The 72,089-nt window shown below is 41.0% G+C and overlaps 4 protein-coding genes across 4 annotated transcripts in view; 1 reads left to right on the top strand and 3 right to left on the bottom strand.

The window, feature by feature from the left end:
- The window catches only part of cdkal1 (CDK5 regulatory subunit associated protein 1-like 1), a 205,723-nt gene extending 195,489 nt beyond the window's left edge, over window positions 1-10,234 (bottom strand). The window contains exons 1-3 of the mRNA XM_079164177.1: window positions 10,097-10,234; window positions 8,312-8,475; window positions 7,218-7,330 (exon numbers count right to left, since the gene is read on the bottom strand). Coding sequence (XP_079020303.1) covers window positions 7,218-7,330; window positions 8,312-8,469 — 271 coding nt within the window. The 5' untranslated portion in view covers window positions 8,470-8,475; window positions 10,097-10,234. The remainder of the gene's footprint in view (window positions 1-7,217; window positions 7,331-8,311; window positions 8,476-10,096) is intronic.
- A 362-nt stretch (window positions 10,235-10,596) lies between these two features.
- On the bottom strand, window positions 10,597-23,208 carry LOC306699537 (transcription factor E2F3-like; the record flags this gene model as incomplete). Its single annotated transcript, XM_079164171.1, has 8 exons — window positions 10,597-15,303; window positions 16,181-16,322; window positions 16,720-16,834; window positions 17,345-17,503; window positions 18,866-18,954; window positions 19,064-19,194; window positions 20,488-20,608; window positions 22,927-23,208. 8 exons carry the CDS (start codon window positions 23,206-23,208, stop codon window positions 15,008-15,010), a joined length of 1,335 nt encoding a protein of 444 aa, XP_079020297.1. The 3' UTR covers window positions 10,597-15,007.
- Window positions 23,209-26,587: 3,379 nt separating this feature from the next.
- Window positions 26,588-35,755, top strand: mboat1 (membrane bound O-acyltransferase domain containing 1; the record flags this gene model as incomplete). The annotated part of the gene is made up of 13 exons (XM_079164132.1): window positions 26,588-26,722; window positions 26,831-26,976; window positions 27,271-27,348; window positions 29,153-29,248; window positions 32,041-32,096; window positions 32,350-32,404; window positions 33,516-33,708; window positions 33,986-34,178; window positions 34,301-34,404; window positions 34,539-34,603; window positions 34,717-34,849; window positions 35,174-35,325; window positions 35,578-35,755. Exons 1-13 carry the CDS (start codon window positions 26,630-26,632, stop codon window positions 35,753-35,755), a joined length of 1,542 nt encoding a protein of 513 aa, XP_079020258.1. The 5' UTR covers window positions 26,588-26,629.
- Window positions 35,756-41,165: 5,410 nt separating this feature from the next.
- Window positions 41,166-71,839, bottom strand: LOC306700192 (transmembrane protein 65-like). The gene is made up of 8 exons (XM_079165133.1): window positions 71,671-71,839; window positions 71,018-71,349; window positions 59,557-59,601; window positions 55,615-55,682; window positions 54,193-54,247; window positions 49,870-49,912; window positions 44,241-44,346; window positions 41,166-43,395 (listed from the first exon to the last, which is right to left on the bottom strand). The coding sequence occupies exons 2-8, from the start codon at window positions 71,301-71,303 to the stop codon at window positions 43,237-43,239; spliced, it is 762 nt and encodes a 253-aa protein (XP_079021259.1). The 5' UTR covers window positions 71,304-71,349; window positions 71,671-71,839; the 3' UTR covers window positions 41,166-43,236.
- Between the last annotated feature and the right edge of the window lie 250 nt (window positions 71,840-72,089).

The following is a 72,089-nucleotide window of genomic DNA, read 5'->3' as shown; positions in this document are numbered from 1 at the left end:
AAATGGCACCGGATGAAACACGTTGAAGAGGGTGGGAAAGCATTACTCTGTTACCTCCTATGCAGTGTGGACATGCTTTGGTCTGAGATTTGAAATGTCAAACTGTAGGTTTTTAATATTTTGCTATTAGGCCTTTCCTTCGATTTAAGGCTCAACACTTTGGATGTGAGCACAACCTCCTATCCTCATTGTTTCTTAGTCCCGCCCTTCCTCAATCCCCTCCACCCCCAAGCCTTTCCCTCGGCTCTGGCCTTATCCCATTACTCACATCCCCTCCATGATATTCCCATTATATCCCTTCAGTGTATTCCCAATCCCTGTGGAGTGCGGCGGTATTCCTGGGATAACAGGAGGTTGGCTGGCTTCTGCTGGGAATAGGGAATAGGCTTCCTTCCTCTTGAGGGACTATCCAGCTTCTCCCTTCATTTATCTCTCGCTTTCTTCATCAGAGAAAGTGAGAAAGGAACAAATGAATGAACACAGTGATTTGTGCGCTCATTCTTCTTCCTCTCCTACCTGTAGTGCATCTTTCTAGTTTGAGAAACAAGTCTAAAGATTTCACCACCCTTTGGGGAATCAATTTGTTCTGTGTTTTTGTGCTTTTTCTCAGAGGAGTAAGGAGTGGTCTCTCTTTCGGTCGACTGGCTTTCCTTGCTTACATATGGGAGAGTGCTACTAGCAATGAGGGAGATCTTCCTGTCCTTGGAGAAATGAGTGCCAGAGAGGAATAATCCTCGTTTGCCTCCTGCAGTCCCTTACGAACACCAGTGGACATCTGGCGTTAGGCATCATATCAACAATTTATGTTTTTTACCAATGACTCAATTTGTTATGTGGCTGTGAAAAGATTCAAGAAAAGGACTGACACCAGTAAATCCCTCGACTCATCGGGTCGGTTTGTGATGCTGATGCTGAATTTCTTTCCTAAGAGTAATCAATGGATGAGATTGACCACTGATCCCTCCTCTCCTCAAGTTATCCGATTTTCCTTCTTCTCTATCCGTAGTTCCCTCGAGGGAATCTGAAGCCACGAATGGCCGGGGTACCTAATCCCATGGCCTCAAAATTGTTACTAGGTGCTGCATACACGTGGGTCACCTTGTAGGATCACCAAAACACACACACACACACACACACACGTACACACGGCTAGGGATCATTCTAATCTCCTGGCCTCTAAATGGTTACACTTGACTGCGTAGACTCATGGGCCTATTTGTTGGACCAAATTCAAAGCCTTGCAACTGTGTGACAGAAAGAGATGAGAGAGGGCTGTCCCTCTATCACAGTATTGCTCTGTTAAAACCACACATACATAATACAACAATGCATAGTCCTGTACACCGGTGTGTGTACTTGGGACTGCCATTGCAATCATTTGCAGCATCAATTCTGACAAAATAGTAAGTGAGATAGTAAAACACAAGATGTTGTGTTTTGTGATTGCAAAAAAAACCCAAACAAAAGGACACCTGTTTTGCCAAATGACAACTTTAATATTCAAAACAGTTTTACCCTCATGTCAGCACACTACTATTTACATATCCATATTTACATATTAACAGCCTGTCTACCTGTCAAATGTCTGCGCTCAACTAGAGGGTATTATATCTAATTTATTCAACTCAAGTTTATAGAAAATGAAAATATATTTCTTTCCTTTCCTATGCATCTCTTGATGTCTTAGTCCTCAAACTACTCCCCTCCTATCCTTTTACCTTCCTCCATTACATTAATCCTCCATCTAGTCACTTCTGCAGATTTAGCAGAGTCTAGTCTGCTCTCCCTGTTCGCCTCCCTTCTTCCGACCGTCGCTTTGGTGGATTTTGGCTTCAAGTGCATCTGCAACTCTCATCATTACCCTTCATCCCAGCATCCACCTCCCCGCTGACTCTTCCTCTAGTCTTTCATTGCAGCCCTTTGCCCTTTTATCTTTTTCACCCCTTCCCTTCTCTCACTCAGCAAAGTGGGGCTATCTGACACGCATCACATAGTTGTAAGATAGTGGAAAGACGGAGCCAGCGTACGGTTTCTCTCAAATGCGTAAGTGCATCAGGCGATGTGTATACTCTTGCAGAATGACGGCTGTCAAAAACTGAACCGTCTCTCATCCGCTTTCTTCATACGATATCAATTCCCACCACGTCTGCTACTGTGTGTGAGAAGAGCAATTGTGTGTGTGTGTGTGTGTGTGTGTGTGTGTGCTGGATGTGCTGGATGTCTGTGCTAACGTGTGTGTGTGTGTGTGTATGTGAGAGGTGGAGTCAGAGAGAACATTGTAAGTTTTCATTGGCTGAAACATTGCGGCGTGTAATGTTGCGTAGCACGCAGTCAGCCAATCAGAAGGTCCCCACACACTCCGTTTTATGAATGAGACGGCATGTATGCGAAGTACACACACACACACACACACACAGAGTGAGAATACTCTACAGTGATGTAATACAATCACACAGAGCAGTAGACGCGCTAGTAACTAATGCAGTACGAGCAATGTTTCTGCTACATTTTTTAATACTGTCAATTATTATCCAGAAAAATGTATATAAAATTGGAAAAACAAAAGAAAATTGATTGTCTGCAAATGTCACACACCCGTCATACCAGTGAAATGCCGGTATATCTAAATAGTATGCCGAATGTTTTTCTTCCTTCCTTGAAAATGTAATTCGTGATAAAGCATATATAACACCTGCTAATCCAAAGCCAATGATGCATTTTATATCAATCATAATGTCAAAGCAGTTCACTGTCTAAATGGCACCGTAAAGTAACATCGTATGCAACGTGTCCGGCATTTTCTATCCACAGCGACACCTCAAATACTTGCTCATCAATAACGCTCATCAAAACAGCTCACATCCTCTCTGTGAGAGCCAGATCCTCCAACCGTCTGTGTCCAAAGCAGGAACTGAGAACGCCTCATTTGGCTGACATTGTGTGCTGGGGAGTAATTTTGCCTAACCGGTATGTAAAATCATAACTGAAGTGCTGTGTGTGCGGCTGGCTGGCAGAGAGGACATTGGGAGGGGAGGAGAGCAGCCAAAAACAATCAAAATATCCTGGTGTGACTTTCCATGAAGGGTGTGCGAGCGTTTGTGTGTGTGCACGTGCATGTGTGTGCGCTCATATGAGAGTATACACGCCTTTCTATGAAGTCACTATTTGGCACATTGCTCTGCTGCTCAAATGTGGTCCATTTGCATCAGTGTGCTGTCGTGAGTAAACAGTGCCCTCTTTAGCTGCACAGAGGAACAGCAGCCACGAGCCACGCTCAACAAACAGGCAGCCTTACACGTGTGGAGACAATGGACGCAGAGAGGGGAAGGTGACACAGGTTGTTGTAAAAGCAAAAATGCAAGACAAAATATTAAGGAGAGTATATTATCTCCAGATTGTTCCGGATTACGAAACATTACGAAATATTTCAGATAATTTATGGCTGAATAAATTAACTGGCTGGTAGTAATCACCTCAACTGGTAAGCAGCAAGACATTTGAGGAGAATAAATACTCATGTCCTACATATCATATTAAAAATATATATTGTATGTAGGAGAGGTCCCCCTCATCCTAACAGAGACCAATCTTCTTAACCTCCTGCCACTTTATATCCAACCTTAATCAATAAGGCTTGTTATGTAAAAGTCTACATGATGTCTAACAGCATTAGATTTGATTGATTTCAGGTCAATAACAGTGGTACCAAAGAGTCATGAACACATAAGACGTGCAGCCTTCAAGGACTGAAAGTTACAACTTTTAAAACTATGAATGAGAACACAGAGTATGTTTTTCAGAAGGATGACCTCATCCTGATATTGCGGCGGTGCATTCGTTCAACAAAAGGCTCTTCCAATGAGCCATGGCTGCCACCTAAAGGCCACCAGAAGAACTGCTACTATGTCTTCTACCAGGTGATGTCATAGTTTAAGAGAGAGAGAGAGAAAGTGTTAGAGAGGGAAATTAAAGAGAGACGGGGGAGGGCAGGGGGTGTGAAAGTGAGAAAACAGGCAAGAAAGATGAGAGGGAGGGTGAGAAGGTGATGTCATGCTTTCAGAGCTTTGGAAGCCGTCTTTGTCCAAACTCTTTGATTAAACTCTGCAGATCGGCACTGCGGATATGAACAACAGACTCTACGGAGGTATCCGTCCGATTTTCATCGGATATCTTCACATGAAGGACATACAATTCAGACGGACAAAGGATAATGCTCAACCAACTCGACGTCCTAATATTCAGTCTGGCCACATCCTAGAGACACTACATCCTTCAGAAGCCCAATTCGGTCCTCGTCATTCCACACTATTCCACTCTCTACAATTCCCTCCCAACAATTTCATGCCATTCCAGACTATACCATTCAAAACAATCACCACCTCTCCTGAGTGTAATCTCCCCTGATTCTGGCCATGACAGGCAATTTCTCCTTCCAACAACCTTTCAGTGAAAAACAATGAGTGAAGATACACACACCCAAAGAAAGATAAGGGGGAGATGTAAAGGGGTAAAAAAGTGATGCCGGAGGAAAGAGACAGAAGAGACAAGAAAGCATGCGAAGGGAGAAGACAGATAAAAAGAGGGAGACAGAAAGCAAACTAATCCTTTAGCTTAAGCAGTGAGACACTGACCTTTAAAGTACTTTGTTGAGAGGGAGTGAGAGAGAGAGAGAGAGAGAGAGAGACAACAGGACTGAAGGAGGGAGAGAGGATTCTCAAGCTTCATCTGTAACGGATTTTGGCATCTCTGAGCTACATAGTGGGATAGATTCATATTAACTGAAGTGGTAAATAACAGAGGACTGCTCTTTTTGCTAAGCCATAACTTTGCTCCATTCACGACCTGAAGAACCCGGTGTAAAGAAAGATAGACGGAGCGTAGCACCCGGCTCGCGTTCTTCTATTTTTGGGTTTCTTTCTCATGGGCGCACACATCAGGTGATGCGTCTTCTCTTGAAGAATGACGGCTGTCAAACATGCCCGAACAGAATAAACTAGAGAGGAAAGAATATTTTTTATGAGCAACAATATTAATGCTGCTATTTGAGAGTATTTCCACTGATATTTAATTAAACACTTTCTGGAATCAGGATCTCTGTGTGGTCACTGCATGGTCCTACTTTAAGGAGCAGAGAAGGACACAGAACAAAATCTGATCTAGAGATTAGAAAAATGCAATATCCATAAAAGCAAGCTTTAACCTTATTACCGTAGAGCGTATTACATTACACCGTCTTCGTCTTGAAATGCGTCTTTATCTTCTGAGGACCTTCAGACCACCAGAGAAGCTACGTACTGTAATCAGATTCTGAGACAGATATTTCTCATACAGAAATCAAAATGGGAATACAAAACAACCAACTATAAACAAGTCTTCATCGAACTCACTTCCTGAAAGACAACCGCCACCGTTCCACTATACAGTATATTTATGTTTTTCTGCACAGAGAATTACGAGGCATTGACCCCAGCTCTCTTCAAAGCTCTGACAGGTGTCTTCATTGAAAACACTATTTCATAACAAGCGTTGCACTTGGTAGATTTATGTCATCTGTAGCGACAGCGGCATTACGCCGCCATTATCAGCATAGTGAACCGCACGGTGCACGGGGAAAAACGTTGCCAAAATTGCCAAAGAGGAAGAAAAGAGCAGCAAAGTGGGGGGGCCAGCTATATAAACGCAAAAGTTTGTCATTGATTGACGGACTGAGCGAGTGATAAAATAACACCAGTTATTACACTTTCAAGATGATTATGTGGCGCAGTGTTTCTGCTGGTAACGTTTTTTGCCACCACGGTAAAAGAAAAAAATATCACTCAATAAAACAAAACATCTCGCGATCAATCATATGGAAAAGGGAAAGCTGATGAGGTCATCATTAGTCTCCTATCCCCATGTTTTAATATAGTTGTATATTGCCAGCTGGCTTTGATGGACATGCGTGCCTGAACGCTGTGTTGGAAAAGGATGAAATGTAAGGAAATGAAGTCGTTTCTTCAATGCATTTGTATAAAGTATTTCAATGAACTTTTTCCCACTAATGACATCTGTAGAACATGCTATTAGTTACATTACAAGACGTCTGAGAAGACGACTGATAGAAACTCTGTTTTGCCTTTATTTGATAGACAGAAACTGGCAATGGGGGGGAGGGGGAGAGGTTTGACATGCAACGATGGTCCCACAGCTGGAATCAAACCCGGGACATTGCGGTAATGAGCTATGCACTGTAACCACCCGGCTCCCAATGCTCTCCAGAGAAAACAAGAAAGGTGGAAAAGATTGAGATCAAGGGTCTAAACTACCAGATGAGCGGCTGGGGGGGGGGGGGGGGGGTTCATGAGTAAATTGTGTCGTGTGTGTGTGTGTGTGTGTGTGTGTGTGTGTGTGTGTGTGTGTGTGTGTGTGTGTGTGTGTGTGTGTGTGTGTGTGTGTTGTGTGTGTGTGTGTTAGTGACTGATCTGCATTTTTGAAGTGTGTGATTAATGTCCCTCTATAGCTGGGGAGACCCCATGGTGAGAGAAATGCCTGAGGGGTTAATATTAACTCTCTTTTTTTTAGCGCACACACACACACATACACACTGTGGATACTGTACAATTAAGAACACAACCTGGCACAATAAATTCCTTTTTTCTATGAATTAATTGAAATTAATTAATTGAATCGTCTCGGTCTGTGGTCACAACTCTGGTCTCACCTGATGCCTAAGAAACTCAATGCAGAGCAAAACAAAGCATCCCACTCGAATAACACAAACTACAGCTTACTTACAAAGCAAGACTGCCCCCTTGTGTTTACAAATATTAATGACATCAGTTCCACAGAAGGGTATTAAAAAATGTATTTTTTACCATTTCAGCTGTTCATTTACTTATATTCCACTGGTCTAAAATAAATCACATCCATCTATCTTAATATTATTCTATTAATATATATCAGTAGGAACATTCTATTATGGTTGATATTTGTATTGTTATTCACTGACAATCAGTCAATTACATTACATTACATTACAGTCATTTAGCATCTATACTCCGTAGACACAGGAGCAATTTGGGGTTAAGTGTCTTGCTCAAGGACACAATGACATGCGACTAGTGGCGCTGGAGCCGGGGATCGAACCGCCGATCCTCTGATTGAAGGACGGCCCTGCTCTCCACTTAGCCACAGTCAATAGACTTAATACAAACCACCACATATGAATAATCTCTCACCGGTCATCTTGTATCCGCTGGCAGCCAGCTGTCCGGCCATGTACTCTCCATCTGAGTTGTTATGACTGCAGCCCCACGTTTTCATCCAGATTTTTTGGGTGCCAGGGATCAAACTAAAAATGAACAATGAAATGTGTTATTGTTACATGATGTGTGGAATTTTATTTTCTCTTTTTTTAAAGGAATAGCTAGAACTAATGTTATTTCGTAAAACTGATGAAGACTAAAGACCTAAGTTGTGTGTAGTGGGACAGACTTTCACACCTAACCTGTTTGATTCAGGCAGGTGGGAAAGCGTTAAACACAGCTCTGGTGCAGACCAAACAGCCAGAGCGAGACTAATTACAAGCAGGCTCTGGTGTGGTCCTTTGTAGTATGAATGCAAAGTGGACAAATCACACGATTTAGCGACAATGGATATGATATCAAATTATATCATATCCATTATTTGACAAAAATGAAAAAGAACTTGTGTCTTACACAGCATAATTTAGCATTTCACCGATAAAAGTGAGTGAAACGAACAACCTTTGTAATATTACCATAAGACGGCTCTCCTATTTTTACTTGTCCATCATGATTCATGATGTATGAGGACCAGTGGCAACCTAAACTAACAACGCTCACAATTCAATCAAGTATTTCTTTATGAGGTCTGTGAGTCACCAGAAAAGTTAAATATAAACAAGGAGCAATAAAATACTGGAAGACTTTCTGGCTGTCACCAGAATTTTGTTTTCCCCACGACAGACCCATGTAGCCCCGAAGACGCAGAATGATAATCTGCATCATCACAGGGACCAGAACTTAGCAAAGTTGCTGTACTTCTCCAAATCAAAAGATATTACAAAAATCTGCAAACAGCACAATTATTTAAAAAATTCCAATTCTGCATTTTACTTTTATACTTCTTTGACTTCACGGACTGAAATCAAACTGTTACAAATCATTAATGGTTGGGTTTAATACTTGCCGTTATTTGAACTCCGGGGGGGTTGATCTATTGATCAGCCTAAAACATACTGAATACTGGCGATATCACAATAAACTCTCATCCTGAATTACTGCTCTACTAAAGCAAACATTTGACATACCTGTCAGTGTGGAGCTCCTCGTGGATCAGAGGCTCTTTCTTCTTCCTGGACCTTGGCATGATGCTCTTTCTAGCAGACTGTCTCTCGTGAGGAGTCGGGTCGCTAGAGGACACCATGTCCTCAATGTCGTCAATCAGAGAGTCACAGGCGGACGGCATGGTGGTCTGAAAATGAGACAGAGTCATCGTCAGCACAGCATTATTCTATACACTGTCTATACAGTGTCTAATCAAATAAAATGCAATAAAACTAAAACAATTTATTACATTGATTATCACTTCCTTTTTGTCTAAACTCTGGGCTGTTAATAAGATGATGTAAGATGGGATAGGACCATTGAATTGGCGAGCATAAATGTAGAAAAGCTTCAGAACGACGGTGCATTATTAAATTAAAAGATATTACATCATCGCAGTGAGTTGTGGTAGCAGAGTACCGCTGTAAAAAATAATAGTATTTTGTTTTTGATGAATCTGTTGATAATTTTCTCAGTTAATCAAAATAATCAAAACAGTAAACTGACGGGCTATTTCTGAAGACCAAGGGAATGTCATCAAATGCTTTGTTTTGTCTGACCAACAGTCCAAAATGTAAAGGTATTTAGCTACCTATAAGACAAAAAATAGCAACACATTTTCAAATTTGATAAAATGAAATTACTTAAAATTTACTTTAAAATGATAAATTAATTATCAAAACAACTCATTTCTATTAATTGTTGCAGCTTTATCATACATTATAGAACAATTGAAATGCAAAGATATTAATAAACTGTTGTTGAATCCAAAAGTAGGTTATGTAGAATATTCAATGTCCTTAATTCTAAAAAAAAAAACTAATCACTCCAGATACACACCTGGAGTACATCACACTGAGATGCAACATGAAGGTTTTCACTATAGGTAGTGTGCTGCTTTTTCACTGTACATCTTTAGTACATGTTGTCTACGGTGGAGATGTCATAATGATGGTAAGTATGATTAGAGCAGAGTACCTGTTTCTTCTGACACACCTGGGTTGATTAGGCTATTCCATATACAAAAATGCATGTTCGACAGATGTTGATATTGTTACGGTTTATCATCCTCCCAGCTTTCTCAACAGTCCAAAATATGTTTCATGTTTCAATTTAATTCCTCTTTCATTGACCATATGCCAGAAGCTACACGAGTGACAAGCAGGTCAAGCCTGCAAATTGCTGAGACGTTAAACCCGTAACGTTTAAGTGCTTTCTTGTACTTTGCGTTGAGATATTAAACATAAAATAACCGAAAACCACATACTGTAGCTTCTCCCTTACCAGGTTTGTCGTATAACTGAATGTTGCTTTCTAAATAACTAGCATAAGTTAACTAGATAACTGTTTATATTTATAGCTAGCTTAGCTAACTTAATGTCCCCCCTTGTCTTCACCGCTGCTGTTGACATTACATAACAAGCTAAATAATGATAGGCAACACCGTTAAATCATACAAATATAAACTGGATAACTAGCAGTTACGTTAGTAACTTTAAAGTAACCTACCCAACATATGGAACGTTAGTATTTTATTAAATTACGCTCGACTTTCGCCTCTAACCTAACAGCACGCATGAATGTTGAAGAATACAAATTAGAAACTGTGAAAATGTCTAATTTGACAGATACCTGGCAAGCTAGTTTAATTCTGTTGGGTTACATGAGCAGGCTAGCTATTAGCTTTGCTAGCCTTATTAGCTAGCCACTACCCACGTGCCCTTATTTTGGACATCCAGACCCCTTAAGACACTGTATAAATACCTTACCTGAGACGCGATGTGGTTATTGGTTCAGAGAAGAACGAATTCCGATGAAAGGGTGTTTTAGAAATTGAAAAAATGTATTATTTACACCATCAAAACAGTTGTCAGAACTCTCAGACCGCCATACTTGTACGTAGTTACGGTGTGTAAAGAGGGACAAACTAGTCACGTGCGTATTTTGCGCGACTGGAGTTAATGCATCGCTTGTGCCCATGCAATTCGAGGCATGAAATTGAACTGAGCATTACATGCTCATGCATTACACACACACACACACACACACACACACACACACACACACACACACACACACACACACACACACACACACACACACACACATATATATATATATATAAAAACCATGTATATATAGACAGTCATCCCTGAACACAAAACCAACACATTTCTATATTCATATTGCCTTTATTCAAATGTTCAAATACAAACACCCAGAGTACAAAAACAAATCCATCCCCCCTCCCCCCCAAACAAATGCAACTCGACTTCTTCATTTGACAGATGTTAAAGAAACTTGTATAACTGAATAACATACATCAGATAAGTTTACCTTCAACATTCAACTCACACCGATACTTTCACCCATGCATTCAAATTTCGTTGTGATATGACAGGTTTTTCTTCTGTAATTAGTGGAAACAGGCAGCAATATCATCATTTTACAGTCAATTCTTTCCTATGACATAGTTAACGTTTCACATAACCATTACAGAATATTTACCGATCAGTATATTGTATTTGGTAACAGCTTAAGAATAACCGTAGGAAAATAGCAGGTACAACAGTGCTGTTTCAATCTTCACTACAGTTACCACATTTAGCCTAATGATGCGATTCTGTGAGGTCTAACCACATGAATCACGCATTAGAAATGAAGGAGCTGTAATCATGTCACCCATAATATATATTTCAGACTCACCGGCAATGACACAAGCTTAAGCGGTGCATTAAAATCTTTAACATTCCATTAGATACCCATGGAAAGGTACATTCTTCCCAAAATGTTTCATGTTTCCATCACGTAAAGGTGGATAAAATATTAGGACCAGATTCTGGCCGCTTGAAATCGATGGAGGAAAATATAATTACCTTTGTAAATGGTGTTAGAAAATAGCACAACTGAGGTTAGTGGACCAAATGGGGAAAATATTTAGCTTGATTTTCTCCAAAAATACATATAAAATACATTGGTATAAATATGCCTATAGGGAGATTGTGACGTCAATCAGAGCATTTCTGTGCATTTAAGTCAAATTTTACATTCACTTACAACAGCACTAATTAAGCTACATGCTGACTTAGAAACTGTATTTTCTCCTCAACTGAATGGGTGAAGTTCATGTTAATGATTGGGTTTTGATTTTAGGTAGTTATTTCAACAGGCAATACTCTCCATGAAAAAAATATTGGCAGAAAAGCAAAAAAAAAAGTGTCACAGACTCCCTCACATCATTCCAAAAATAAAACGGACACACGGTGTCACAGAAGCAAACCCCCCCACACACACACTTCAGCAGAGGACACAAGTCACTGATAATGGTTCAGTGGTGTATATAGACATGGCAATGTCTCCTAATGGCCAGTAGACCGCAGAGAGGCCAACTGCGAAAGGTTGAGTGCATGTATGCATCATTGAATGTGTACTACTTTTTGTGTCAAAGCGATGAAAACAAGACGTAAATAACTTATGGGGGGGGGATTGAAAAAAAAAAACATATCGCAAGTTTTCCGCTTTTCTACCGATTAAATGTGCACCCCAATATTCAAAGTTAGGATGCAACAGCATGACAACGGTTTAAGAGCGAAGGCGAGTGAAATCTCGCATGTAGCGAAAGAGAAAAGTGCGATGTAATATCCAACATCACATCTAAATAATACAAGGGGAATTTCTATGAAAAAGGGGAATTCAAAGACTCATACACACTATGGCATTCACCTCTATGCCCTATTACTATAGTCAGACATTAAGTGAGAGGTAGCCTACAGTACCTTGTGCACTGAAAAATTTAGAAAACTGTACATCAATTTACACATGGCAGGCTAATCTTTCACATTACTCACACATGCTGCACACACAATTACTCAAGCGCACGTCAATCAGGGCAAGGGAAGTTTACACTAACAGCAGCAATATTACCTGCAGCCGCAGGTTTCTCTAGATTGAAAGCCAGGGTTTCGGACAAGATGTTTGCGTTACGTTATCATAAGGGATGTCATCAAACAATAGAAGCTCATCAGAAGTGAACTGCAATGGTGTTCCAAATACCACAACAAAAACACATCCCTACAGCTCTCTGTTCAGCAAGTCCTCCAGCTGGCTTTTCTTGATCAACCACTGTTGAAGACTCAGTGGCCCCACACAACAGTATTACCAAGCCGACCATGAAACATGGCTTGTTGCACTGTATTCGCTCAATTTACAAAACAGGGTCTATTAGTCTTTTTTATTTTTTTTCTCTCTTTTTTTTTTTGTGTAAATATCGTGGTTATGGGCCCTTCATTACATGCTGAAGCCTAAATCAGTGGCCCCTGGCCACTTGTTGCTTAGATGACCTGGATATCATTAGTTATTTCTACAGTATTAAAATCTATTAAAAAAAGTCAACACTTATTAAACCTAAAAAGACGAAACGCGCCGATCCTCTCTCCGACACTGCTTTCAGTAGACACACAGTAGACGGCGTGCAGTGATAAGTGGTTCAAGGTCCAATTTTACCACCCACACCACAGTATAACTTCACAGCACATAGTCCACGTGAGGAGGCATTAGGGTAAGTTTGGTTATGGCAGCTTCTGCTGATGAAGATGAAGATGACGGGTTAGGTGAAAAGCAGCAATAGAGTGGAAGTTTGGGTCCTGATTTCACAAAGTATCAATAAGAGTGCGCGTTAGAGATGATATCTGAGCTTGCATATCATGTGTGCCAACGTGCCAGGCTTATACAAGTACATCAGGTGGTTTTACTTAACCCCACATTGCCCAGGTATGATGGCTTTTTTTGTTATTCACAATATCTGTTCACATGTTGAATATTTTTGTATTCATCAAGCTGTAAATTGAATTGCAAAATATGAGGTTGCCCACACGACCAGGCTGATCAGGTGGACAGATAGAGATCCCTTATTAACTACTAAATCCTGCTAAATATGGAGGATATAGCACAAGAGAGACACGTTGGGTGCAGGGGGATCAAACTAATTATTAGCCATAAGGAATATTGTAAGTATTTTATACATTTAAAACTGGTGTACACCCGTCTCCTTTTATCTGCATTGCCATTACGGTTTCCTTTTAAATTGGGTAATGACGTCATGTGCACTGAAAAAAGCGTATATGAACTTCCTTGCGGCTCTCAATACATCTAAATAGTGCTTAAATGTACAAAATACTCATATTTTTAGCAACTTTAAGATTATAGGCCCCGATGCCACAATGGGTAACCTGACAAGTGTCCGAGCAGGCACAGAGACAACCGAATCATAGGATAAGAACCGCTGTGGTTATGAATGCTGTGTATCAAAACTGCATTTATTTTTTATATTCAATTTAAATTCCTAAAATGTCCTACATAAGAAAAACAAAATGCCGACTACCCGGTCAGCAGTATGAGCCTCATATCACAGATAATTGGTGTTTAACAATGCATTCATTAGCCCCCACACAGCACTTGGCATTAGCACATCTGGATGAGTAAATGCATCACATGGCAACGAAAAGACCACGTGGATCTGTGTAACACATATGTATGAGGGCTGGGTATCGCCACTAATTCCCCAAATTGATTGGATTCCAATTCACTCGGTCAAAATTTGATTCCATATGGATTCGGTTCGGGATCAGTTACAATACCAATATTGCTTTGATATGAAAGAGATTCCAAAAGATCAAATGTATCATTAAAACTATTAAAAGGCAGGGTTGGCAATCTTAAGAAACTAGCAAGAGTACGCAAAAAAAAAATGATCTCACCGAAAAACCCAGCCCAGTGTTGCCAACTCTCTTTCAATTACAGTAGAGCAGCTATCAACAAGTTGCTCAGCTTTCAAAGTCGCAGCTCGTTGTGTAAATGTGGCGACGATAGGCAACCAGTCACTACATTCAGGGCCGAATTAAATGATTGGACGTGCTTGTTACAGTCCTGCGACAGCGACTGATGCCGGATCTTTTTCTTTTCTTGTCAAAGCATTTTGATTCAACGATTGCCGTCAGGACGTAATGAAAACGTAAACAAAAATATCAAAAACGCTTTTAAAGATTATCAACGCTGCCTTTAATGTTTACATTAAGAATTTAGCCGTTCTTATGTGTGTGTGTGTGTGTGTGTGTTGAATATTAGCAGGATCCTTCCAGATTAATCAGTGAACAGTTTTCCTCTTCCCTACTCTTGAGCATTCTGCGGATAGTTTCTGGTGATCATATCTGTGCATCTCAGGTGCAATGACACTTGGCTTTTATGCTCACCCACGATGTGCATTGATGCCAGGTGGTGTAGGGGGGAGCGTATTCCTTCAAGCTGTTCTATCTCCGTACAGTGACGTGAACCTTGCGTCATACACAGAAGTGGATATCCTCCCCCTCCAAATTCATACTTAACAAAACAAGCTTTAGGATGTCCCCCAACGCCCGGCTACACTGGAGGCCTTGCACCGCCTGAGACAAAGCGTAATGGATAGGTCTGTACACTGACCAGTCGTGTCTTTTGAGTGAAATCTTGCAAGGCCATTTATCTCTCACACCATTAAAGAACATGGCATTTAGCCCTCAGTGATTCCTTTCCATCTATTTAGAATTGGTTCCCACTAACTAACAGTCAGTCACAGGCATCAAAACCCTCACTGAGTCTCCACTCTCTCTCTCTCCCGTGCACTTAATGTGAATTTCTATTACCGAATGCTAGCTGCACAGGAGGTCATCCAGGCCAAGAGAGGGCATTTTATCAAAGTCACAGGCGTCAAACAAGTCGCTGATCCCCTGGTCGTCTGCCAAACCTAAAAGGTAGTCATCTTGGTCCAGAAGAGGAGGCCCAAGGTTTAAGAAAGGCCCCAGGGATGAAGGGATCTGGTCTTCTGTCTGCTGGAGAAGACTAGTATAAGGGGACGAGATCGGGGAGAGAGTGGTGACGGAGACGGCTGAGGAAGAAGAAGGTGGAGCCAGGGCGGGGATGGCAGAAGTGGACGAGCAAGTGGGACCTGTGAAAGAAAGGGGAATCGACTTGTTATTATCTCTGCATTTGACGTGGAAATGTGGTTTCTCACCAAAACTACATTTTACAAGATTACATTTGAACATATCACGAGAACTTCATAATTTATCTTCGTCTAATACTCATTTTCACTGAAGAGAGCCTGAAAGCATTATTATGGAACTGAATTGAACCTCAGTAAGCCGGCTGTTTGAGGTACTGCCACCGTTATTAGCTCTACTCCTGTCAACTATAACACAGATTTGTTCTTCGCAATGCAACATTATCCGGGATCGGCGAATAGAACGCATGAATGCCGATCTCCTGATCGCATATTTTCACTGAATATTGCCCGATCACGGCCGTCAGTAAAATAGTATTTCACACTATGATGGTAAAACTGTGTAATTAAGCCAAGATTGTGGTTTCAATCACTCCAACTTTGTTATGCTAGCCTTTACCAGCCTGGAGAACTTTTCCGACGTTGTTGACATCTTTGTTTGTACCTTTACAGCCACAGCATTGCCAAAGCCAATCAGTAACTCAATGTGGTACAATCCCCAGACTTTTAATCTCGCACCAGGAGCAGTTACATTTTTTCATATGTCCATGACAAGATGCAGTACAACATAAACTAAATACCAAATTTGCATCAGTCTCAGTAATGTGAGCTAAATGTTAATATGCCAGTCTATATACAGTCAACACTGTATGTCTTAAAGGATCCTGTGTTGAACACAGAAAACAAAGTGGAAGTAGCAGAAGACTACTCCACAAACGTCCACAAGTTACATATAAAAGGTCAGCCCTGTTTCTTTATCCCGAAAGAGAAAGTTGAATGTCAATCAATTCATTTTGCACACCTCTGTGTATCGAAGACAAACCTTGAAGGACTTTGAGGAAAGGTGAGTTCCCATTGATGTCCATGCTGCCGTCTTTTACAGGACTCCTGGGGTCATTCTCCTCATCTGGACACAGCAGGACTTCTATAGGACCCTTAGTGCTGGTCAGGTGGATGGACAAACTCTGGAGAGGGAAACAAATAAAGAATAATAAAAAACACAGACAGCACTTTATTAGAAAGACGGGGAGACTTAATTGAAAGATTAAAAACAAACAAATCTGCTTTCCATATGCCCTCAACCTGTAAATGCTCTTCCAATATAAATAAGCCAACGGTACTGGACTGGACAGATGTTATGTATATGTCGACCAAATAAACTGAGTAACTCTGTAAAAATGTAATAGTATCATTCGTACTAATATTTTTTCATGCACGGTCAGAAGTCAATTTCCCCAAAAGTCCAACTGTTCCTTTAAGGGAAAAGCAAGTAATAGGTCAGATGACAAGTGAGCAAGAAGCAGAAGTTTCCTCTCGACAGCTGGCAGCTCCAGCTTGTGTGTTTTGCACGTGTGCACATACCTCATCGGGGTCTGGTACTTCTAGTTTGGTGTCTGTGGGCGCTTTGACGACAATAACCGTCTGGTCTCTGAGGTTTCCGAACTGTTTGATGTCTTGGTACGTTACATAGGCATATGTGGAGACGAAAGGGTTAAGGAAATAACAAGTGCATGTCAATACTAAACATACATGTATATGCAAGCCGGAAAATGCTCCCTATATGATCACAAACCTCCAAACTGCTTAAGTGATTCCTGTGCCGTGCATTACACATGCTGGTGTCGTCATCTAGATGAGTTACTTAACATTTTATGCACCGTAATGTAAAAAACATCTGCTTTATGTGACATATGTGTTATAGATAAGACGGTTTGTAAAACAAAACTGAAGTCAGAATGTGTGTTTTCAAAAGACAGAGTTGGAAGATGAAGCCTTGCACATCGGCTTAAGATCTGGTGTATTTTCAACTGATTCAGATATTCCTAGAATACCAAAATCCCAATGGTCTCACCATGGTCCCACTGTGAGACAGGAATAAACAATGTGTACAAACAATTAACACCGCCATCAATTTGGCAAAGAGCTTTGAGAACATAGTTACAGGACGTTTTAACGCATGGCGCGTCAACTAACAACAAAAGGATATTTCTGATTGCTTTGCAACTCGCTCATGTGTCTCATGTCCAAGCTGCATCTCTGGATGAGTTGTTCAAGCCTCTGCTCTTCTTCCCCCAGAGCAGAAACGTCTGCCGTTAGTCTCTGTCTCTGGCTCAGTGCCCCCTCTACCTCCAACAGACTACAGCCCCTGTGTGAGAGAGAGAGGAGAGTGAATCAAAACAGATTTAGTTCGGGCTCAAGCGCTTCACAGGCCCCTATATTAATGAATCTTATTCATGGTTTTAAATATTCGGTAGAATCGGCGAGAAAAGCGTCTAATCTGAGTTTTCTTTTAATTATCATTTTGGCTGCAGTCGGGATACCACAGGTTTGTGTTTCATATCTTCAGATGTCTTCCCTGTGAGCAGACATTGCAGAGGATATTATTTTCAAGCAGAAGTTTGTGTTTTCAACAGGTGAGAATATCACAGCAATGAAAAAGAAGAACGAAACTAAAATACACAGTTCAACGCTTTCTCACCGTCATTCGATACACGATTAAGGCAGCAGTTTGTCTGTGGTTATTTACAAGTTAAGTGACTGATATGGATTGAATTCATTTCAGCTACATCTAAACTTAGGCCAACTACATCATATCTAAGAGGGTCCACGCTTGGCCTTAACTAAAAGAGCAGCGTTACAGTACATCGTAGCGCCGCAATGGACCACAAAACGTATCGTTCTGATCCTAGCACCGTTTTCAGACACAAATCTGATCAACAGGGGAAAAAAAAGGAGAAGCCCCGATCATGTCAGCTGGTCTACAAGGCATGAGACTTTTTTTTTTTTCCACCATCATCCCAAAAATCCATTTCAACTGTCCAAAAGTCAGTGTACTACACTACAATACAGTAGAATAACCTTAAGAATGAATGCCTTTAATTAAACTGAAAGACACGTGTCGCAGCGCTGTGCCGTCCATCCGAGCTGAGAACAGAGAAGTGTCCGGCTGAGTCCTTCCCGAGTCACGGCATTGAGACGAGCCAGAGACAGAGCCGCTGTTGTTCGTGTCGGAGCACAACCCATGCGGGGCTCGGGCCAAAAGGGCTGAGCGGAAGCCTCAGCAGGCCGCACTACATAGGCGTAAGAAATAAGACTCGTGGACTCGCCATGAAACAATCTGAGTGTTTTTGCTTTAATGAGTCGGTGCTGCCAACTACCGAGAGGTCAAAGCACTCCCTCGGTCACAGCTGTTACATTACCAGCTCCTTTCCTGTCGATTTTTAACACGGATTTGTTGTTCACAATGTAGCATTATCAGGGATCGGTGACTAGAAAGCATTAATGTCGATCTCCCGATCGCATATTTGTACTGAATATTGGCAGATAACGACTGGCAGTAAGACTTCATTTGACACTATGATGGTTAAACTGTGTAATTAATCTGCGGTACACATGCGAGCCAAACCGGAACAGACGAGTGGGTGCGTTGGACCGCAGGGCAAAAATGACTCCTTAAAAATATGTAAACCAAGTATTTGAGCGATAAAGTGGCAGATTGAGCACTTACATCCACTGAATGTTGTTCTTTGATTTCTTCTTGATGAGGTGAATGCCTTCTAGTACATTGGTGATATCATACAGCCGCCTCTTCTGTACCTGAATGTAGAGGATACAGGTCTCAACACAAACATCCAAAACTTTGTCTTGTCTTATCCCTCCCTTTTCAGTGTCCGATGAGCCTTCTTCTGTTTGGGTCTGAAATTACCTGTAAGGTTTCAGCGGCGAGGTTGAGGTCCAAGACACCATCAGAAGACTGAGCAAGAAGGTCCACAAACTTCTTTGTCAACAAGCCCAGGGAGGTGTCGTACCGAGTCTTCTCCGGGGGAGACTTGGGTGCTACGGTAGAGGAAAAGTAGTAGGAAACGAGAAAGGAAAATGAAATGACAATGTGTTTGATTATTTGACTTGACGTTGAATATTTGCAAGGAAAGTAAAACATTAAACTTCCAGATAAACTCGGTAGGACAAAGCCCAAGTAAATTGTGCGTTTGTCCATTATTTGAAAAAGTCAATTCGCTCACAAGACTTCAAACAGCAGCAGTAGAGAAGTGTGGTTATTTTGGGAAACTGGTGCGTTTTGTACTGGACAACATCATTGCTTAAACTGAGTCAGTCAGGAAATGCTGGAGGGAAATGACTCAATCAGTCAGAATCAATGAGATTTTCATGAAGAGGGAATCACAAGCTACTCTACAGGCCATGAAACTAGTTGAAGTTAACCTGAACTTGAATCAATCACCAGCTGGAAACGTCTATGTAAGGCTCAGAGTTAGATGTTTGTCAGATGGACTTGTTATGTCGATATCAATGGCTCTCTGTTGATAGCATCGGTTCCACTCATCAGAGGGCGACAGCATGTCATCTCTCTCACCCTCAAACACATCCTGTGGCTGGAATCAACAAGATAGTACACTGCTGCAGTGGCCGTATATCATGAAAACAACTGAGGTAGTTTCGTTTCTTTTCAAGTTTCCATTATATTCTAGTCCAGTACGAACACGTGCAGGGACTAAACTGAAAATAATGAGACGGTATCTTACTGTATCTCTTCCATAGATTAAGTCAAGTCCTATCATAATATTATTATTATTATTAAAAGTCAGGTAGCAATTAGGACTAAAGTAAGGTTTTGTATTGTTTGTATGCGAGACACACGCGCAAAAATCTAAAGCAACTTCCTCGTGTTTTAAACATGTGTGCATTCTGCATTTCAGCTCCGGGTCTTTTGCAGTGAAATTCAAGGGTTTTCAAGTGTTGATGCTACTACTAAGAAGTGCAGAGTGCTGGGGCATTCAGATGGATTTGGATGCTGTGTGAAATGAAAAGGAAAATCGAATATTTTTGAATTCACGTTGAGTGCCTGTTATTCCCGTACATCAACTGTGAAACCATCCTGGTCACGGGCTGGGTTAAACTCTATTGCACTTAGAGAGAGAATTGAGTGATTTTGTACAGCCGTTGATGAGAATGTCATCAGAATGAGCATCAAGTGTCCAATGTATCTAACACAACTGTATGAACCAGCTGAATGGAGGCTGTTCCTGTATTAAACTTGGTGTGGACCGCCTCTCACACAGAAGTGCTGTCAAATTATAGGCAACATGCAGAAGCTGGCGGAGGGCTCCTTACTTCTGGGGGTCTTTAGCCGTGCCCCATTGGCCACCGCGGTCGCTCCTCTGCCTCTTGGAGTCCTGGCTGGTTCTGACTGGTACTGGTGGTCTGAGTCATCGAGCGCCAACCGCCTTTTTGCCTGGAGGGGGGACGGGGACAAAAACACAACTGTTATTTGGCAGCCTTCTCATCTTTGAAGCCACCAGAGATTAAGTGTGATGCATTACTTTCATCTTATGTCTCCAGCATTAGAGTTCTCAACCATTTAAAATGTGAAACGAAAAAGTTCATGCATTGATGAAGACAGTGCACATGGTACAGAAATTACAGTGTTGCGATTCCTTTTGGTCATCGAAATGTGAGAGGTCATCACTCATCTTCTGTCTTTTCCATTTTAGTTCTGACAGAGTCGGCTTTTCTTTTATTATTTCGGAGGTGGAGCAGTCAAACCCGTTATGAAATAGTTCAAAAGACAAGATGTTTTATTGTCAAAATTCCAGCGTTACGTGTTTAAACTGCTGGTCTTGTGTTGCGCAAATCCAGTGTTTGTGATTTCTTCTTTTCTGAACGCATTGGCCAAGACAAACCCACATAGCTCACGAGTGAGTCACACCGATGGGTTTGATCACATTGCTGCACAGTAATGCCAGAGAAAGACAATACTAGTATACTTACAGACCAGATGGCCCCATAAATTAACCCGGGCACTTCAAATAGGAGATCCCAACACACTGTTCAGTTTCCTGTACACTTTTCACAGAATATTCAAATCCAAATTTGAATGGCCTTCCCAAACAGTTTTGGGAGAATATGGTCTATTTGGATATAATCCAGCGTTGTCACCACCTATGTTCACATTCATCTTCACTCCAAAGTTACAGGTTGCCAACGTCCAACCTGTCAGTCAATGTATTGTATTGTAGTGCTGGTGTAGCTTGACAAAAGGTGAGGTGTGTTCACTATATATGGCTTCAGCAGCAGTGGGCATCTTAAATGTCGGCCTCATCAACACTGTCGTGCCGGACACCATGTTTAAGAGCATTTAGGCTTCATGTGCAACACTTCAGGTCATTTAAAACAGTAAGTTGATTTGCCTGAGCCTAATAACCCTCTGAGATACATTTGCTGTTTCTTCAGTGAAAAACTGAACACTTCTCCTTTCAGTAGCCTAAATTGGCATTTCAGTCGTTACTGTTAAACCTGGATTGGGGGTTAGTAAATAGTCTCCTCAACCACAGGACCTTTGTAACTTCTGTGTTGGCGAGAATCCATCCTGTTTTAGTATCTGACCAACACACATGTACCAGGGTGCTGGTGTAGTGCATTTCCCCTCTAAGTCCCATGTAGACGGGTTAAGTCAATTAAACACTCACTACATTACATATTTCAAGCATAGTGAACCCCGTAGATAATACTTTCTTGCATAATCAAGCCCCAAGTCTGAGAAAGAATAATATGCCCTCTGTTGACAGTCAAAATGTCAGCCATTTTATATCAGCAAGCAGCTCCCCTCACCCCCTGCCTGGTCATGGCTACAGCCTGAGATACAGAGAATGGTTCAGTTCATGACAGATGAACAAACCAACACCCTGAGAGCTGCTGAAAACTATTTAGTGTGGTCTGTGCATGTTGAGAACACAGGAAACGTGCAATCAGTTCTACAGCAACAAACTCGAGTTTCACTTTACTTGGCATGAAAAGGCACCATAACGTTACACTTTATTAACAGATAAGAGAGGGACATTAAAAACACTTGTGCAAAATTAGGATCAAGGCCGCCAACGAGTGACGTTGTCCTCAATCAACAACTGCTAACGTTACTAGCCTTGAAAGCTAACACATTTTCAAGCTTCATCCAAGTTGGCTTGCATCTTCAGAAACGACTGAGAGAAATATCTGTCGAGTAGTTTCACAAGTGAAGTGAAGCTTTAGCTACGTATAAGCCCCACGTAGTCGCGTGTTTAGCCACTCGTGTCTGTTAGAAAGCTAAAAAAAAAATGAGGTAACTAAGAGCCAAGTAGCTCCACAATCCCCCGACCCCCACCCCGCCACCCCCAAATTAGGGCACCAGCAGCAGCCACTAGGCCACCGCTAACGTTACTCATCTCTTACCAATATTTCCATCTGGCTGCAAGGGTGAAGCGGACTCAAAACCACCATGAAGTTAGCATAGCACGCTACTGGATGACATGTCTACGTTTCTGTAAAAGCAAAACTAACTTAAACTCGACGTGTGCCCCCTCACAGGCAGCATAGCGCCCAACCAACCCACTTGAGTAACTTAGCTAGCGGTAGTTAGTTAGCCACCTCGCTAGGTTGAGGGAATGCCCTGGCTAAGCAGCTAACGTTAGCTGCCCGAACAACAAGCTCGGCTAGCCTAGCAAGCTAACATTTAGTCGGGTCTGTGGCTAGTTGTAGCAAGCCAAACATATTGAAACGAGCTGTGTAGATTATTACCGGCGGTCTCCCCAGAGTGGGTCGTTGTCCGGCTCCGTTTGCTGCAGCTTGTTGTGGAGTTGTGTAAATGTTGTTTATCTGAGGTTCAGACAAACACACATTTGATGTCTGTGTAAGGTTGCAAGGCGGTGGGGTGGTTATTATTTGGATATACGTAGCGTTGGCTTGACCGGGGTTTAAACGATCCGTGAGAGTTGTTAAAATGATATTATTGTCCAGAGGAGAGCCCCCGACCCCCGCTAAAATCACTTTGTCCGGAGCCGAGGAGATCCCTCTTCTCATCTTGCGTATTCGGGGTAACCCCTTTCTTGTCTCTGTACTTTCAAGCCCGTATGTCTGCTAATCCGCCGCAATAATCACAAAAATAATCAGACCGAAGTAAAGATGACAGTCTGATGCATCGACTTTTGTAAAGTATTTTTCCTTAAGAAAGTGCATTTAGGCAGATGCAACGGATTAAAAAGTAGCGCAACTCTCGTTTCCCCCGTCTAGAAATGGCTTCAGGAAACGGCCTGATGAATGAAGGGATACGGTTTACGCGCTCAAGAGCCCTCCCGCGAAACTCAGATTTCCCGGGAAAATTTCAAACAAAATCTACATACTTGGCGCTATTGGTCTTCCGGAGATGAGTCCCCGCCCTCATTTCCAGCCATATTTACCAATGACAGATCACGATTCGGTGCGCCACGTGTTCATTGGCAGTTGTAAACAGGCTGCGTCATCTGACGCGCCTTGCGCGTTCCCTGACAGGACGCTAAGCGGCGCGAGTGACTGATTACTGGAGAGAAATGTCCAGCCCTTGCATTTACGTTCGGCCCCCTTTTTTAAGGTTGATTTTTCTGAGCCCTTGTTTATCAGAATGACAAAATTATTTTTGGGCATTGAATGCTGACCTCCTTCTATGTAAACGGTTGCTGTGATTGCAGATCAGTTGGTAAAACCATGTTGAGTGAAAAATGGAGTGATACTAACAACTTTAAAAATACAAAATGTATCTTCCCCTATTTTCCTTTCTGTAATATGGTTTAATTTGAATGTTAATATAGTATTTATGCATCATGTTTTTTGCACAGCTCCTTTGGAACCCTGTATGGCCTGTGTACTTCCTTTTTGTGTAATTTCTTGCAGAGCACGTTTTTTTTAAACATTTGAACTTTTTTTATGTTCTACTTTGTGTCTGATCAGTGCTTCTAATTGTCAATCACTGTTAGGTGCATTGATGAATCAAAGCAAATCTTACCTGTGCTGTGTGCGTGAGCATAATGCTAGAAATTAACTCACCAGAAGGGCAGCTTAGCCATTGTGTTTAAATCAAATATACGTTTTACATTGCAGGAGTAGGCCTGCAGTGACCTGGTCAAACTGTAGAGCAGACCCACTGAAGGCAAAATACATAAGTATCTGCATCTTCATTAACCAAAAGCTGAATATTTGCCAAAAATCATAATAAGTTTGCTTAGATATGGCATTGTTGATATGCACACCTCCACATATTTGAAAGCTTCCCAAAGTTATCCAAGTGACATAATATATCACGATATAAAACCCATCAGTTGCATACAGTGGTCTAAATGTTAATGTATCTTTACAAATAAAGGTTTACAGTCAGTGGTGGAATGTAGGCCTAACTAAGTGTGCATTTAATCAATACTGTAAAGTGGAAATCATTAAGATGTCAGTCCTGGTTGATTAAGAATTTCTATTTGAGTGAAAACAAAAAGATTGTGCTCAGAGCTTAGCAGTCTGGAGTCTTGGGAGTCTTCTGAATTCCATACTAACATGCTAATTTTCCTAATTGCGTGCAAAGTTACATTTTTTTAAATTCAATGTAGAAAAACAGCAATACAGTATTTTTCTCCAGAATTGTCATTACAGACAACCAGTTCGTAAAGCAAAAAATATATTAAAACTTGCAATACTTTTATCAGTGGGCCAGAGGTTCAATCCCCATTGTTACCTCCTTCTGTGATACATAGTGATTTAATTGATTTATCTAAACAACAATCATCGAGTTTGACCTCAAGTACAATTCTGATGTATTTGTACTTTACTTGAGTGTTTCCATTATACTTTATACTTCCCCTCCACCGAATTTCAGAAGGAAATATCATACTTTTTATGTCATCACATTTATTTGACAGTGTTGTATATTGTACATATAAAATATGTGATACGCTTAAAAAATATGATGTTTTTAACTCTAACTGTATTTCTTAAAATAATAACCACAACATGACAATGCTGTGTACACATACATGGATATATTAGGCTAATATAATAGGTTCATAATAATAATAATAAAACATAGGCTGTACAAACTGGAAGGGCATGAGACATTCTGCGTAACAAGTTATTTTACCTTTGATACTGAAGTAAATTTGCTACCACTTGGCATATTGCATATCATACACACATGATCAATAGGTCAGAATGTACTGTATACCCTGTAAATAGATTAAGATTATTTCTGTTGGTATTGTGACATACAGATTGTAGAGACATCCCTTCAGCTTGAGGATGCTTTAGCTCCAACATGGACCTCCAACCTGAAAGACTTTCCTCGTAAAAGGTACTTCATCTCTCTCAGGCTGTTATTGTAGCTGATCCTGACCTCACCCAACCACTGAGTGGTGGTACAAGAGTGGACACTCACAGGAATCTATATATTAAATATCACATTAATTGTTTAATGTTAGGAAAGTCTAACATTCTAAGCGGAATTCTTAACCAGTGACTCACTTTAAATATCATCCTTGGACTCACACTGTGTCAAAAAAAGTGCTCATCTTTCCAGACAAAATCTGACATTTGGGCCTTAATTATGACAAGGAGAAAGAACCGCACAATAATGAACAAATATCGATTCCCATATGTCTCTCAGCCCTGCAAGTCATGCCACGGTCTCTCAGGAAAGAGCATTGAGTCCTTTCACAGATGGCTTTTCTTCACACACTCTGCAACACACCAAGCAGGAGGCATTTTGATCTGTTTAATGAGTCATTGTTTGTCACCATGGGCCCTGATAAAAAAAACTAAATCAGGACCGGGGTGAAAGCCAGTGGTCTCACTTTGTCATTGGATTTTCAGCCAAGTTTGAAAGGCAGTCCAAATAACACCGGAAGTAACATGAAATGGCTTTCATATGTTTTTTTATTTTATTTTTTATCTGTCCTAGTTAAACGTTCTACTACACACTCGCAAGTTTCTCCTTAACTCTCGATGCAGTTTATTTGTTTTTCACATACAAACACAGGATACACCGCCACTTTTGAAAGCGAGGTAGGCTACGTACCCAAAATCTAAATTAGTGTGAGAATGATTGCAGGTCAAACTAAAACACGGTGAAAGGTCTGTGAGTATATTGTGGGCAAAAAAAAGTCCGCAGAATAGGGTTTCTCCTTACATACCGTACACAATCACAATTGACTTCCTTTTTAGTGCAATACTATAAGACCTAATTTAACGCCTTCGTCTTTTATTTTGAAAGCAGTAACCGGAAATTCTATGTATTTTCTTCCTGTCGTCGCCTGACTTGACTGGTCCTGAGTCTGAGGAGCGCAGAGGAGGAGAGAGAGCCGGGAGCGCCATGCCTGTTCTGTCATTCTGTATACTGCCTGGAGTTGTCACGAGTATTTCGGGCAAACAATGTATCGCTGTCACAGAAAAGAGTAAGTAGTCAGTTTAATAATAAAACAAGGAAACGATGGGCCAAAGGGAGGACACGTTTGACGTTAAAACCACTGGATCTAAGTGGCTGCTGCCTGTCAGTGAATACTTCGGCTTTCCTCTTGATCAGGTAGGAGTACTTTATCTGTCCATTGTCAGGTGATAAAAAGCAGATATTGTGTTGAATATTTTTTTTTGTTATGTGTAAACAGTCCTCATCTCCATCTCTCCCACACAGGTGAATTTTTTGGCGTGCCAGCTGTTTGCCCTGGCTGCTGCCTTCTGGTTCCGTCTCTACCTCAGTCCTAGCCATGCCAATCCCCTGGTCCGGCACGCTGTGGCCGCTCTCCTTGGCATCGTCTTTCTCATCTTCTGCTTTGGATGGTACTGTACTGTACTGTCAGAGATCAGCTCACACAGCACTTCATTCAATTTCTCTCATACAATGCTGCACATTGTCATTTTATCCTCACTGAGTCAGTAACACGCCTTGCTTATCAATATGTTAGGAATGTTTGTGTTTGATCACGAGTAAGAGGTTTCAGGGGAACCATATCTAGGCTGCACTGACACACACTGCATCATATATACACAGACATACAGCCCACAACAATTTAAAAAAAACAACGCTGTACTATTCAAGCAATGATGAACAATTGTGTTTGTCTTTGTCTGCAGGTACTCAGCCCACATCCTGACAGTGGTACTTGCAAGCTACTTGATCATCATCAAAGCTGACATCAACAATGTACACAGGTTAGTGTTGGTCTTTATACTTCAAAGGGAAATTCACACAAAAATCCTGCATAAAGTTAAGTTATGGAGACAAAATGTGGTGGAATTTGTGACACGTAAACATATCAAATAGGTGGAATTAAGTCAAACCTATAGGTTGCCCGGTTGGTTTGTTTTATGGACAAACATAAATCTGTTCTGATGTAAAGAAGTTTTTATTCCTCTAGACCCAACTGACCTGCCTGTCTGTCATCATGCTGACAGGCGGATGACAGAGCGGCTGCACCTCATTTCTAAGATACTGTTGCATTTCTACTTGCTGTTGTCTTCAAGGAAAACTTGTCAGACAAGATCAGCCTGGAAACTATTTTCGTCATAAGAGTGCGTTTGGTGGAGTAGGCAGATTGCTTTGTCTAGATAATGGTTATTGTGCTGATAATTGATATGTTGTAGTGACATTGTGTTTGACATTAGATTTACTTTTGTAATTTATTCCCTCCCACACATTCCAACACAGACAACATTGCATCCCGCCCTATTATCTTCCTGTTACAATGTGACCTGACCAAAAATGTTGTTGTTGAGAGAAACTAATGTAAAACACGTCAGAAAGCAGTAACCGGAAATGCTATGTATTTTCTTTGGACACCCAGACATGCCAGCTGGACAAGTCTGTCTGGAGACATCCAAACAGACTTGTCCAGTGTGTGTGTGGGTGTGTGTGTGTGTGTGTGTGTGTATTTAAATGCATATTTCTCTCTTTGCAGCCATGTTTACATTTGTGTAGCTCTGTGAGTGTACGTATATGTTTCTTAATGTTCGGTTGTGTGTGTGTTGGCTTAAAACAACTTAGCTAAAATGTGTATTTTTTTAAATAAATAGAGCAACATAAAATAGATTTGGTTAGGTGGCCCTCGTATTCGCGTGTAAAGGCATTAATTACAGGGAGAGCATGATAAAACCGGTATTGTTCTACATCTCGAAGCGAAACACATCTGTCTCCCTACTGCTTGTTAAACAAGCATACCACAATACACACCTCTTCATCACTGGCACAGGGTTAAAGGAAGGCAAACTCAAAACACGTCAGTGTTATAAAAAAAAAACAGTAATAATCCTGGTATGTTATAATGTCAATATTTGTGACTATTTGTCAATAAATTTGTTTCGGTGTTCCTGGTGTTAAACATTTATCAGTACAGATACAGATTCAATATATAAAAACATTTGTCACTTACACTTTTTAAAGTCACCAATTTCACTTTTAACAAATAATGTATTCATTCTGACCCATGTCTAATGTGCAAGTGCACACCAACAAGGTTTGCAGCCACAGCAAATGATAAGTAAAATAATGAAGAAATATTTAAGGAAAACGAATAACAAGTAACAACTTGGTACTACGTATTGAATTCCTGTCATCTCACTTTTGAAGAAAAGCCGTTACTCGATATCATACAGTTAACATCCATGAGTTGAGTCAAGCCAAGCTCACCTGTACTCAACCACACATGGTTGTCTCTATCCGAGTATGCAGAGAAAACATTGCTATCCCTTCAGTTACTCTAGATGTTCCATCAGCATAAAGATTTGTAAACTAGAAGAAAAAGAATTGGGTGTTTTTGGCAAAATCCTGCCAATGTCCTACAAATTGCGTAATCTCTTCTAAATAGCTGAGCAGTAAAATAATCAACCAACACATTAACTGATTATTGACCAAGAGGTGGCAGCCCTGCTTTGTAATATTTACACGTATTGCACATGTCCACAGAACATCCTAACTGTCCTCTGTCTGATTTAGTTGTGCTCGTTCCTCCACACACAGGTATTCCATGGTGACGGCTATGGGCTACTTGACAGCGTGCCAAGTGAGCAGAGCCTTCATCTATAACTATGGAGTTCTGTCCACGGACTTCTCTGGGTGAGGAAAAACCTAATCCCTCGGTTGTCCCGCCTCTTTTCTTCACTTCAGTTCTCCTGTTATCAGTTAACGTTTTCCCGAACGGTGTTGTACCTGCTTGCGCATTCGCCGGTGCCACAGCCTTGTGTAAATAAAACACCACTGATTAAAAGGCAGCAGTGTGGATTGTTCACTGTTCACAGTTCACATTGTTGGACCAGGTGGAGTTAAGGTGCCTCCTGGCAACTGTGACTTTGTTGTTTTGGAAACAAGGCTGCTTCTACAGCAGTGGGCAGGTAACTCTTCAGCGTGTTTCTCTTTATGTGAAGGGTTTCTTTTCATTTCAACATTACACGTGGACTCTATAACGGTCATAAAGAAGTGCTAAAAGGAGAACTCAGCAAAGCAGGAGAGGAGATTTCCTGTGACACAAGATGGGCGGGGACTCACTCTGTCATTCCTCATTATTTCAGAAATGAAAGATTGCGTCATCAAACATGACTTTTTGAAATCGAAACTCTGCCCACATGTATTAACTGCAACCATTGCACAATGATGGCGTGTGCTTGCTCTGATGAAGAGGTGTAATGGTAAAATATGTATTAAGTATAATAATGGTAAAATATATTTTAGTATCTTGGGATGTTTTGAAAGATGTTGTTCTACTGATGGGAAAGTACAGAGGTATTTAATTAGTTCATGAAACCAATGTCCTATCTTCCTAGGTTGTTCGAATGCAACACACGAGAAGAAACATTGTTTCTGACCTCTGTATGAGACTGACTCCCAGTTGAACGCACCTGGAAGACTCGAAAACAATGAGCAGAACAAATCAACCTTTGTCCGAACCTATACTCCCTTTTTCCTTTCCTATGAGGTAACTAAAGGCGTGATTCTCGTATTAAAATATGATGTGCCTTGTACTTCGTTGACAGTGTTTGCACAGTTCACTGAGATACGTGTCTGTGTGTCCGCTCTCCTGCTTGCAAGCATTAAATTGACTCTTACTACTTTGAGCATTCATCAGACTCTGTTTATTTTATCAACTCTTATCCCGCATCTACATAGAAATATTCCACAACAGAGGCCTCCCAGGTTTCACAAAAAGACAGACAAATATTTAATTAAACGTGGAGCTGCAAATACATGTGTTTTGTCCTGATACTGAGATGGCCCCTGTCATGTTTACTGGAACGGTTCCCAGATGAAGTAATATAGTTGTATGTGTGCGGTTGTTCTTTAAAAAGGTGAGCGTTGAATTTGCTGGCTCAGCAAATTTTCTGCCCGGTTCTGGTGTGGATGAATTTGCCGGCAGCCTCACTTGAACTCTGCGTGACTTTGGCAATGATCAGCCAGGCCTGTGAGTCAGCCTCGGTGGGGCTCATATATTGAATTAGAGATCCAGCTTCTTTAATTAAGCTTTCATATTGGAAAGATGAATGGTTGTGAATCACAGATGGTGTCCATATGTGTAGCTACTTACACAGGATTGGGTGTAATAATCCAGTGCCAAAGCTAATACTTCAAAATGTAAGTTTTCTGTGACTCAGTGGGTTTATTGTTTTTTCTAGCACAACACCATTCATTTAACTTTCCTCTGTTGTCCTCATTATATGATGTGTTTGTGCTGCTTGTTGGAAGATGCCAATGTCTCTAAAGTCTGGTTGCTATTCTCCCATTGGTCATCGAGTATTTCCATAAGCTGCTTCTTTCTGAATTTGTACAAGGCAGCAGAACGGAAATTGAACAAGAAAAATCTTGTGCACGTTGTCAACTTTAGAGTCTATGTGGAAAAACAGAGTTGTATCAGGCTGCAGTGGTGGAGAGCTGCACATACTGGCTGGCACCCTGAAAATGTTTCTCTACAGCCAACTAGCTGGCACTGCCAGCCGCTCGGTCCCTCTCTGCCTCGGTTTTCCATGCTGTCCACACAATGCAGCCGACTCACACACAGCAACCAGTGTGTGTGTGTGTGTGTGTGTGTGTGTGTGTGTGTGTGTGTGTGAGAGAGAGAGAGGTAGTTTATGTGTGCCTTTGTGCACACACACTCACATTCTTGGGACAGAGAGGTCTCTATCTGTGAATGAAACCAGGAGTAGGGGTGTGGAACTAACCCTAATGCCCTCCACCGTCGCATCACTTCCAGCACTATTTGCTATCCCTAAGTGGCTAACTTCCTGAAACCAAAACTTAAGCTACGTAAAGGAAACGTAGCCCGACCACGAGTTATTGTTCACATGATATAAGTCCTTAAGTCCTTCTAAACATTGATATGCTGTATCTTGTAATGTTGTTCTAGATGACAGTGTCTGAAGAATCAATCTTAAAAGTGCAAGCTAATTATTACTGAATATTGAGTGTTTATCGCATTGCAAATATGTGTAAAAACCTACCGAGTAATGAAATCTTCTTTCCAGCATTATTTTAGTTGTGTAAGCAACTTTAGAACACATCCATTTCTTTGGATCACTGTGAACCCGACACTATCGCTGTCAGGCTGTAGGCCTACTGGTTTGTGAAAGTTGAGAGATTTGAATGAATTCATACGTGACCTGACTTGACACTGGTGGAAACAATGAAGTGATTCACAGGCGTAAATACATTCTGTGGCCTCAGCCAGATGCTCGGAAGGAATTTGCTTTGTTTCAAGTCAGTCATTTAAAAAAATGACCAAACATGCTGCTTCTGACTTTTAAAACATTTTAAAACAGGTTGACTGTATCCGTCAGTGGATACATTTATTTGTTTTCACCTCAGAATCTCCACAAAGTCAATATCTAACATTAGTTCCCATTCATTCTGTTTCTGCACAGGCCTCTGATGATAGTAACCCAGAAGATAACCACACTGGCTTTCCAGCTGCATGACGGTAAGGCAGAGGAGGAGATGTAGGACAAGCACAGGTGTTGCATTAACAATAACAACGGCTTCCTTCTATTTACTTACAATATGAACCATGATGACAGTGTGACAGTGAACCTGCATGCACAGCAACAGGACCATGAACCTGAAGCAGCTAAATGGGAATTCATCCAACATTCATTTTATTATTTGGTCAAATAAAAGCGGCAAAACGAACGTTTCCAGACAGGTTGTTGATGACATCGTTCGTTGTTTTTCAGGCATGTGTAAGAAATCCGAACAACTGACCTCTGAGCAGAAGCCTCTGGCTGTTAAGTAAGTTTTTACTGTGCTAATTACTCACGTCTTCAATCTTTTTTATCCAGTGGTAATTCTATGTTGCAGTGTGAAACATCAGGGGATAGTCGGAGCGCTGTGTCTTTTTTAATTTTTTTCCCCAACTGAATTTTGCTGATTTTCTTTTATATCTGACCTTTGAGGTGCACATAGTTTACAAAGTTGGGTTGACAATGTGGATAAGTATATATGCACAAAAGGTTGCGTCTGTATTAACACCGTATTTAAAGAATAAATAACTGTTTCTTTTCCTTTAGCCACGAAGGACAATGACAAGGAGATGCAATCATGGTGAATAGCTTGTTCATGTAAAAAGCATGCTGGGAACGTAGAAGAGAGGCACCATTTTGCATGAAAAATATATAAATGTTATGCATGTGAATCGATTAAAACCACAGTCACCAGTATACTACGCATGCCCTCTTAGAAGGAATCTTTAAAAAAAAATGAAATACAATTTTAAAATGTATTTTAGAACATAGTGTTGCTCTTCTGTGATAACTATGCAGCTCTATAGTCAGTTATTGTCTGATGTTTGCTTGCTTACTTCACTGTGCTCCCTGTAGGTTTGGATATCACATTTGTACAACATTTGATTCTGATTTTACTTTTCAATTCTGCTTGTGCGGTTATCATTAGATACAAACTTTGACGCATGCATAACCAGTGATGTAGACAATAGCTCAGGAGGTCAAAACGTTTCATTTAGGCAACAATATGGTTTCTTTATGATTTCCTGGTTCTTCAGTAATTGGTTCTCAACCCTAGTCCCTTAAAATGCCGCGGAACTGCTGTAATCTGTGACCTAAAGGAACCGCATCTTAAACGGATTAATAACATTTGGATTGTCTCATGTGATGTTTTAAAAAGTCCCTTTTTGTCATTCACAGAATGTTTACTTTTATGTTACGTTTCACCGACCAACCAACAATTCAGGTTTACAGAGCTTCAAATAAATGGCATGCTTTTGTCATGTTTCCAGCAATAACACCGTTGCATTTCACATTAAGTGATCATAGTTCCGTCATACTGAAAATAAAGGGGCCCTCGGTTTTGTTTACTATTATTCACCCTACTCTTCTTTCTGCAGTGTGAGGCCTTCTCTCATCGAGTACCTGAGTTACAATCTGAACTTCCTGAGTGTCTTCGTGGGCCCATGCAGTAACTATAAAGAATACATAGACTTCATAGAGGGCCGGCACATCGGCAAGAGGCTGAGGCAGCACTTTGGGACGTGTAATGGTCAGAACGGCTATGATAAGACACCGGACCCATCACCTCTGGTAAAGTCATGAATGCGTAGCTGGTTGCTTCCTCTTGTGATTTTACTTAATGACGCAGCATAACCTGGGACTGCAGCAAAATCTGTCTAATCTCGATCGCAGTCTTCTCCTACTTTAATTTCTATATTCACTGAGACTTTTCCAGTCGCATCGGGTGTCTGATTCTGCTGCTGTCATTGTTTCTGATTTTGGTGTGACTTAATTAATCAGCGGTCATCCTGTCCGTTCGTAATCTGTGTTTCCATCGCTGCTCAGCAGTTACCTGTTTTCTCTGCAGAACGCTGTCTGTCGAAAATTGCTGGTCTGCAGCGGATGTATGCTGCTCTTCCTCACTGTGACTCAGTCTTTGCCGATAACGCACAACGTGGACCCCCATTTTGTCAGCCAAGCCCCCTTCCTCACAAGGCTCATCTACGCCTTCTTCTCTATACAAGCAGCAAGGCCCAAATTCTACTTCGCCTGGACACTAGGTGAGCAGTGTGTGTGTGTGTGTTTTAGTTGGCCAGTTGTCAGGAGGGAATATGATGCGACACATGAGCTACATCGTTATTGCCATGGAAGTCATGTGATTTTATTTGTTCTGTGCCGTCAGCTGATGCAGTCAACAACGCTGCAGGTTATGGATTCTCGGGGTTGGATGAAAATGGAAAGCCATCTTGGGACCTCATGTACAACCTCAACATCGTAGGGATTGAGGTATCCTCAATGTTTCATAGTTTTTTAAACTCCATACTGTGTGAAGTTCCATGCACGTACATGTTGGTCAAAGTCGGCATAGACTTACAAAGTTACTATTAAGTGGTTGTTGTTATTTGTTGATCTTTTTTCAGACCGCGACCAGCTTCAAGACATTCATAGACAACTGGAATATTCGAACTGGAATTTGGCTTAAAACGTAAGTGCTGCAAATGTCAACTTCAACACTCACGCATGCAGTCAGAAAACATTTACTCAGCTTTCCATTTCACAAACTCTTCTGAATATGTTTGATTCCTCTCATATCGTTAGGGTGTGTTATGACCGAGCCCCGAAGCACAGGTTGGCGTTGACCTTTATCCTGTCTGCCCTGTGGCACGGTGTTTATCCGGGGTACTATTTCACCTTCATCACCGCCATCCCCATCACCATGGCAGCACGAGCTGTGAGTACTCCACCTCCGCTGGAAATTCAAATGAGTACTGCAGTGTGTACAACTGAAAGAAAATGTTATAAAGAAAATTTGATAGCTTTAATAAAAGTTATAAAAACTCGGCTGACCGTTCAATCGGATACTGTGACGTCCTAAGACGGTGGAGCAATGCGTAAGAGAGAAGATCGTAAAGCTCTGGGTAGTAATACATTCTTGTCATGTAACTTAATTGGATTAGTTGACTTACATTAACTGCATAGCTTAAATACACCGATCCTATCACTGGTGTGAAAATAGCTATATAGCCCTCTGTGTTCATCCGTCTCTCTCCACCAGGTACGGAAGTCTGTTCGCCACCACTTTCTGGGCTTCAGGGGCTTGAAGCTGGGTTATGACATCCTGACTTGGGCAGCCACTCAGCTGGCCATCTGCTACACTGTTATGCCTTTTCTTCTTCTTGCAGTAGAGCCCACTTTGGTTTATTACAGGTATGTTATACTTTCTTATACTACTTATCAACTTGTCCATTTTTTTCTCGTTAGATAAATCTGAATGTCAGAAAATTGGGAAGAATTACCATCAAAATTCACCAAAAAACACAATAAAAGTTCTTATTTTAGTTTCTAACATTACTTTTTTGTAGCCCGCTTTATTTTGTCATCTCACTTTTTCTTCCTGATTAACATTTCCCCTGACAGTACGTTAATGACAAAACTTATTCTCGTTTTTTCTTTTTTTAGGTCTATGTACTTCCACGTTCACATCATCAGCATTCTGGCTGCGATCGCCCTGCATTGGAAACACAAACCCAGTGAACCCTCCGCCGCCACCAAAACGTTTTCCTCCTCCTCCTTCTCGCCTCCGTGCTCAGCACAGTGCCAGTCTGTTCACTCCAACAACAATGACAAAGTAGATTGAGTAAAATCCCCTCTTCACGCTCTTTTACCAGGCTCTCAGTCGAGAGTGTTCTCTCAAAGACAAGTGAATATCCCTGAAGGACATTCAGCCAATTAAAAATGGGAACACATTATTTATTTTTGGGACAATACAGATACATATCCTATGGCACTGGACGCACATGGGGAGAGCTTTTCTGCCATAGTGTGACATTTAACAAGATCAGAACCTGATTCTAATTCTAAGACGACACAAGCACAAACATGAGCACAGCATGCAAACTGGCAAGACAAACGTTAGCTGAGGGAACATCTGCGGTACCACCGCCAGGACGCCTCCACCTGCCCCCACTCGTCCACTTTCTCTCCCTCCAGGCCCATCACAACACCAGCCTGCCTGCTCCAACAACAATGCAACAGTGTGACGAGAGAAAGGAGGCTCACTTTATTCCTCGTCCTCTATCTGCGCTGTCCTGCCGATTGGTGGGATCTAAGCCAGCAGAGTGGGAGAGCAGCTCATAAACAGCGCACGAATACCAGGACACACACACAGACAGACACTGGGACACAAATATGCTCATACTCTTTCTTAGACACGCTCGCACTTGGTCACACTCTACATACAAAGGCTGCTCTTGTGTGGCCACAACAAAAGAGCATACCAAGAGGAGAGAGAGCCCTGGTTCATATGTGTGTGTGTGTGTGTTTTACTTTGTGTGTCGTCCCACTAACCTCTGTCACTGACCCTATGTGAGTGTGTGAGTGTGTGTGTGTGTGTGTGTGTGTGTGTGTGTGTGTGTGTGTGTGGACCCTGCCATAAAAAACTGTGGACTGTGTTGGTGCTTCTCCCACTGATAGTTTCTACTGACTGAGTGGAACGGCACTTGAAATACCAATTAGAGCATGCGGCTCTCAAACTGTCCAGTGAAGGAGCTACTAATGAAATGTTTTAAGGCAGGCTGTCAGCTCCTCCAGGTGAGGAGACCAGACCAATCTGTCGAACAAGTCAACATGTTATAGTTTCTATGGATAAGCCTGGGCTTTAAGGGATACCATTTTTTTTTATATAAAAGGAAAGGCTTAACAGTTGAAAGCAAAAGTCTAGGATTTTCAATGATTTAATGAGCGTTCTCAGTCCACTTTCCCCCTTTAGAGATCTCTTTTGTGCTGAAGCAGTAGGGAATTTAACAGTGACATAGTTTTTAATGTGTTAGTACTTTACCATGTGAACGGTGCTGGTTACCTGCTATCATGATGTAGAGTATCTGAACAAAAAGCCGTGGTGAAACTGAGAGAGGACATATTTTTTGGGAGTCAAAAATCGCAAACTCAAAGAATGGAAAATGTGACCAAAAATAGTAACTAAAAAATCAAATGTATTTCTTCTCAGTAGGAGCACGGTGCTGTTTCCGTTCTGTGGTTCTTTGTGAGAAAGATCACATTTGAAGACTCTAGATTTACCAGAGCCTATCAGCAGCTGCAAGCTGATTTAACAGAGACATCTGCTGGTGGTTTGCTCTGTCTGAACTCAGCTTGGTAGCTTTTAGCTACATTTTTTGGTTGGTTATAATAAGTTGTGCTTTTTATTTTTGGAAGAAAAAAAACACATTTCACTTAAAATGTCAGGCTGTCTGTTTTATTGCATTACAAGATTAGCCTAAAGAAAGTGTCATTTATTTCTTTGAGTATAGCATGTTAACAGCACGTTCATCTGTTGAATCATGTTGGACACACAATCTTTATTAACGGCTTTGAAATCTAGTCTAAACCTTTCGACTACAGGAAAAATGTGTATTTTGGATTTGCCTGTTATGGCTCATTTTACATATTGACTCAACCCTCTGATTTTTAATATGAAAGCCTCAAAGTAGAGCGTGTTTATTAAAGAAAATAAATATCAAAGACCAGATGTTTATATCAGGACAGAGAATACATATAAAAATCATACTTCTTAGCTTTGCTCTGACAAGAAGGTTCCCAGTTCACAGACAAGTGTTGACATGAGAGAAGGGTAGCATGCACTGAATTAACATTCATTATTAAATAAATACCAGATTGATTAAGATTTTAAAGGAAACAAGAAGGGGAGAGCTTCCAAATTAAATTATTGTTAACTAGCTAATTAGAACAAATCTCTTTCCAATCACATCATTCATATCTAGTCATTTTGTAATAAAGACGGCAATATTTATTTATATATATATATATATATATATTGGATTATTTTAATGTTTAACTGCACATTCGTACCTCTCAGAGTTAATTAAGTGTCAGTAATGATTGCTATGGGGACCGTTAGACTTTACAAGAAGCCTAGTTATAATCATTTAGATCTGGAAAAACAGCAACTAAATGCTGACGGTAGTAAAGTTTGTCCCCATGACGGCCACCGTCAAAGGCTGACTGCACCTAAACGCCTCAAGAGGTGTGTGTGCTGAGTGGTCTAAAAACTCTTCCCAAGTATGGCTTTGCTATAACATAAAATAGTTTTTTGTGAACATAAAAGCCTTTATTAACTAATATGGAACTAGCTGTAACCTTTAAGTGTTTTTTGTTATCATTAAAGTGTTCCCTCCACTGTATACGCTTTTAGTGCAGGGAAATGAGCGACGAGTGGCACATACAATGGCTGTGTTGTCAAAATGAGCAGCTATTTCAATGACTTAATACTGATTATAAAGATATTTTTTGTATGATCGTTTTGCAGATGTATTCATGATGAAATATGCTGACTGTGAGAGTGTGTGTTGCTCCATTTTAGTATTATTTGTATGGAGGAAAGAGTGAGTGGCATAAAAAGATTTGAGTAACAAATAAAGCTTCAATGAAACACTGTTTTACTTGTCAAAGTTTGAATTGAATACGTTTGTATACAATAATGATAATGGGGAATTCTAAACCATTATGAAGACAAACCCATTTTGGGGACAAGTAAAACCTTTATTTAATAACTCCAGTGAGTCCCATTTGTTTTCTATCTGTTTCACTACTCTCCCCCTCAGATACAGCCTCAAATCATATCACATATCAAACCTTCTCTATGCGACGGCTGTCCCATGCTGCTCGATACTCTTAAAGCGGCTGCCTCTCTGTCCCTTGTGTCACCTGTCCATTCCCGCGCTGTGTTTTGATCCAAACTGAGCTCACAGACAGCGAATGACAACCAGGGGGAAGAAGGAAATGGGACTAAGATGACAAGCAACAACACATATACTTAAATCACCGCAGTGTTAGTGTGTTTCACTTTAAATCTTCTGAGTGTTCATCAAAAACATTTGTTTTACTCATTGTGAGACTGATTGTCCTGTCTATGCATAACGTAAAAATAAAAAAACAATGTTAAGAAATACAGGTGGTAATATGGCCCCCAGAATAGTTCCTACACACAGCTACTGCCTCTCTGGAGCAGGAAGATGCACTTTATCCTGTTTTCCCAGAAAGCAAAAAGTCATTCTATTTCTATTAGATTCAAACTCTTTATCAAACAAACATCACAATCCCTGCTTGATGCGATAATGAAAGACAATTTATTTGTCTGTTGTTTGCAACTAAAATGACCAACTTTGATTATGTTTTTGCTGCGTGTAGTAAGCTGCCGACATTCAGTTTGCATTTGCTACTCATCAACTCTGGAACAAGGTGTTTCTATATTGCTGCAGTGAATTCTTACTAGAGAGACAAACGCGGGGATAACACACATGCATATAAGCATGTTATAAAAATGCCTAATAGCCAGTCTGCGTTTCAAACATACAATGCAAGTTGTTACCCCGAGTAACTGTAATGAAAGACAGGAACACACACACACAATACTTTTCTAACACGTTAGAATTTAGAAAGACAAAACTCCATGAACTTTGTGTGAAATAAAGGAAAACCTAATTTGTGATTCTGGCAGCTCACCCACAGTGCATCCCCCCACAGGTCTTTTCACGTTATCTACCTGATTAGACTTCCTCCCAATGTGTGTGCGCGTGTGTGAGTGTGTGTGTGTGTACATACTGTGCTTGATTGACTCTCCTGATGCACCTGTTCAAGTGAGATAACTTCAAAATTCAACCTGTGCAAACAGACATTTTGCAATCACCAGAAGCAAGCAAATATCGAATCGGTTTGGTTCAAAACCAATGTGATCAATGTGACAAAATTACTGCTAAAACATTGCCACTTTCAAGCTATAAAACCAGTCAAACGCCCAGCGGGTAAACTCAAGTGAAAAACAAGACCTTATTTCTTAGTTCCTGCAAAGTTTAAGCTTGAGAGGTGTTGATGCAACCGCAGCTGTTCATTGCTATAAATGCAGCAAAGGTCATTTTGGCCACTACAGATGCAGCTCACACCACACTGGAGGAAAGGTGGAGATCATGAATGACTGTGCAGAATTGCAAGGCAATCTATCTTATAATTGGCCAGGAGCCTCTTGTAAAAGAGATTCACATTCTCAATGGGACTATCTCGGCTGAATAAAAGTTAAATAGATAAAGTATAAAATAGTTATTGAGATATTTAAGTCTGGACTAACGTGGATCAACTGATCATACAAGCATGTATACCAGTCAAAAATGCACATCACGCTGTGTCAACTAAGATGAACAATATTGTATCCAAATACTTCAGCATGTTAGAGCATAAACTGTAGGGCAGTAACATAACGTAGACTGAAACGCCTCCAGCTAACGACTCCTGCTTGTGAAATCTCCAACTAGTGAAGCTTCCAAATCTTCTGAAACCAAAGCTCCAGGCAAACACGGAGAGCAGACATGATTTCAAAAGAACTTCAAGTCTTGTCACTTGCATTTGTATCAACAAAATTAATATAGGCAGCCAGTTTACAATGTACAAAAATATCAGCGGATAAATAAGGTCCTTAACTCAAGACCTACGACATTGGCTACTGTATTTCACACACCAAGGAGGCAACCCATGAAGAATAATGTAATGTGCTTTTTCAGTCTTCTGTGATTTAATATTCCCCCTTTTTTTTTTTCAAACAATAGTTTGATCAGTTCAAGATAATGTATCGACTGCGAGTTTTCATGAACTGTAAATCTTTTTCATTTTCCTCCCAGTAACACAAATAAGTTCAGTGATGCAGTGCAAAGATAATAGCCCCCAAATTACAGTGTTTTGACACTGAGTATATTTTCTTACCATGCCTGAAATTGCACAAAAGACGGACTTAAAGCACTGAGACAGGCAATTTAATGATCCAATAACTGCAAATGTAAATCTATGAATGTTGCCCATCAAGCAGAGTTCTCTCTCAATACTCTGCTCCACTGTCCAAATCTCCAAACTCCTCTGCACGGATACACAGAAACAAACCTGGTTTTAACCGTCCTATTTTCAACTATAGCTTTGTAACTGTTTAGAGAGCCATAAAACACATATTTGTATCACATCAGTCAATACATTTTTAATTTGCATGTCAATCAAGTTACTTGTTCTTTTTTAATCACCTCTCGTGATTTTGATCCAATGCATCATTTTTAGAACATACTACGTTTTTTTATGATTTTTACACAGTAAACATGTACAATAGGGTTTGTTTTATTAACAGCGCATGCAAGGTGGAAATCAAGCAATCAGGTCAAACATCCTAACTACATAAATATGTTCAATTCTTTTCTCCGCTGTTATTACTGTTAGAACAATCTTATACAGGGTAAGTCTTCAGAGCAGGTTTAGCATGTTTAGACATGTAACAGAGCGATCACTTCCTTCCTGTTGAAAACATACTAAGAAAAGGTGTTTTTGTGCTCACAAATATGTTCTATTCTTTACTGTCCTTTGAGATACAGAGAATATACAGTGAGAACACACATTAGTACAAGTCTGTGTATTATAACAAAAATAAATACATTTTCTGCGAGGAAATTCCATTCAGTGACACGTGGCTGCTTCCTTTCTTTTCAACTTCTAAACAGACTCAACGCCATAAACAACAGTCCTCAGGCCTGCTGATGAGATTAGCAACATGTGCCGAGCGAGTGACAAAGAAAACTCTTCAAAAGATAAATTAGGAAATCAGTGAGAGCTGAATTAGGACTTGGAGGGACTAGAATGGATGGATAGACTTGGCCTTCATGTTTCATGGCTGACTGATGCTGCAGATTACTGCGTTCGTGTAAAACAACAACAACTAGAACAATAATCATAGTGATAAAGAGGGGCTTGAATACTAAACAGGAAAAGCAGATAACTGATGATTTCCACTGGAAGAAACTTGCAATTTCCTCTGAATTTCAGCCAGCAGAGGGCAGTAGAGCAAAGACAATACAGCAAACAAATGGGTATAGGATAAAAATGTAGTGGCAGTGTTAAAAAATGTAACAGGTTTTTTTTACAGAATGGAAACAATAGGTAACAAAAGGTAATACTCATCTCAATTACTGTGAAGACACATTTAAACTATCAACAGGGCTGGAGCTGTAAGTAAGGCCCCAGAAGAGAAAGTGGACTAGAGGCCTGCTGCTATCTCATCCTGCACAGGAGAGGTGTGGTGTCGTTCAGCTGCAGGTTGGCGAGGAGATAAATCATACTGTATTGGAGCCAGAACATCGGAGCAAATGGGACAGAGGTCTCAGGTGGTTCAGTGTTGCTATTGCTTATCTACGTGCCACAGCGTCTCCCTGTCTCTTCCTCCCTTTGCCTCTCTGTAATTCTCTCCTTCCCGCTTAACTCTCCAGAAAAAAGTAACAGACTGCTCTTTAAAAAGGTCAGATTTTCTTGAACTGTGCCTACTTGGTTACATTCAGCATACATGGGAGACATTGGGGGCATGTTACCGCTTTGGGTGATCATCACGCAGCATATAATTCTAAACAAAAAAAAAACAGAAGCAGTGAGCAGGAGTTACACATTTAACAGCCTGCATTCTCACCAACATCAGCTGACTGGTTGTCATGGAGTGTGAATGAGACAGGCAGGACTTTTTAAGACTTTGACATCATCAAAAGGCAGACATGCTTGTAAAACTGAAGGGTAATGTACTTAATATGCAAATGTGACCATCTCTCCTTGGCTCACCACCCTCAAAAACTGACTAGGAATTAGTTTAACACTGCTGACTCAAGCTATTGGATTGTTCAGTCGAACAGACTAGAGTCAGACGTTTATATATTCAACAGACTCGAAGCAGAGGAGAGAAAGAGGCCACTGCAGTGTGTTTTAGATAAACGAGTTTCAGCTCGTGGTGGTCAGAACAGACAAAGTGAGGTTACGGTGCCGGAGTAGCAGCAGTCCAATGAATCAACCACTTCTTGTCTCTTCAAGAGACGGTCAGGTCCCTGTGCTTAAGTTCAAAGTCTAAAATCAAATAATATCTCAAATCCTCTTCAGAACACCTTTGATAGTTTGACTGGGCCAACCGACGATGATTAGATTGTAACGGGTTCAATTACATTTCCATACACTCGAGTCCACCAGACAAGCGCAATCAGTCCCAGTTTAAAGTATTCTAATGGACTCCAAATAGAATTGGTCTCAGACGAAATGAAAGTTTCAGTTTTTGCTGCTCTCTGTTGGAGCAGGTGGGGGTTGTGTTTTCTCCTTTGCCTCCTTCTGGCCTCTTTTCTTTTTCTTCTCTTCATCATCGTCCTTGAAGAAAAAAAGGGGAAACATGCCGAGGATACAGCCAATGCCAACGCCAATGGCTTTGCCCTGCACAGAGGTAAATGGAAGTAAGGAAATATTACTGATAAGACATTTTTAAAGTTTGGTCTAAATTGATCAATAAACAGGGAAGATTTATCATCATTTTACTGCACATTTTATTCATGCAGAACCTGGACTGTAGGATTCAGCAAGAAAATACGACAGGCACTGCCCAACATGCGAGCACAATTGCCAAGACCTTTCATTCACTCTCAGCAAAGAGCCTTTCAGTGCTAGACGAATCACACAACCTAATTACAGATAATTACATTTCACACTTTAGCGGTCACAGCTTATTAACAACCATTCAAGGTTTAACGCACAATGAAGGAGCGATCGAAGGGGCACATCACAGAGACTTGTGTTCCTGTTGTCGCTGCACAAACCCCGTGACCTGGTTTGATGTTTAACACCCACAACAAACTGAATCCCTCAAATGCTGATTGGGGACAGCTTCATTAATCTGACTGAGGACTGTTTATGTTGAGTGTTTATTGTTAAGTACTGAGTTAACCGGTGCGCATGTGTGTAACGCTTTTAGTTCTAGAGGAACAGAAGTCGTGTAGCCATTGTTGTTGATGTCGAGCATATGTTTTGAGTAAAGTCTTAAACGTGTACAGTTGTCGCTGGAGTTATTGAATTAACATTTATTAGTCTGATAGGCTCTTGTCTGACACACACACACACACACACACACACACACACACACACACACACACACACACACACACACACACACACACACACACACACACACACACACACACACACACACACACACACACACACACACACACACACACACACACACACACACACACACACACACACTAAAAGGTGATGATACTGACTGAATGAGAGCTGACTCTGGTCTGCCACATGTCAGCCTGTTTTGGGCTTAAGTCAGGAATCGGCATTCCCAGCCGATACGCCAAGGCCTCCACATAACCTGCCAGCCTAAAGAGAGGAAGAGACAGACAGAAGAGAGAAGACTCAAACTTAGTTACAACATGAATGACTTCGTGCCTGTTCAAGCAGCGCAGAGAGTCGTGGTAGACGTAAAAGGTCAGCAATAGAGTCATGTGAATCCGTTGTAGACAGAGAAGACTCAAAATGGGAGTCAGTGTGTTCAGGCATGTGCACAATGCAAAATATAAACACTGTATACATACAGTAGTTGAGTTCTTGGCTCTAAGCATCACATTTTATTCAAATGTGAATGTAAAGAGATTCAAAAGACATGTTATCAACATCCTGTAAACATGACAGCAATGACTTATGGGAATAGATTGCATCACTAAAACAATGTGGTACACACACTGGCAGGCATATTAAAATTGTGTTTAGGGTGTAATTCGTCCATAAATTAAATTGACAATTTGTTTTGTGTCCTTTAGATGTTCTTCTACATCACTTGTCATGATCCATTAAACCACACGGCAAAATAAACGACCAAAGTAATCGATATTAACAAGGAAAAAAAACAAGTAAATCAGCAGATGAATGTTCCAGTCGGCGCCTTGTGGATGCCATCTATCATAAAACTAGCAATATCATCTCTCACACTCACACACACTCATTAAAGTTGTCAGTTTTGTCTGATGTGGATCCCTGACACTGTGTTTAGATGTACAGATGGTGAGTTTAGTGTGTCTGAAAAATAGTCACAGAGCCACAATTTAGTTTATGTCCCTTATACAGTTCTCTCACAAACAACAATGAGCGTTTGGGATCTCTGAGGGTCTGGGGCCCGGTTCACTTGTCCACCTAACACAGCAACAGTGTTACGAACGTAATAATAACTGAAACTAAACGTGTATGAACTGCTCTACCTTACCGTCATGTCTCCAGTGTGAGCAAAATAAATAAATAGAGAGCATGTCAAGCAGTTCCAGGGTGAGAAAAGAAATTCAGGTGAATATTTTGACCCAGGTCTGGTTCAGTCACTGGCACTAATGGATCCTCAGTTCACTGCACACACACAAATAAGCTGCACCTGGAGCTGCCGAGTCAAGGGAAGCAAGTAGCATATTTGAGAGAGCGATAAGGAGACGAGGAGAGGAGGCCAGAGTGTGTTGAGGTGTATGTGTGTGTCTGATGGCAATAGCCTTTCATCACAGTAAAACAGAAATGGTAAAAGTTATTTAGGATCATTTTTTTTTTATCATTACCGGTAAATCCCAACAAATCATGCGGCCAATAATTACACAGCAGACAATCATTATATATAGACAATCATATCATATAATTATTGTATATTGTTCTTCTCATTATCAATCCAAACACTGACTCTCATATTCATAAAAATAAATGTAACTTATCATACCTTGATGGAATAATAATACAGACACCTGCCTTTGAGTCAAATCCAGTCCACATATTTCACATATTTGCAACAGAAGGCGGCAAAAGAATTACGGGCAGCATCAGAAAATAAAATACCTGCAGTTTTCAAAACAATAAATTATTACATTTACTTTTATCTCAGGCTTTGGATCATTTCTGAGCCCCAGACTCACTGCGTGAGAAGCAGACAGAAGGCTGAAGCTCAGCCTGGCTGCACCAGAAGCAAAAACAAAACCTTCCTGGAACAACAAGAGAATCTATTAACATCATCAGGTGGGCAATAACTGACTGTGTTGGATTTAAATAGGTGCTGCTCTCATATTCATGGAGTTATCTCTGAAACAGTTTGATGCAGAGAGCAGTGGTGCCATTGGTAGGCATGCGAATTAAAATGAGTGAGAAAGATCTATCAGGAACGAAAATGTTACAATAATAAATGAGCGACAATTGATGGTAAATCTGGTGTGTCTCCAAATAGGTGGTTAGAGTGTTACTGGAGTGTCATTACAGGAATCCTCCTTCGTCAGGATGAACTAGGATGATGTCACGATTTAAAGAAGCATCGGCCCTACTGACGTATCCTTGAGAATTACTGGGTCCCTTCTTGTGTGTAACAGATACTGGGCTTTAAACCTCCTCAGAGGAAGGCAAGCAAACCAGGCTTTCCCTAAGGGAATCATCCATTCATAATTGCCTTTATCTGCTTTGTATAATACAAGGTCATGGAGTATGCTCCAACTCAACATGCAATAGTTGTAAGAAAGAAATACAGATATGACATCACAGGGTTAAGTCAAGTAAGACCATTCAAATTTGGGAACCCATTTTGTATTCCCTAGAGTCCACTAATATGTTTCTTGTAAGTTTTTTCTAACTTGGCTAAATGTATTGATGCTTTACCGTCTGCTGCACTAAGGCATTATGTCCATAAGGAACACAAACAGCAGCTGAGACTAAGCTGTGCAGGAGGAGCATCTGCAGGCTGAACGGTCAGAATGACTCACGAGCTAAATTATGGACTTCAACGAGGTTGAGCTGGAACTTCTGTCAAAACACACGCACACACACACACGGAGGAAAAGGAAAATCTTACAAATCCACCCAGGCATGAACCGCTACACACAAACGCATATGTGGATATAGTAGCACAGATTGCTCACCACAGGCACCAACTCACACACAAGACATTTTATAGAAGAGCAGAGGTCCATCAGTCACTGTCTCTTGGTCGAGGAAGACAGACGTTGAGTGGGTGGTTTACAAACAATCACTGCAATGTAGTCACCGTATTATTGACCCAAGAGACTCCAGAGGAACACGCTGTATTGACAGCTACATTTATCTGTGCTGTTTGACGACCTGACTGAGAAAAATCACTCTAGCGGATAAACTGGTTCCTTTGACCTTCACCGGGAGTCCCTGAGGATCAGCTGGCTAATTTGCACATCCTCTCACATCCTCTCCCCTACTAGTCATCCCTGTGCTCACCGTTTCCTGTCTCTCAAGAATTTCTTCTTTTTCTTGCGAACAAATGTGAATTAAAAGGAAGCTGAGGTTCACACTAAGCATGTTAGCAGCATTTTCATTCATCTCTAGAGATTTTAATTTAGCTTGTTTCGACGGGCGAGAACACTTTTAATTAAACATCATTACAGCTGGACTGCCTGAAAAGAGGGATGTTGATCCTCTTCCAAATTAATTGAAGTGTGTTTTGTTAGAAGTGAGAGTGTAAACCAAGCCAACTGCAGGAAACAAAAAAATGCAAATTAATGGGTACATGGACAGACTGATAATTCTGTTTTTTGTTTGTTTTTTTACATTTGCTGTTAGCGAAGACACTGAACGGTTGAGAACAGTGAAGAGTACATGCTAGAGCTGCAACGACTAGTCCATTAAAGGATATGTCAATCAACAGAAAACATTCAAACAAATCAGCTACACATTTATAATTTGTTTTTCAAGCAAAAAGGCCAAGAATTAACTGGTTTCAACGTATACAAATGTTAAATTAGCTGGTCTTCCTCTTGAATATCTTTGGGTTTTGGACTGTTAATCAGGCAATGTTAATTAGTTGCAGCAATAGCTCATTGCACGAGCCGCATGCTCAGCAAAACTGTAACTGTGTCTAAGCCGGGGGAGTAGCAGTCAGGTCCAAAAAGCTGTTCAATGTTGAAATGGTTCACTTTGCAAATTGCCAGAGTGGATCTAAACAAACCAAATGAAAATGCAACCAGTTTACAGTAAAGAGGCATTTTGGGTCTCCTCATCGGTCAGCTTCTGACAAAAGTACCAACAATCTACTGCGCTACTAAAGTGCCACCGACTCCCACAGTAATCTAAATCACAGGGTTTATTGTGCGTTTACTTTTGAAATAAACATAAACGGTGATGCAAATGTTGCAGGGATGGTAGGACTCCTTCAGGAGCTCCACTGGCACTCAGTAGCAGACAAACAGCCGCCACACTCACTGGTTTACATCCATCAAAATAGAAAAGAAGTCTCTCTTGTCTGGTCTAATCGAGTCTCACCTTGACAAACTGGCCACAAAGGGCTCTACTTCCCCATTATGATCGAGTGGCTCACACGGAGACACAGCTGGTGGTGTGTGTCCACTGAGAGCGTTTGCAGAGGCCAGAACAACTCGGCTAATCTATCACACTGCAACGGTGCAAAGGCAACAGCACAGCCTGTCTAGTTGTCTTTCTATTTATTACCTTGTCTGTTTTACTGGCATTTCTGTATTTTAACGAGAAGACGGTTATTTTCCGTTATATCCCTGATAATCACTGAAATACAACCAGTAGGTTTGCTGGTGACAGGATGCCTCTTCTATTGCTGTTGGCAGGTTAGGAAGCTGAGTCATGAATCAGCCGATTGAACCCAGTAATGCATTGCAATCGTTTGAGTTGATCCAAAACGGACTGCTTCCACTTGTGATGGTTCATTTTGCTTTTATTGAACAAATCTGATCAAATGCTGCAGACAACTGTGACAGAAATTATTCTGATTCAGTTGTACTTCATTATTTCAGTGGAAAGGAGAAACTATTTTTTAGATTGTTTTGTTTTGTTTCTGTCAGTGGAAATGTAATAAAATGTGAGGCAGAAAACAGATATCAAAACAATTTACTTTAATCCTGGTTGGTATTAATGAGGCACTTTTACAGAGTTAAGAGAGTATAAGACTGATGATTAGAACCCGACTTATATTAATGCAATAAACTATACTCAATGCGTTTCCTTCTACAGCGCACAAACCCAGAATCTATGTCAATACATTACAGGTTGACAAAATGTGCCTGATCTTAAATAAATAATGTTGCATTAAATCTTCCCCACTTCTTGTACAACAACATCCAATGTATTCCCAGTATGATTAAATAATGAGGATCATAGAGCATATACAATGTTATTTAAGGAATATATACATTTTTTTATAGATTCAAATTACTTTGTAAAACAATTTATTTTGATTGTTTTCATGTGCATCAAACTGAAGTAACTGTTCTCAACATGGGTTGATAACTAGATTAACACCAATATTTAGTTCTACAGTACAGTCTACTGTAGCTGTAAACTTACACAATTCACAGTTAAGTCGGGCTGCATACTCTGCATACTGCTTTTCTGATTCATAGTAATAACCCCATTCTTTTGCTTTGAATAGTCTTCTTTCCTCACAGAGTCCTCAGAGGGACTCAAACCTCTGTTGACTGCGATTATTTTTCTCCCTTGCTGCTCGTGCTCATCTTCCTCTGGGCTTATTCAGTAATTGCCGTTTAATGTTAATTTAATGAGTTAGCCTTCACCAAAGGGAGTGAGATGATACATCTTTACCTTCATTCTCTCTGTATATCACAATTTGTGTATGAAAGGGTTGGATAAAAAAAAAACAGTGTTGGTGTAATAATCTGTGTAATGGATATACACTATGATAGCACCATAGCTTATCTTGACATTTCAGCATTTGAGTGAATGAGGGTGATGACTCTAAATCCTCCGACAACTTGCCATGATTTGCAGAAACTTTTAAGGGTAAAAGCTGCCTGTCTGTATGCTTGCGTGTGTGCGTGTGTGTGTATGTGTGTTTTTTGGAAGACAATATGTGTGTGTGTGTGTGTGTGCAATTCTTACCCTAGTCCTGCCAGATCAGACACCAGGTTGCCGAGGGCAGCAGCTGTAGAAAAAGCGAGAAAAGAAAGAGACACATTTAGAAAGTGAGTTAGGAAAGTTTGTATCTACGACGCCAAAAGAGGCACAACCCTGGAGTCATCTGGTAAATTCATTCCCTTTATTATCAATATAAATAAGGCGTGAGGTTTTTGAATAAGAATGGTGTAGTAACATTACATGTGCATCAGAAATACTAATAGAGTAGGTATAATATTTAGCCCCATAATTACCAATAAAGCCTCTTATCTAAATATAAAAACACTGAGAAAATACGGGTCAGTAACCACACTGCTTATTTTTACCATGTTGGGTTTTTAACACAGGATATGATGGACAGCCACAGTGCATTCCAAGCTCATTGAGGAGGCAGATGCATCGCTGAAGCCCACGTCGCTGAGCATAATAACTCCCCATGAATAATCAGAGCAGTGTCGGAGGAGAGGAGGATGAGGGAATGCTGAAATGACTATTGAGCAAATATGTGTCAAAATCCATGAGTGGGGAGATGTTGCATTAAAGAATCTGCTTGTTCTGTTGCATGTACGTTACTGTAGTCGTGGCTCCAAAAAGAAAATAAAGTCTGTGCTGGGCTCAGGTGCTCTCTGTTGTCCATGAACCTGAGTTCAGAGTATTGCAATAGCTGTCGCAGCCACACGGACATCCTCAGGGGAATGGAAACGAAGCAGCAGTGCCATTCCTGCTCAGGAACAATCTCCATCCAACTCTGGCAGGAGGTCTTGGCTGCTTCAATCCAATGCAGTGACTCTCTTCCTACACACAACCTGTAGTTGTACATCTGAATAAATTACCCACAGACCCTGCGTCCACATCAATATGCACAGAGGAGTTCAGATAAGACTTTAAAGAGCCACAGTTTGATTAGTGAAGCCATAGAGTGTAGTTTGCTGTGTGTCTCAGAAGGCTGAGGACCCGGGCCTTGTTGAAGAAGGACTCGCCTGCCTGCTGGAACAAAGCATCAGCTACTAATAAGCTGTAGGTTTGTCTGCATTTGGCTCCAATCAAGCATGTTAGCTTGTTGCTCTTTGGATGACTTCATCACTACTTCAGAGTTCAAGGAGAAGGGCAAGGAAAGAGGGGGGGGAAATGTGCAAGTTAGCGATATATATGTGCTTTAGGAAGGTAATCTTTTTTTTTTGTGCCAGATTGTATTTGTCAAGCTGTGTGTTTAGTTATTTTCATGTCTGTCAAATGTTGCATCACTGTAACGGTATTTTTGCCAAACTATATAATGAAGTGTCTAGCTGCAGCACACACTGTGTATTCTCTCTATAATATGATGGCTGATACTTTAGAGTAATGACGTCTTCTAGTACATGGAGGTACTGTATGTCCTCAATGTGACACACACACTTGTATAAACTTTGTCTCCTCGCTGTTGCATTTGTGGTTGCTAGACAATCTGTTCTGAGTCACGGCATCCTGGCAGTGAAAGGATAAAGATTATTAAAACAGAGAAGATGAAGTAATTCAATAATTTGCTGTCATTATAGATCATACCTTGTGCAAGCCCCTGAAGAGGCAGGTGTAATGGAGAGCCCATCGGGCTTGAATATGTGTTGAAGCCACTCAAATGTATTAAAAAGCCGAGGTCGGCTGTCTGCCATTAGCTTGCTGTTCTCCCTGCTTCTCACTGTCTGCATTAGATAAAGTCCATCTCCACAGGGTGCTGAGAGGTGCAATCCAAAGATGTTGCCAACGATGAAACAGACACGTACTTACAACATTCAAAGCCTTGTACTTCGCCCATCACTCTCACCAATTAGAGAAAAGAAAGAGGGACTCGCAAGGGAGAGTAAACTGGGTTTGGGCATAAGTGAGAGAATACAAAATACTTTATATTTCCTTCCCTGTTCTTCTGTTTCTTTGATCACGTGCATACTTTTTGATGGATATCTCCATCTTTCACAGACACTTTCTAAAACTTTCTGGACCTGCAGCAAAATCAGAGGTACTGTCAGCATGCGTATTATCCACCGACATCTATTTGTGGAGAAATGGTCTGTGAAACAATGTGAAACCACAAATGGGAGACTGTGGTGATGTCCTGTTGTTGTCTCTTGCTTTTACCTGCTGGGCTCATACCTGGAGGCATTTATACAGTCTGTTAATGCAGGATGTTATTAAAAGCTGTATTAAAATCATAATGATGCAATATAAACATGTTAACCTAAAAATGTTCCAACTAGTTGCAATTTGTAATGAAGTGTTTTTTTTACATTATTATCTCTGTTTTAAGTCTGTAACTATAAACCAATTCAGCGGTAAAGCACTATCGAGTGGGGCAGCTGAGCCTCGTATAGAACATGTGTGATTGGTGGACTTGACTGCAGACTTGACGCTAGCATTACATCACTCTGGAATGGGCTAGATAACTGCAGTATCTTGATTTGCAGACTCCCACATGTCCCAAATGTAGCAAGAACGAGAAAACACTACCACTGCTGTGAAAACGGAGTCTGAGTGATAGAAACTATGAGGCTGTGCTTGAGGAAGTACAGACTCTCTTTCTGTTTTCAGTATTTATGTAGCTGTGCTCAAGCTGGTATAGTTTCCTGCATTTTTTTTTCACATAATTGATTTACTGGGGATTTTTGCAGCTAGAGCTCACTGTCAGATGTCTTAATGCCACTCAGAGATAACAGGCTCTAGCTGCCAAACTATCTGAAAAATGAACTTTACATTTTCTGGCTGAGTTTTCAACCTGATAACGCCTTTGTCGATAAATCCCACCAGTCCTGGAATTGCTCGTTTGGCTTAATCATGATCCCAATCATCCATTCATTGTAGACGTTTCAAAAGAAAATGAACAAATACAACATTTTAAACTGAATTTCTAATCTACAAGAGCAAGATCAAGTCAAAAACGTGTTTGATACAATAAGCACCTCAAGTAAAGATTCAAATAGCTCCTCTCTACGTTGGATGCATCGCTCCTTGCTTTAGTCTGCACTGGTCAAGTTTTCTACATCTCTCCAGTATAAAACAGGCTTCAGGCTTCTCCTGCTCTGCTCTGCGACAGCATCAGCTTTGACTTCTATAAGTCTTTCAGACAGATCAGTTTACTGAGATCTTTAAAAGCTTGAGCCAAACGCAACCAAAGCTCACTGTTGCCACAAAAGAAGCAGAAAGGGGACGGCAGAGTAGATGTGGGAATGCCAGCTGACCTTAAACTCAATATTTTTTTTGTACCCCACAGACAAAAACAAAGGAATAGGACGGAATAAATTGGGATTTGGCTAGGTTCATTAGCATAACTCCAAAGCAGACTGAGTGGTTATGCTTTGCCAGCAGTTATTCATAATGGTTGTTTTTTTCATCACCATTACGTATGTAAAATGGTGACAGTCCTTCTGCTTCAGTAGTGTCTCCTCTTCTCAAAGCTCCGGTCTGCATTCACATGCAGTGATATGTGACATAACCTCAGAGTCTCTCCCAGACGCGCTGAATGGAAACAAGTGATAACATTAAAATGTGCCTCTTTGAGCTTAATGGATATTACACCCATTCAATCTGCCCGTGAACAGTATTATCATATATCTCTCTGTGTCCTTTCTCTGTTATCTCACTTTGCTTTTTTTGGATTAGTGTCACAGCAGTGTTCAAATTGTGACTTCATCATTAAAGCTTCATTATCAGACTCACTATTCTGTCAACACTGAAATTGAAAATGCCTCCTTCTATCATTGTTTTAAAGAGTTGGAGTCCGCTGTGATTTGGAACACCGTCACTCTAACGAGGAAGCAGACGGGGAGTGTGACTTGCAGTCTGGATGGCAAAATGTATTTGCGAACCTAAACCAAGTCTACGGTGATAGTGTGTTTGTGTCAAATCTAGATTTGGATCTGGACTGATTATGTCTGCAAATATACTAGAAAGCAAACCAGATGGATTATTAAAAGGCGCGTTTAGAGAACTGATCAAAGTTGGCTTTGCAGCAAGCTACATGGATGTTTCTCTTGTTTTCAGTGAAGGTTTAACTTTGTATGATGAAAACCATTCAGGACTATAAATGACATCAAACGAGATAAAAATCACGGATGTTTTCAAAAGCTAAGATAAGAACAGAATAGTGAAAATACACTGCTTCATTGCCCCTCCAGAACAAAACACATCCAATAGAAATTTGGAAAAAAAACATCTTTCTGCCTCAGACTCGTGCTTTTGAAAGCCTTCTGGACTGTCTGAGGATAGCACTTTACCGATTCAAAAATATAAATATCTGTTATGAGAAAAAGTTACATTAGGATCATGAGATTCTCTTACCAGCCATAGTTGAAATGCCGAGGATCACGCCGATGGATAACTCAATATGTGTGCCCTGCGAGAAACACACACACACACACGCACACGCACACGCACACGCGCACACACACACACACACACACACACACACACACACACACACACACACACACACACACACACACACACACACACACACTATGGTTAATTTGTAAGACAGGAAAGCTTTCAATTTGTTTCCGTCATTCTATAATATAAACCATCAGTGCAAGCTAATGTATGACATGAAATGCATTTGTTCACATGTTCTTTCTCAATTATATTCAGAGAGGAATTGAGACTAACTTCATTATCATAAGAGGCGAATTTATGGTCCATGAGGCCAGTATGCTTTTTTTTATTATATCTCTAATATTGACAACTTCCTTGGTTTAATGTCTAATAACATTGGCTATAGGTCTCTCTTCTCTTTAACGTCAAAGGTATTTTCCAAAATAGTTGCTTTAGCCTTTAGCTAAAAATAAGTACTTTTATTGGAAGCTTTCATCGGCCATTTTCTGGAAGTCTTTGGGTTTATGCTTTCCTGGCTTTAGTGCAGAACTCTTATGGAAATCAGCCAGAGATCTTCAGGCCGGGTGCATCAGTTTATCTCGCAGTGTGTCAGACCTTTACACTCACTTCCATTAAAAAAAAAACATTTTATCAAATGCACATTTCCCAGGCAAATCAAAACAAGCCCAAAGATGTGATTACTTATTGTTTTAAATGTTCATACTTTTGCAGTCTACTTTATGAAGAGAAAAGGCAAACAACTCACTATAGTGTTTATAATATACACATATTCTTACTTTACTTTTGATGAAAAGTTATGCCATTACATTATACTCAATTTATTGTTTCAGTTTATTCTCTTTTATTTATTTTATTATATTTTTTCACTGTCAATTTGTCGTTCCATCTCTTTGTAGAGGCCTCCAAGAATTCACTGTATCTGTGTTAAAAAGAAACTGCAGTGAAGGCACTCTTATTGTTGGAAAAACATAGCGCTCTCCATTCTCCGTTCCACTGGCTTTAGATTTAATTATTTGATCAACTTCACAAAGACTTAATAACGAGTGGGTATAGCTTGTGGCAGGCCAATTATAAAAAAAATGTATCAGATGTTAAAAGACAAACGAGAAAAGTAAGGACTCTGAGAAACAGAGACGAGGAACAGACCGCCAAACAATGACTGAGAGAAAACAGGAAATATAAATACAGCAGCAGCAAACAAAAAAAAAAATTATTTTTCTTCCTCTCGCCGATGTTTCCATCCAAAGAAAGCTTCCTGCAGTAACTTATTCTTTGCGAACAGGTTCCCCCTGTAGAAATCAAACTCCCAACACTGAGTACATCTTTACACCCACTGAGCTGCAGTGGAACACATGACGCTGACAGACTTACAGCGACAATCATGATGCAGTTGTCCAGGAATCCAAATCCAACGAACGGGATTGCATTGTGCAGCAGAACTGAAAAAAATAACAAAGAAAACAGTAAGTATGCAGATTGTGTTTAACGAATAACATAATCAGCCTTGCAGACAGAATTAACACAAAGAAGATACAACATTAAATCACTATTTAATCCATAAATAGCAGATTTAATCCATATTCAAGATACGTGTGACAGAAAATGAATGATGTTATTTAAAAGTGGGTTAGTCATCATATCTGATTACTGTTGCATGGTCATGGTCATAGGTAGCATTGGCCACCACACAGACCAGCAACAAAACAATAAAGCATTTTTTCTAAACTGGAATGGTTTTCATCTTTGAAATAAAAAATAAAAAAACTTGACATTTTGTGCAAATAGTCATAAATATCAAGCAGCTCCACTTCCAGACCAAAAAGGCTATCAGAATGTACATATTTCTAGGGTAATGTAGATTCAGTGTGTGTGTTTCGTGTGTGTAGATGAGATATAACGTCTAATATACAGCTGGTGCAGTGAAAGGAAGGTTGAGTCTATTCTAGTGCCTAGTCTGAGTTCATGTCTAGTTCAAGTCAGTGATCTGCAGAAAAGTGTTGGCGTAGAGCATAACCGCTGCTGAATACCAGTCACTTCTTTTCTCAAGCTCTTGTTCTGCTGCAGCCCTCCTTCATTGCCCATGAAGCATTTTCAATCTTGCTGCTTGAGCTCACGAATCCCCTGTAATATATGCATATCTTAAACACAGACTCGACCATAATACACCAGGGGCAACTTTGATTGAATTTTGAAGAGCACGGCATCTCTTGGTGGAGAGACCTGATGCTTCTCTGCAGAAAAGACAAAAGTAGACCCTGAGAGTGAAGTCTTCTCTGTGCAGAGAAATTAGACCTTTTGCCTCTCTCGTATCCTTTAGTATAAAGCATAATTGACTATACAATTTAGTGACAACAGGTCACGTGACTGCGTTTTAAACATCCAGCACAGATTTGGTAGCGGACCATGAACTGAACTTCAAACTAACCACACAGCTTTTATGAGGACAGCTATCACCAAGGTCTCAAAATTCTAATTTTCCAATGAGAACCTCTCATCTCCCCCGGACTCCTCTGGAAATGAAAAGTGGATTTTTGTTGTACTTATATTGTTTGTAAAGCTGTTCAGGGAAGATTTTTCAGTGTTAGTGCAGCAATTGTTAACACGTAAGATAACCTATAATAGATCTTGTTAGTTTTATGGGATGTCTTTTTTTTGGTGCTCTCCTGTTTAACAATCCGATCACATCCAACCTGCTGTACCTAATCTTATTTAATGGCAAAGGAAAATTCAGAGCTCTAGAGATTAAAGTCTAAAAACTGCTGAGGCACTGCTCCAACTTCAGAATAATGTTACACCAATATACGTTTTCAAAAAGCTATGTGAATTAAAAACAACATCATCTTTTTTTTTGGATGCGGTGAGACCAGAGTTGAGACAATTTCATCGCCAAACTTCAGCTCCAAATAGCATTCACACTCAGTTTAGTCTGCAAAAAGGAAAAAGCTTTTCAACAGATTACAGTTATACAGTTTATTTCATGATTTTTAGGTCTGAGCGTTATGACTAAAGGTCGAATGGATCGGTCTTTATAGTTATGAAAAGACACTTTTTCCAAAGAAGTCATCGACACCCGAAGCAGGAGAAAAGCAAAGCAACAATACACATAACATAACACTAATTTGCCGTCTCGAGGAAAATCCAGAGTGCCGTGTTCGATGCTGACAGCCGGCTTAGTTGATGTTTCTTGTTCAAGTTTCTCTCGGCTGTGTTGACTTTGTTGTAGAGCCAAAGCCAGAAAAACAGCATTTCAGCACCAGAGAAACACCGAGCTTTAGAGGGGAGATTTCTCACATGACGTCTCTGTTTTTTGCTTGTAGTGAAATATATTTTTGTCAAACAAAGGTTGACATGAACTACATTGGGTTAACCAGCTTTTCCAACCTCTCAGCAGGAGAGAAATCTGAGGTCATGTAACTGAGCAGCGCAGTGTGAAGTATGCCTGCATAAGCTTTTAGCCGAGTGTGTGGAGGTGGATTACATATGTGTGAGTGTCATGATAAAATGATCTGCAACACATTCTATACATTATTACGAACTTACACCAAATACAAAGAGCTTCATATTGCAAGTGAAATTCATTTTCGGTATCATGGCCGGAAGTAAATATCTAAATTGGTTATCTTTCTTTGGGCATGTCTTTTCCCCCTCTATCTGCTATCACTTGTGTAGTTTGTTTTTTTCTGCATTTTTACATTTCGTGTTTCTTTTTTTAAATCTGTTAATTTATGAGTGGTCATTGACCCACTGAGTGGAAGCAAATGGGGATCTCATAAACCATAAACATGACTCAATAAATATACTATATAAAAGCCCATTAGCTGTCCAGACATGGACAGCTAATGGGCTTATTACTGTGCAGCAAGTGCAGTCTGTTTACAGTCAGGAGTTCACATCTGGACTGTTTTTTAACAGTATGTGTGTGTTTGTGTTGTCCTCTGCTAACTGTGGCCCAGCATAACGGAGTAGCTAAATATTGTGTGCTTTGTGTCATAAAGTGACAGGGCCATCATTTTGCAGCTCGTCATCTTCTCTCATCGTCATTCGTCTCACTTAAACCCTTTTCTGTTACTGATATTCTCAGGAACATCAGGGCGATAGCTAATCCCAAATCTGTTCAACGTATAACTCTATTTGCCAGGTTCATATAGAGTATTTCCTTTTCTTTGGGGAGACCATGGAAACAAAGTATGAACCACAATAACCTGCTCATTAATAAAGACTGATCTTCATCAATCTTCCTGGTTAATTGACGGTTAAATGAGGGATGTCAATCCAGGCGGTATTGCTACAAGATTAATCAGCATTTCTCACATCAGTGTACTCCTTCAATCAGCCCGCTACACCAGGGGTGGCCAACCCGCGGCTCCCGAGCCGCATGCGGCTCTTTGCCCGGTTTCATGCGGCTCTTACGTTCATATCGAAGTTTGTATTTGTGTTTTTTTAATGTGCGTGTTCGCTTCGCTTGAGTTAAATACGGTATTTTCGTCAAACGCGCATGTGCGGCCACAGATTACGTTCCTCGTCGACCCATTTAACGCCGAGACGGACTGTTTGAAAGCCCCGCTAGTCACAGATGAGGATGCGGCTGAGTTGGAGATGATCGATCTTTGTGAGGAGGACCAACTCAAACCTGCTTTAAGGGACGGGACCATTGAGTTCTGGAAAAGTGTGCCAATGAAAAAATACCCCAATGTCAAACGGGCTGCGCTTAAGATACTGTCAATGTTTGGGTCAACATACTTCTGCGAGTCTGTGTTTTCTACCCTGAAACACGTGAAATCAAAGCATCGATCTGTTCTGACTGACACCCATGTGAAAGAATTGCTTCGAGTGGCAACAACGGAATACAAGCCAGATTTGAAGAGGATTGTTCAAGGCAAGGAATGCCAGAAGTCCCACTAAGTAACATGCATAGTAAAAGAAAAACACTATTGTAAATTATTATATTTTTGTTTGTGGACTTGGTTGAACTGAGAGTTTGTCTGTGTGAGACAGTGTGCACAATGTTCATTGTTGAAAATGACTGGCCTGTGGTCTTAGGAGTCAATTTCTGTCATTATCATATTGGTGTGTGACATTTACAATAAATCTGGCTGAGCAAAGGTATGTGTGTGTGTGTGAGGAAGGGATAGGGTGATGTTCATGTGTGCCCATGTGTATGATGTGGCTCTTTGCGGTAACACAGTAAAAAATGTGGCTCTTGGTCTTTGACTGGTTGGCCACCCCTGCGCTACACGAACAAAAATGGTAAAATAAACATAAAGAGTCATTCGAAAACATCCACCAGGATGAGAAAAAAACCAAACTGCTTACCATATCTTAACTCTGCTGAAGTCGGTGGTGCAACTTCCAGGGTCCCTGAAAAAGAAGAAGAAAACATTTATTATAAAGCATCTGCATCTCCTGTGGCCTGTTTTTCTATGGGGGGGGGGGGGGGGGGGGGGGGGGGGGGGGGTAAATGTCAGACAGTTCTTAAATGGCAAGGCCTATCAGTCAGGACCTTTCAGACACAGAGGGAACAAGTAGCAAGAGGGGAGAGAGAGGAGGACATTTTAGCAATGTGTCAGAGGAGACGAAAGGGAGCGAGGGAGAGGAGCGAAGAGCATCTCCCTCGTTGCCAGACACAAATGAGGGCAAAAGTGGCATCAGCAAGTGATAATTCTGCTGCCAATCAGGCCTCACAGGACTGATAATAATTGGTGTGTGTGTGTGTGTGTGGGTGGTGACTGAACAGATACAAAGAGGTCGAAGGTGTGAGCTCTTTGCCTCCTGCCTTCATGTCAAGTGCTGACCTCATCCGACACAAGCTGGATGAAAGTAAAACGACTACTGAGATCCGACCACATTTGTTCTACATTTTGACACTAAAGTTGAAGGAAAAGCGCGAAGTTAAAGAGCTGTAACATCCATCTGTTGTCGAGAGGTCGTAGAATAGAATAAGTGTCACACCGGATGTGCCACATTAACACAACAGTCGCTGAGCTGTGACGCAACACAAAGACCTGCTGTAAAACAAGAGATGATTACTTTGGTTATAAGGCTGAAGACAGGGAAGCTAATTTCCTTTGCAGGTTCTGTGAAATTGGATTTGTATTACTGAGGTCAGTGGAAATGTTAGTCCACATAATGAAGTCTGTTCCATCACTTGCAGGTTATTGCACCACTGCAAGGCAAACCAGGCTGGAGCAGATTTCGCTAAACACAATCTGTCGCCAACACCCAGAAACACAAGCGTGCACTGATACACATGCACACTTGCAATCCCCAAGACACTAACCCCACTGAGTTGCTGCAAGTGCAAATGCCAAAAATGCTTTCCAAGTGCTGACTCTAGAACTAGCTAGGGACCAATTATTTATAATGCCATATTTTGTGGTTTCTTTTTCCATCTTAAATACACTACAAGGTTTTACTTTTATTTTGTGTTGAATGGTTGGTCCCTGAGGACGAAAGTGGTAGTTTTTCTGAGCACCAGCGTCTTCTTCTTCTGGTTCTCCCATGCCTCTCTTCCCTCCAGCAGGTCCAGCAATATCGCCCGGATCTCCAGTTAAACGTTCCACACAGTAACTTTAAATACATGTTTACATTGCTCTCACAGGTACATTTATGTTGAAAACCGGCAAAACTATCCACCTTATAATATTAAAACTTATATAAATGCAAAGACCATAAAAACAACAATAGCTGCCTCCATCCCATTTCTAATCTCCTTCTCACTTCCTCCTTTCCTTTCGGGACTCAGTGTCGCATTACAAGCTTCACGCTACGGTCTTCAGTTCAACCCTCGTCTCATATTGCTGACGGACAACTGCTCGGCACTTCCATCAGCAAGAGAGTAAAAGCACTGTTGACACCTTCACACAGATGCACACAAACGTAAGCTCTCCGTCAGTGCTTACACATAGCATCCAGCCTCTGCAGCAACGCGTGCATCTTATTTCACAGATTTATGGAAAAATCCTCTCAGGCACTAAACCATAAACTATCAAACTACAAGACAGGAACAAACTGCCATCGAGGGAGATTCACCCACAGAAGATGGATGGCTTTGGCAATTAATTACCAGAATACATTTGTTTCCATATATTACTCATCCACGGGTCGTTCTAGGATTTAATTAAAGGCTTTCAATGATCCTCCTGTGCTCATCTGTGAGCCGACGCCGTCAGGGTACTGCTGCATCAACCGCACAACTGTTCTCACTGAAACCTGATGCTGAATTGCTCTCAGCTGTTTTATGGTCTAACCTGCCAGGCCAGTGATCATTCTGATACATATTTCTAATCTGTCCCATCTTGACATGATAGAAATAATGCGATACATCATTTGTGGCCCAAGTCAGAAAGCCTGTTCCTGCAACTTTTTCAAATCACTTAAAAAGAATGAGGCCAAACGAAAAATGCAACCGAGTCACCGACTCATCACTGGTCACATGAAAATTCCCATTAACGAGATACAGAATCCCTTGAAGACTTTTCTCTTCCAGTCCACTGGGCTTCTTCCAGCTATATATTAGAACTGCGATAGCTAACACGGCTGTCTATTCCCCCAAAGAACTCCTCTGGTATCAGCTATTGATTGCATGGTCCCTTTAATACCCCCGAGACTGCTTTCTCCAAAGAATTCGATTCCAGCAGAAACGAGTGGTGAAAATATTTATTGGGCTGTGATAAGTATCTAACCACGCGCGTGATTAAATACCAAAGCAGCCATGTTTCGTTCTTCTCAAACCTTCTCTTGTATCCTGCTACTGCAGAATCACCTGCGTTGCCAGAATTATGGTTCTTTTGCAGTGTTGCTGCAGGTTCAATTCTATGTACGCTGGTTTTGTATGCAAATTACATGAATATATATCTAGAAATAAAAATTCTATATTTTAAATGAAATGATATACATTTCCTATTCAGACAGCCAGATGGCATTAACTCTAAAAGGCTCACACCGAGGTGCTCACTTCCATCTCCAAACATTTACATCTTTGTGTGGTGGTTGGTTGGGTTTTACCGCAAGATTTTTAGCTTCACTTTGCTGTTTTTCTTATTGCTTCCTCAGCTGCTTGCTGCTCAGAAATGTCTGTTTGAGGTAGCAAACACTAGCACCCGTCTTCTCTTTAGCTGTGATTGTTGTAAGGCGAGGTAAAAGTCACACATTCCTGTAGTTTGTTTTGCCGTGACAAATGGCTCATTCCACACTTTGTCTCTTGGTGCCAACACACCAAGATATTGAAGTGGGAACAGTTTCGGAAATTGGAGATAAGTCTGTAAGGGAATTGAAAAGCCAAGTTCTCTCTCAGCAAAACAGTTATATGATATATAGAGGCAATAATATTTAGGTGTTGGTGTTACAGTGGTAGAAAGTAGAACATTTCATCACTGTGCAGCAGTACAATGCAGTTTGTGTGTGTGTGTGTGTGTGTGTGTGTGTGTGTGTGCGTGTAATTGCCTCTGTTGGTGTGTGTGTCTTGGGTTTTGTGTAGCAAATGTAAAATCATTGTTTTCTCCTCTGGGTCTTATTGAGTTGCACTCTCATGGAGAAGTGATTCTCATGATCAAGAGTGTGGTTTGATACAACACCGACTGTTGTGTAAATATAAGCATGTGTTTCAGTATGAATCTATATCATCTGATTATCTGCAGGTTGTGTGTGAGACCGAGCATGCATGCGTGTGTGTGTGTGTGTGTGTGTGTGTGTATGGGTTCAGCCGAAGAGGAGCACTAGAAGGCTATAGCAATTCATCAACCGCACTGCACCGTGCTATTCTCCTTTGATTTATGCGACAGGAAGGAGCAAATTTCCCAGCACACAGGATAGATAGGGGTCAAGATATCAGGGACAGTTATTAGTATTGAAATGGGGATCTTTTTTTTTTGGTGGCAGCACTTTTGGAAAAGTTTGAGGTTGAAATTAATTTGTGCTAGAATGGGTGATTAGATTTTCAAAATAACTAGCAGAAAATATGTGAAAAATGACAATTTAATAAGCAATCAATGAAATATTTCTGTATCTAACAGGATTAGATTTTGCTAGTAGTGTAATTTAGACAAAATGACTCAGTCCACCTCAAGGTTGTGATTTGCATATAAACGCTCATTTTGAGGAAAGCCTATTTATTTCTGTTTGTCTGCTGAGCTTTACCAACATACTACTGCTACAATTTAAAATACTTTGTCTGCTGAGGGGAAAATAATAAGTATGCTCCCAGTATATGCAAATACAAAGCATAACATCACACAACTCTATATGGCAGGTAGACAAATATATATATACACACACTATTCCCCCAGTGCCAATTAAGGAAGCTGTGGAAGCCTGAAACAAAACACATAAAACCAACAACAAATCCTTGAAAATATCCCCCTGACAAATGGCAAACCACAAGCGACAGAAGTAACAGAAAAAAATAGCCTCATTTCCTCTGCATCTTAAAGTGGGCACCCAGCCAGTAGGAGCAAAGGACAAAGCAAAGACGAGAAAAAGAGAAACATTATTAATTGAGCAATGGGCTGCTTATACCTCACACTAAAGGCAGTTTACAGTGACTCCCCCTGCGGTTTCTGGTAACCCACACAGATATATAGTTCCTGGGAGATCATGCATTTTACACCACAGGATGATGGTGATACACAGATTCCAACTATACTATATTACAGTAAATGCTCACCACATTTTAGTTTTTTTTTGGACCCAAATCGTGCAGCAGCCCTCTCGTTCACAGTAATAGTTCCCAATGCTGGCAACAAAAGTCAAGCTGGTTTTTGCTAGAATTAACACCCCTGCTCACCAACGGTACAAACAGAAAGGCATGCACAGGTGTTTCCACTTATTCGTGCTAATGAGAACCGCTGCGTAGGCGTTTACAGACATCTTCCCGACTCCCTTTCTTTGCTTCTGCTTAGTGTGGGACAACTTCACATTTGTATGATCCAGCATGCTGCATGTTACCGTTCATATCAGCAAGTGCAGGGAAAAGTTCTTAAACAGCGCAACATTGACACAAACTGTATTGACTATAAAACTATTTGAGAAAGCTGCTTATTGAGGGACAGTTTTACAAGACGAAGCTGCATCTTTCAGCTTGAGCATAACATTTGCAATTGTTATGCAGAATAAATCAGTAATACTTCCATGTGGTTTCAGCCATGTCCATCTCCTTTGTTTACCATACTGCTAGTAAGCTACATGTTGTATTGTGCTTGCCACACTGGAACAATACAATATACAATATTCTACAAATAAAGTAGAGAGTTACATTTTGTCAAAAAGCTGTTAGTAGAGTGAATATTGGACTCAGTAAGTGCTAGATGTGTAAACACGCTGCTAACAAGAAAAAACATCCACTATTATAAATCCCTTCTATCCAACTTCGATATCGTTGAGACAGGCCAGTCGAGGAAGCAGCTAGTGACGTCAATTCAGCAGCAAGGTAAGCCACTTAGTATCTTCTTGAGTTAAACCTAAACCTACAAAGCAGTAAATTCAGGGCTTGAAAGGAATACAAACCTTAATATCTACTGTAAAGTGCTGACTTTAGTCTTGTGGTACTGCAGGGAAATCAGCAGCCATGGCGACTGCGTAGCAAGGTCAGTTGCAGAAGCCTCTGAGGGGCCCGGGTACAAACCAAGGAGAAAGCTGGGAGGTATGATGTGTAGTGTGTTTTGGTACATCTCATGGAAGTGTGAAAGGGAGGGACAGAATGAGAGCAGATAAGAGGAAAAAAGACAGCGAGTGAGGAGGCGACAGAGCAAAAGAAATAAAAGAGGAAACAGTTTGGAGGTAACAAAAAAGTGAAGGTGCGTTGCCTTTAAAAGGTCATATTGTCCCATGAAAAAAAGCAGAAAATGATCCATCACTGTCTTTTACGCTCTCAAGATCATGACCTCGCGATTGAATGGACAGAACCACAAAAACAAACACCACCTTGAATATCAAACACATGTAAAAACGTGGGGATCTCAGCATGCCTACATTTCCGTGTGCAGCATGCAATTTGTGTTGATAAATCAGAAAGCCATGCAGTGTTATGTTTGCAAGTGCCATAGCTAACTACAGTAGCTTGCTAACGCATAGCATTAGCTCGCTAACAACTTACTCGTCCCATCATTATTTGAGTTATCACCTGCACCTCTGGTAGTGCTACGATAATCTTTTGACATGCTAAAATGTAATGCTTTTAGCTAGCTACAGGCATTTTGTTAGCGTTTCAGCCCTCAGTTGCATATAGAGTGCAAATGCACACCTGTCTACAATCAGCTCAGCTCATCACTACACCTGCCTGTCATCTGCTCATCAGCTTGCAGTATATCTATCCAGCTATTCTTCAACCACTCCTCGCCAGATTGTCTTTCAGCCTTAGTGGTAGCTACACTTCAAGGCCAACTCAGTAGATATTCCCAGTGATTCTGCTTCATCGTGTTTCGTAAAACTACCCTGTTTCTCCTGTGTCTGCCTGTCATCCTGCCAGCTATCAACTAGCTTCAAAGCTACAGCTGCTTTCCACGCTTCTCCCACATTTCCCTCTCACGCCATCATCTCTATTCCTTCCCGCTGGCACCAGACTCCCGTTCCCAGTCATCAAGCTTTCATCCAGATCCTCTGTTACAATAAAAACATAAGCCTATCCCTGTCCCGGGTCCATGTGTGTTCATAACAAAAGTATCCTTTAAAGGAAAACATTTCACTCATCATCAACATCGCTCTGCCTATTTTTTTTTTTTCCAGCATCAGCAGCAACAGGTATCACTTAATGTTTTGGGGTTTAGCCCCCACTGCAGTTTAGGGAAGCCTCCAATGAAGAACCGCTTAGTCTGAAATCTCCTTGGCACACTGAGACTGATTATTAATGGCTGCAGCTCTGTTGGCAGCAAACTGCACTCAATAAATACACACAGCGCATTATTACAGTCTGATTAATAGTGTGTTTTCTGGACACAAATTACCAGACAAATGTCACAGCAACACCGCCACAATAGAAATTACTATCTGGCATGTTACTAACTCGAGTAATTCAACGTGAATCACTGTCGCTTCGTAGAAAGTCAAGTAAAAGCACGATGGCAGCGACATATGCCTCCACTCTTATTTATAACAGACTGAAGAGAGTCACCTGTGTTTGTGCATGGGTCACAGCAGGGGAAATGTCACCATGGACTACCATTATGCAGCAGCGTATATGAATTATACAATTCACATACGACTGCATGAGCTGAGGAAGAATGGAGAAATAAAAAGGTGCTCTCCTTTGTCCCCATAAAGGACATGGCTTCCCCTTTCAACAAAAAAGGAGGAATATAATATCACCAGGCACCGTGGAAGCAATGCTTTAAGCATAGAAAATATGAGGCCTCCCTTCAAAATAGACACACCTGAAGAAAGAGTATGAAAGCTTTGATCCTGGTTTCATTATACCTGCTGAATCTGCTTTCCCCCGACAGTACTTCTCCATGCTCTGAGCCATGCAGGCAAAGTGCTTCCATCTCCTCTCACATTTTATTTTCCACCAGCAGGACTGAAGTACAGCCATGTTAATGTAGTGGATGTCACTGAGTCACTCAGTAGCTGACGACCACAGAGGGCCAGATGGAACAGAAGGAACTCTGGTTGCTCTCTCATTCATTCAGTCATTCATGAATCTGCTGCATCTCCAGCTCTCCTTTCCTTCTCCTCCACACCTTTGCTTTGTTTCTCTTTAAGGATGGAGGAGGACTCCTGTATTTTTATAAATTGAACATGATACTTTAATATGCAATAACAGCTTCCTCTATGTCCCTGGTGTAAGAGGTCTGTGAGAAATAGGTTTTCCTATTTCCACAAAAACACCGGTATAGATCAGCCTTTACTCCTGGTAGATTATTTCTCCTCTTCACGGTTTATGAACTAAACAGTGTCAAGGATCAAATTGATTATGCCTTATAATGTGAAAGACAAATTGCTTTTGTGACCAGGTTTATAGGTTACTTGATAAAGTTTGTCGTACCATTCAAACTAATAATTCAACTGATATTCAAAAAATAACGAGGTTAGAATGTTCACTAAAGAAATATATTTCGGTGAAAAGTATTTATTTGGGGGTTTACTGAAGGCATCTGGAGATAAGATCCTGATCATCACAGTTACAGTGAGGTCCTTTTATTCAATATCTGTATCAATATTTTACACTCACAATGAGAATCACTAGAGCATTATCTAATGTCTCCTAACTTAATAATTCATATTTTCTTTGTTTGATATGAATATCCCAGTGCCTGCATTAGTTGGTTAGTTATTTCAAATATTTATATTTCTGCTTCGCGGACATTTGTCTGGAGAATAAAGTAGAAAACGTTTGAAACTGTGTAAAAAAAGAAATCTGGAAAATGTGGACATGGTCAAAAAAATGAAGCGCTTACCAGCCTTCAGTTTGAATTACACTGCTCTAATGATAGATTTGTTTCCTTCTCTGATCCACCTAATCTGCGTTTACAGCACTACTGTATATGCACAATGATTCAGACATATGACAAACAACACATTTCACAACTTAAATTTTCTACCGACACCTGCCGTTCTCCTCAGCTCTACGGAGTGTTTAAGCATCAACTCAGTGTTTTGATTTTACGGCTCACAACTTCATTGTGATCAGCTAGTTTCCATCTGCAGTCAGCTGTTTTCAGCATACAACTCTGATACACAGACTGTATGCTAGCTGCCCAGCACCAAACGGCAGACAGACAGAGTAAGCGACTAGCTGGTGATGATCATAGTGGAGCATTTAGCAGCTGAAGAGCCAGATATTTCCCTCAGGAGTTGGTGGTGACCAAAACCGATCTAAAAGGAGAAAGAATATTGAACTTGTATTCAGAAGACCAGGAATACAACTCAAGATAAATGTTGCTGTGTGTCTACACGATGTGTAAACAAACAACTGTTTGCTAAAGCGAACTGGAAAAAAATTTGAGTAAACTGACTAAATGTTCTGGCAGGCTTCTTGTATCGTAACATGTGTAACCTAAATCTAAGAACACAATCCAGAAGGTGAATTCATTCAGTAAAACACGCCTCACACCGCGTGGACTTCCACTAACCCGAGGAGTGCCCAGTACAAAGATACAGTAAGGCAGCTTTAAGCTCAGGCAGACATCCACTTTCCCCACCATTCAGCAAATCTGCATATAAACATGAGGAAAATAAGGGCTTTGCTCCAGGTGTCCTGCACCCTCTGGGTAGAATCATGATGGATGTTGATGAGCCTGTCTAACAAAATCAATCTCTCAGCCGGCAAGTCAGTGAGAGACTGAGTCGACCGGTCCAGCAACCACTGATTCAGCTGGTCTGCAGCCCGGCACATACTGTAGGTAAGACAATCCCAGAGGGTTTTTATAGCGTGAAGGTGAGGATGTCAGGGAGCGCCAGCCAGGCAGGCCCCCATAGGTGAGAACAGAGGAAAGGAGCTGTCCTCTATAGTCACCTCAGTACTCTGGCAAACACTATTCTCTCATCTGTGGTTGAGAAATTATGGCGGTTATGAATCCTACAAAATATGAAGTTGTGTGTCAATCTGTTGGGGGTCGACACAAAAACCTCACTTACTGTATAGCCCTCTTTTTTTAGCATTTCACGGAAGCTCAAAATCTAAATAAAAATGTCATAACATCTCTCCACTTTCGTGCCACGCTGTCTGCTTTTTAAAGAAGCATGATGTTCTCCGATATTGCACGACAATGTCATGCTCATGTGGAATTTAGCGCCGTTTGCTGAGGTGTTGATATTGCACAGGGATGGCTCGCAGCATGTGGTCAGGATGCAATCATCCACATCCGACAGGAAGAAAATAATGTACTATTGGGTAGCGCCGGGCGTGGACAATCCTTTTGAAACGCCTCGTAATGAAGGCCGGCAACAATTGTCTCTCTCATTTCCCCAGAGTCCGGATAACACAGTGGGAACGAGGAAGGGCCAACTTTCTGTATTTCTTTTCTTCGAAACAAGGTAATTTCCTCTGTGCAATGAGGGGGAAACGATTTAGTTGGAACGGAACAGGGTCAAATGTTATTAGCAATAATGATCACTCAGGGTGTGTGAACACTAAACAACATATGATGGTCTGTGAATAAAGTGTTCATCTGTTTAGCAATATAACCCTCCAAGCTTAACAATCATTGCTATTGTCTTCACGGCCATCTCTGTAATCACCACTTTTAACATTATTATCGCTGCCAAAATTACAACTGTAACCCACTGAGAAGAAACAGTACACCCATGACATATTCATAGCCGCTGATGCATGTATGTTCAACATTCAGCAGTGTGATGCTAAATGGCTTAAAGCAGCCTGGTATACAATGTACCGAGAGTCCAGCGGTCCGTTAGTTTAGTCAAGTAACAGGAAGAACAGTATTCATAACAGAAGAACAAGCCAATTGTTGGTTGCAGTGGAATTGAGAGACTCTCGGGATTATTGTGATTTATAATCTTCTGATGCCTGAGATATTTGAGGCTACCCTGCAGGGTGTCCCACAACATGGGAATCATTTGTCCATCATGAGACACGACAGTAAACAAGGCTCCACTGTAAACTTCTCTTACTCCCCAGAAGTTCTACAGGAATAAAGCAACAGTGCTTCTTTTCTTTTATCCGCAATTCTAGAGCTCTCATATCAATATCAATGTTTTCACTGACAAAGTCAAAAGGAGCATTGATTGCATTTCCAGGATATATAATTCTAATTTTATTTTTCAATAGCTGCAGAGTTGTATTCCACATTCAAATCCAATGTCCAACAATTTGACAGGCATGCAAATTAAAGTCATTAGACAGATTTACGAGAATCTATTTTTAGGTTGAGATGACATGAGGTCAGAGCAGCACACGACCAGAGAGAACCTCGTGTTCTGCGGAGCATCTTCCTCATCAATCATGTCTTTCCTCTTTCCTCTATTCTCTTCTATCCCCGGATCGATCGACCCACTTCCTTCTTTTTCTCTGCGTCTGTGGGATATCCACCGTGCTCCTCCACTAGTCTCATAATTTCATTCTTATGTTTCATGAAACCCCAAAAAATAATCTGATACCGTTTTTTTTTAGACATCCGAGTGACTGTCTGCCACAACTCTGGGCTTCGGTACTGAGTGACACTGTAGTCTACTCCCTACTGGCGTACTGTGTGAGTGATGCTTGGTGTGGAAAAAAAGAGTTACAGTTATGGCGACACGCTGTAATGATCCGTGCCAATAGATTCTCTTTTCTCTCAGGAAGGTCAGAGGTCAGAGATCAGAGTTCGGCTGCATAGCAGCACACAGGGATTATCTGTCCGTCTCCGTGGAACTACGGTGTGATGTTTTAGAAAAAACTAGGCTTTATACCAGACTCTTTACTTGTTTAGACTTCCATTCCCCATCAGGAGATTCAAATCACAGCTGTGATGTTATCAACACTACACTTTTAACTACACTACATGTTACTTCATCTCATTACAGCCTGTCCCCTGACACTGGAGCCTGAAACTGTAGCTTATGTCAATAGTGATTACACTGACATTTAACCCTTACAATCAATAGCTTGTCAATACATGTAGTGTCCAGTGGTTAACAATAGTTTTAACTAGGGCGTGCAGTTGATGATAACTATGATGCAAAAAACATTATCAGTTTAAAATGATTTCAATAAGGCATTTTCTGACGTCTTTTATATATTAGTCATGTATTAGGATAGCAGCATCACCATTGATTTTCCTGCTGTATTCCACTTAGTATAAAAATGTTTTCAATACATCACGCTGTACTGGAGCACATCACTTACCTTGAGCGATGGCTATGGACTCGAACTTGTGCAGCTCTCGCAGCAGACAGGTACGCTCAGACGGATGGAGAGTATAAATAAACTCCTTGGCTCCCCGGGACGAGTCGAGGGGCTCCACGGGCTCCTTCAGCGGGTGTGTGCCCATGTTACACCGCTGCACCAGCATGAAGCGCGAAGAAGAGGCTAAAGCGGGTAGATGGTGGTGGCCGAGTCCGGCTGTGGCCAACTGGGTCCCGGCTCTCAGAGAGAGGGCGGGCCGCAGGACTCTCCGCAGGCAGGGCAGCATGGCTGGGATGGGGGGGGGGGGGGAGGTAGAGCAATGCTCCGGGAACCTGATGGAGAAAGAGAGTGGAGAGGACAGTACAACAGGCCTAGTTACCACCACATACGACACGCAGCTTTATGAAATATTGTTGCCATCATTTCAAAATATTCGCTGCAACGACGGCTCGATAACAGCCGACACATCCCCAGTGTGGAGGCAGCTCGGGGTTATCAAAGGGCAAACCGGGCCTCACAGTAACTATTACACATGATTTAAGAATAGAAGGACTCGAGAGCATCTCACAAGTCGTTTGGGAAACAAAACAAAGTAGGAAAAGATACGACAGCAGTCCGAAAATCCAACTGAAACTTGTCTTATCCGGACGCACCTCGGTCGATGCTCCGCTGTCCCGTCCGACAATCTCCACAAGAAAGAAAACCTTGAAAACACAGAAGCCGCTCCGGCACGCGCGTTTCCTATTTCCCAGCTGGGGAAATTGTCTCGACAGGTCGCACGAAACCTCAAACAGCGAACTGACCGATTGCAATTTGTACGGAATCACATATTTGCGAGCGTAAATCCCCGGCTGGTGTAACCTCTGGTTGGCAGGATGGCGTGAGGCGGATGGGAGGGCACGTCAGCGGCCAGCGCGCACGAAAATACGTCCCAATAGCAGCGCCGCTTTCCTCTGTGCGTAACTCTGACGGCACCGACAGACGTACGTCGATGCCGTGAATAAGGACGGCATATAACAGTCAGCTGTATTCGTGTTATACTAAAATACGTCTGCCATAACTCACAAAGAAA

Source organism: Pholis gunnellus, assembly GCF_910591455.1.
Source record: "Pholis gunnellus genome assembly, chromosome: 8".
NCBI classification, from domain to species: Eukaryota; Metazoa; Chordata; class Actinopteri; order Perciformes; family Pholidae; genus Pholis; species Pholis gunnellus.
The sequence above is the reverse complement of the archived record's forward strand: the minus strand, read 5'-3'. Positions and strand labels throughout refer to the sequence as shown.

Coding starts and splice junctions, on each gene's coding strand:
- LOC306700192 (XM_079165133.1), bottom strand. CDS start 71,303: ATGCTGCCCTGCCTGCGGAGAGTCCTGCGGCCCGCCCTCTCTCTGAGA. Junction 55,683..59,556: donor TTCAGCAGAGTTAAGATATG/GTAAGCAGTTTG, acceptor TATTTTTTTCAG/TTCTGCTGCACAATGCAATC. Junction 49,913..54,192: donor CGGCATTTCAACTATGGCTG/GTAAGAGAATCT, acceptor CTTTTTCTACAG/CTGCTGCCCTCGGCAACCTG.